The sequence below is a fragment of the Petaurus breviceps genome, unplaced genomic scaffold (genome assembly GCF_028583685.1).
Source record: "Petaurus breviceps papuanus isolate PSGF00001 unplaced genomic scaffold, PetGlider_PUasm1.0 76, whole genome shotgun sequence".
Classification (NCBI taxonomy): domain Eukaryota; kingdom Metazoa; phylum Chordata; class Mammalia; order Diprotodontia; family Petauridae; genus Petaurus; species Petaurus breviceps.
This window is the reverse complement of record NW_027186473.1, coordinates 28,063,966-28,136,054: the sequence shown is the minus strand read 5'-3', so window position 1 is coordinate 28,136,054 and position 72,089 is coordinate 28,063,966. Positions and strand designations below refer to the sequence as shown.

The 72,089-nt window shown below is 38.7% G+C and overlaps 1 protein-coding gene and 1 pseudogene across 1 annotated transcript; one reads left to right on the top strand and one right to left on the bottom strand.

Annotated features, from left to right (window-relative positions):
- Positions 1-32,331: 32,331 nt before the first annotated feature.
- On the bottom strand, positions 32,332-33,708 carry LOC138175064 (ADP/ATP translocase 3-like; annotated as a pseudogene).
- Positions 33,709-35,386: 1,678 nt separating this feature from the next.
- Positions 35,387-63,465, top strand: LOC138174925 (UDP-glucuronosyltransferase 2A1-like). Its single transcript, XM_069105095.1, is given in 8 exon segments — positions 35,387-35,616; positions 35,618-35,665; positions 36,209-36,645; positions 38,535-38,537; positions 58,359-58,985; positions 60,718-60,727; positions 62,851-62,902; positions 63,415-63,465. Coding segments are annotated over 8 exon segments (1,458 nt in total).
- Positions 63,466-72,089: the final 8,624 nt, after the last annotated feature.

Below are 72,089 nucleotides of genomic sequence, written 5' to 3'. Positions count from 1 at the left end.
AGAAAAATAAAGATGAATGGATCAGCAATATAGAAAGCCCTCAGAACTTTCATAGTCATAATGACCTCCAGGACAGCAGCTCCTATGCTTAGGTCTCTCATCTCAAATAAACTCAGCTCAGCTTAGCAGCTGGCATCATAGGAAGCATCATAGGAAGAAGATGCTACATCAATAATAAGTCACTGTCCAGAAGAGCCATCACTTCATGTAAGTGTATGTAGTTGAATTCACCTAGAAGCAGGTATGTGGAACAGTGGATAGAGTCAGGAAGATCTTAATTCAAATCCTACCTCGGACACTTAACTATGTGACCCTGAAGGATAATAATAGCACCTACCTCACAGAGCTGCTATGAGGATTAAGAGAGATAATACATGTAAGAGACTTAAGTGGCTTTGTAAACACTAATGTGTTACTTAAATGATAATTATTATCACCATAGCTATTGTGTAAACTAAATTCATCTGTGTTATGTTTATTTGCCAAATTTCTCACTGTTCCTCACATGTAGACACTCCATATCCATTTTTGTGCCTTTTCACTGTCTATCTCCCATGCCTGGAATACACTTCTTCCTCACCTAGGTTTCATAAAATATCTCTCTTTCTTTAAGTGCTGCTCAAGTCCTACTTTCTAAGTTGAGCCTTTCCTGATCCCCATCAATTATTAGTGCCCTCACTCCCAAGCTACCTTGAATTTAACTACTTGTCTTTATTCTTTTTATATTTAAGTAAATTGTATTCATTTTTATCTATTCTTTTAATTTTTCCTGTATGTACTTATTTATATGCTTGCTCTTTCTCCATTAGAATGTAAGCTCCTTCCCCCATCTGGAGGAAAGGGGGAAGATATGAGATGAGAAAAAGTAAAAACAAAATCTTTGTAACTAATACACAAAGCTAAGCAATATTTTTTGGGGGGTTGTAAACCAATAATGTCCAATGATTTATTTTTTTAAAGATCATTCTTATTTGAAGGTTCCCAAGATCTTAATGCAAGCTATACACTGTTTCATACTCTATAGCATACCAACATCCTTGGCACATTTCTTTTAAAATTCTAATGTTCATAGAATCATAGATTTAGAGCTGGAAAAAATGCCAAGGATTATCTAATTCAGCCTTTTCATTTTACAGATGAGGAAATTGAGCCAGAGAATTTAAATGACTCTTCCAGAATCACCTAAATTGTCAGTAAGGGAGCTGGGATTTAAACCTGGGTCCAAAGGCACTAAATCTTGGGCAGCCCTTAATTCTAGTGGTTTGCCTTGGTTGATCATTTCTCATTTACCCTGAATGTAGCTTGTTTGTACAGAGTTGTTTTGTTTGCATGTTGTTTCCTCTATTAGACTGTGAATTCTCTGAGAGCAGGGACTGGTATATACCTTTCTTGTATCACCAGCACTCATCTCCTGGAACACAGCAGGCAGTTAATAAGTGTTTATTGACTGACTGAAAAAAAAGAATGTAAGCTCCTTGCAAGTAGGGAGTTTCATTCTTTGTATTTATTTATTTATTATTATTTTTTGGAGAACAATTGGGATTAAGTGACTTGCCCAAGGTCACACGGCTGGTTTTTGTGTAAAGTGTCTGAGGCCAGATTTGAACTGAGGTACTCCTGACTCCAGGGCTGGTGCTCTATTCGCTGTGCCACCTAGCCACCCCAATTCTTTGTATTTATATCCCCACTGTCTGGCATGTCGTAAATGTTTAATACATATGTGCTTTCTTGTTTTTATATAAGGAACTGAAAGGGGGTGTTTGGACAGGATTTGATGTCTGTTGATGGCTATGGTTCGAAAACTTATAAGGGACCATACAGATGATGCTGCCACACATTCCTTATCTCACCATTTCAGTCACAAAAACTCCATTGTTAAGAAAGAAGTGGAAAATGTATTAAAAACATCAAAGCATGTACAACTTTCAGCAATTGAACATTTGATGTCTGTCTCTTTTGTTGCATAATATCTTCTTCCTTTCCCTCCTCAATACCACAGCTACTTTAAATTTAAATCCTATGACGGCAGGTAACTCTATGGCCCTATTCTTAACTCAGTCTCATTAATATAGTAGGTGTTTAATAAATATTCCCTAGTAGGATGGTGAAGAAAAGGAAAAAGTTATAAACAAGTTGAAATGGAATTTGAAGGGTGGTGGAGGATTCAAATTTGGAATCAGAAGAACTAGATGCAAATCTTACTCCAATGCTTAGTATCTGTGTGATTTTCAGCATTCCCTTTCCCCCTTCAGTTTTAACATCTGCAAACTGAGGGAACTGGACTAGATGAGTTCTAACATCTCTTTCAGTTCTAAAATTCCATGGTCTCCTCTCATGTTGCCCCCATTTTTTGATACCTGATAAGAAAACAAGATCTACATAGTGGAATGCAGGTTTTCTTGCTTTCTGTTCCTTCCTCTGGCTCATATAATAAGAAAATGAATTCATTAAATGAAACAGAATTAATAAAATATTAGATAGACTCACTTTAAAGCCAAAAAATGTCAGGAAATAATAGTTCTTTGAACAATGTTAACACACATTACATTTTTATATTTTCAGTATTAACCAGGTCTTGAAACATCAGCATTAATGTAAATAGCTTTAATCATGTGGGCCAATTAATGCTGCAATAAGAATAGTCACTTCTTTATTAAACTGAAGCTCCATTACTCATACACCACAATTAAAAAGGAAATCAGTCTAATTATGCAATGTTAGCTATCTCTTCTCATTAATTTTGAACCACAATTCCCAAGCTGGCAGGCAACATCTTCCCAGACATTACATATCTCTATTCAATACAGAGGCAGCCTTTGATGCAGGTGACCTGGAACTCCACCTAAGACATCATGAGCAAAGCATGTCAAAAGTAGAGAGTGAGAAGCTTGGGGGTGGAGTCAAGATGGCCGAGTAGAAACATGACCTCCCCACGGCTCTGGCTTCCACCTTCCCCAATCCATGTAAAAGGGAAACTCTAAACAAACTTTGGAGCTGCAGAACCCACAAAATGACACAGAGAAGCTAACCTCCCACTGAGGACAGCCCGGCAGGCCAGCAGGAATCAGCCAGCACAACGCTCTTAAAGCTGAGCCCAGCCACACGCCAAGGCTTTAGGCCCAGGGCAGGCCTGACCAGTCACCAGCCAGACAGACTCCAGATCAGTAGAAGCTGTGGCCGTTTCCATATTTATCAACACATAGATGCAAAGGACAAAGTGAGAGGTCAATGCAGTCTGGACTTTGGGACCCAGTAAGTGGGAGTGCCTAGTTTTCACCCCTGGGGGGAGATGCTGCTGAGATGCTGGCACAGCCAGCCAGTGCCACCTGGCAGCTTCAGCTCCTGGCCTGCAGAGTGTAGGGGGACCAAGCACTAGTCTGAGGGGTAATTGAACTTGCTTTAACCTTCTCGGATCTGGATTGCAGTCTAGGGTGGAGGTCCTGGGGTGTGTGTCCAGCTTGCCAGAACATGTGGAGACCTCAGAGAGGGCACCCATCTAATACCTCTAGCAGCTGAGAAAACCCCAGCGTTTGGGACAAAAGCTCCCCTCTCTGGTGGCAGAGTCCTACTGTGGCAAAAAGTCCAGGGGTCAAGTGACTGAGGGGTAACATGACCAGGCAAAGGAAACAAAGCAGACAGAAGATTCCAACATTAGACTCCTATTTTGGGGACAAAAAGGAGCAAAACATGGAACAGGAGGAAGACAGTGAAGTCAGAACTCCTGCACCAAAAGCTGAAAAGGAAAATATGAGCTGGTTATAGGCCATAAAGGACCTTAAGAAGGAGATAAGAGAAGTGGAGGAAAAATTGGGAAGAGAAATTAGAACAATGCAAGAAAATTACAAAATGAGAATCAACAGCCTGACTGAGGAAAATAACACCTTGAAAAGTAGACTAACTCAAATGGCAAAAGAGGCTCAAAAAGGCAATGAGGAGAAGAATGCCTTAAAAAGCTGAATTTGCCAGATGGAGAAAGAATCTCAAAAACTCATTGAGGAGAATCATTGCTTCAGAATTAGATTGGAGCAAATGGAAGCTAATGACTTTATGAGAAATCAAGATGCTGTTAAACAGATCCAAACAAATGGAAGAATAGAAGGCAATGTGAAATATCTCATGGGAAAAACCACTGACCTGGAAAACAGATCCAGGAGAGATGATTTAAAAATTATTGGACTACCTGAAAGCTGTGATCAAAGTAAGAACCTAGAAATCATCATCCAGGAAGTTCTCAAAGAAAACTTCCCTGATGTTTTAGAACCAGAAGGCAAAATAGAGGTTGAAAGAATCCACTGATCACCTCCTGAAAAAGATACTCAAAAGAAAACTCCTAGGAACATTATAGCCAGGTTCCAGAATCCCTAGATCAAGGAGAGAATATTACAAGCAGCCAGGAAGAAACAATTTGAATATTGTGTAAACACAATCAGGATAACCCAGGATCTGGCAGCTTCTACACTAGGCAATCGAAGGGCGTGGAATATGATATTCCAGAGGTCAAAGGAGCTGGGATTAAAACCAAGAGTCACCTACCCAGCAAAACTGAGTATCATGTTTCAGGGGAAAATATGGTCATTCAGTGGAATAGAGGATTTTCAAGCATTCTTGCTGAAAAAAAAACAGAGTTGAATAGAAAATTTGACATTCAGATACAAGAAGCAAGAGAAGCATGAGAAGGTAAACAGGGAAAAGAAATCATAAGGAACTTATCAAAGTTGAACTGTTAACATTCCTACATGGAAAAATAATAATTGTAACTTATGAAACTTTTCTCAGTAGTTGAAGGGAATAGAAATATATATATATATATATATACACACATATATATGTATATATATATGTCTATATATGAGGGTATATGGGAATATGAATACATATGTGAATGTGTATATATCTATATATATGTTTACAGATATACATAGATAGAGGGCACAGGACCAATTTAACAGGAAGGGATGATACTTAAAAGGTGAGATTAAGAGGTGAGAGAGGAATATAATGAGAGGAGATGGAGAGAGACAGAATGGGGTAAACTATCTCATATAGAAGAGGCAAGGGAAAATGGTTACAATGGAGGGGAAGAATAGGAAGGCAAAAGGGAATGGGTCAACCTTATTCCCATTGAATTTGGCTTGAGGAGGGAATGAAATACACACTAAATAGGGTATGTCACCCTCCAGGAGAGTAGGGGGGGAAGGGGATGAGAGGGGGGATGATTGAAGGGAAGGCAGGCTGGGGGGGAGGGAAGTTGGAAACACCCACTTTTGAAAAGGGACGGGATCAAAGTAGAGAATAGAGCAAGTGGGAGGTGGGATAGGAGGGAGGGAAATATAGTCAGTCTTTTACAATATCTCTACCATGTTATTGTTTTGCATTAGACACAACCTATACTAAACTGCTTATCTTCCCAGTAAGGGTAGGCCTCAAGGGAGGAAGGGAATGAATCTGGAATTTAAAGTTTTAAAATAAAATATTCATATATATGTATGTATATATACATATGCATATATGTATATATACATATACATATACATATATATATATGTAGTAGAGAGGACCAGCTCTAGCAGTTGAATTGGAATTTAAGTACACTTTCAATTCCTCTAACTCCAAATTTGTGTTTGTAAGCTAGGGGCCCCCAGAGTTGTTGCTGAAGAACTCCATCATCAACCTACCTCTTTTTGATCCTGCCCCCATCTTCTGCTTACAGTCACAGAGACTTTAGATAACTTAAAAGCCAAGGCCCTCATTTTACAGGGGAGGAAACCAAGAGTATAAATGTTCCATTTCTATGATCATGACCTCTGAAATTCCTTTATGCTATGATAATAATAGCTCTTAATATTCACTCCTTCTTAAAAAATTGTTGTCCTATGACCTTTAATCTCTCTGTCCCTCAGTGTTTTCCCAAGGCATCACTCCCGTTCTGGTTACATTGTTTTTCTTCCCAATTTTGACTCTTTATTGAATCAGTTCAACTATATACTATTCTCCATTGTTAAATCCTTTTTTTCTATCACCATTCACCTTGCCAAATCTCAATTTTGGATTACTCTAGTGTTCTGTGTCTTCTATACCTACTCACACACCCCTAAATGGAACTGAAGAAAATCACAAAATTATGCTGATTGGACTCACTACAAATTTATGCTACCTAAAGTCAATTTTACTGCAGAAAAACAATCCTTTTACTCTTATCTAGTAGAGTCTCTATCCCATTTGCTACAGAATGTGTTGATAATCTTTTTGTTACATCCTCAGGTCTTGCACAGCAACCATATCCCTATCCTCTCTCCTAAGACTACACCTCATACTTTACCAAGGAAACCAAAGCCATTCACCATAAGTTCACTTTTGTCCTATATTCTTCATCTCATAATCTCTTGTAATCAGCTGCCACATCTCTTCCTTTACTATAGTCTCTGAACAGATAATCTTTCTTCCTTTATATATCCTGATCCAAATCCTTCCTGTCTTCTCAAATTTTTCTCAATATCGTTATTTCTTTCTCTAATTTCCAGTCTCTCTCTGCTTCCTTACTACCTATAACCATGCCCAAATCTCTGCTATCATTAAAACATCCTCATTAGATCCTACTACCTTCTCTATCATTCTATATCTTCTCTCGTTCTCACCCATGACAGAGCAATTATACACATTGCTTCTACTTCCTGTCATTGTCTCTAAACCATGTTTATTCAGGCTTCTAATCTCTTCACTGAACTAAAACTTCCTGTCTAAAATTATTGGCTTTCTCTTAAAAGTCAAATCTTATGGCTTTCCCCCTCTATCCTAATTTTTCTTGATTTCTCTGTAGCAAATGGTAGTGTTAACTACCCTTTCCTCCTTGAATTCTCCCTCTTCTCTGGGTTTTTATAACACTGCTTTGTCTGTTTTTTTTTCTAGCTATTTAATCACTTCTCAGTTTCCTTTGTTGGATCATCATCCATGTCAAAACCAATAACTATAGATGTATTACGGGGTTCTGTATTGGACCCTGTTATCTTTTATCCTATATTCTCTTACTTCATAACCTCATCAGTTCCCATGATGATATTTTTCATCTCATTTTGAGTGACATATACATATATTAGAGATAGAGAGATAACATATATATACACATATATACGTATATGTGTGTATATGCACATGCATACACATTATCTATGTATGTATGTATGTATCTATCTATCTATCTGCCTATCTACCTACCTACCTACCTATCTGTTCTCACCTTCTCTCTTTAGTGTCAGTCATGCATTGGCAAGATGGATATCTGTTAGGCACTTCAAACACTTTCAAATAAAATGATATCTTTACCCCCAAACACATCTCTCCTCTTAATTTCCCCATTATTGTCATCCCATGCTGCCAGTCCCCTAAATTAACAATATTGTGTTATTCTTGACACAAACTCTTGACTGGTCTCCCCAGACATCCAGTCATTTGGCAAATTTTGTCATTGCTATCATCTCTTAGATATGTTCCTTTCTCTCTACTCACCCAGTCAGCGCCCTAGTTCAAGCGCTCATCATCTCTCATTTGGAGATGGTATGGAGATTAGCCTCCTAATTGGTCACTCTGACTCATGTCTCCACCCCACCCCAATCACCATCACAAAAGTGGTTTTCCTATATTGTAGGAATATTGTCACTTCTCTCTCAGTATATTCCAGTGGCTCCCTAGTATCTCTAATATCAAATAAAAATGTTTTTAAGGGCATGTAAAGGTCTTTTCAACCTGACCCCCCTCTACCTTTCCATTCTTACTCCCCTTGTACACTTCACAATGCAGCCAAACTTGTCTTCTTGTTGTTCTTTACATAGAACACTTCCTTTCTCCATGCTTTTGCGCTGACCTTCCTGGAAGTCAGGAAGGCTCTTACTCCTTTTTTTTTTTTTTAAGCAATAGGGGTTAAGTAACTTGCTCAAGGTTACATGGCCAGTTATTTCTGAGTGTGGTGCTGAGTATCTGAGCCCGGATTTGATCCAGGTCATCCCGACACTGGATCCGGTGCTCTTACTCACTGAGCCACCCAGCCGCCCCTGGGCTCTTACTCCTAAACTCTACCTCTTGGAATACTTGCTTTCTTTCATGTCACTTCAAGCACTGCATTCCATGTGGCTTTCCTGGTCCCTCTGTTGCTAATGCCTTCCTTTCCTATATTATAGTATATCTGTTTGGTATATGATTTATAAATCCCTATTATACATACATGTTGTATTCCATTTTTGGATAGTTAAAAACAGTTGGATTGTTGGGGAATTTTTCCCAACCGGGAGCTGAAATCTGCCCCTGCAATTTTTGCCTTTTGTTCTGAGTCCTCCATTCCAGCACTAAGCAGAACAAGTCCAGTCCCTCTTACATGAAAGCCCTTAAAATACTTTAAGACAGTAATCAGATTTCCCCCTAAATCTTCTCCGAGTTTAACCCCCTTAATTCCTTCAACCAATTCTCTAGAGCAGTGGTTTTTAACCTGAGAACCATGGACTTGAACCTCGAAAATATATGTCTTTTGATAGCCATGTCAGTACAATTGCTTTCTTTTGCAATTCCTCAAAATACAATATTTTATTGTATGCATTTAAAAACATTATTCTGAAAAGAGATCCATGACACCAAAATTATTAATAATCCTTGCTCTAGAGGCTTGTTCTGGAGGCATCTCACCAGCTGAGTCCATCTGCTCTTGACATGCCCCAGCTTGACAACGTTCTTACAGTTCTGTAGCACCCAGAACTCAATTTGTTAAACTATTACTTCCTAGTCTATAAAAATGTCAGGCATTCTGGAAACTGTATGGACTCTTTCAGGTCACTAGCATACCCCTGAGAAGCGCTTTTTACTGTGCACAGTCCATTCATGTCACACATCAGACCTCAGGCTTTAATGATAGGGCTGGTATGGTGTAAGTCTCAGATTAAGTTAGAGTTCAGCTTCAGAGCATGAAACTTTGGAACACTTCAGAGGTAATTTCATAAAAGAAAATCATCAAACCAATGCATCAATGTGTCATTTTAACTCTAGTGTCTAAAATAACTTTGGCTCTGATTTTTTTTTCCAATTCAGAAATCCCCTTCATTTCCTATTTTTCAATTTTCTTTCTTGATCTGAGATTAGGCAAGAAGCATAGATATAAATATACCATGTAAATCCTATGAGTGTGGAAAAATAACTTACTGAAGTACTTTAATCACACTAGCATACATATGTATGCAAATGTCTGATATGGCCCATTTTGACCATAGGCATTTTATAGATCAGGAAACTAAGAAGATCCACAATCAAAGACTCAGAATAAATATGTGGGCACTCCTGTTGTAGAGGGAAAAAGAGGTACTAATGATCCCCTGACACTGAAGTTCCTGACTAGAACAGTACCTAGCATATGTGCCATATATGTACACTTGTTGATTGATTACCTCACCTTTTACCATCAACTTCAGATACTCTCAATATTTGGTGTTTTTTTGAATACATAGCTCTCTCTGTGATCATTTGTGAATAATGTACTTACTCTACCTCCACCACTTGATGGTGCTTACCACTATCATCTGAGAATATAGAACCTTCACTCCTCTATTCCCATCAGGGACCCAGGTAAGTACTGCCCAGAAGATAATAGTAGTATTGTCACTAACATGGTTATCTTTCTTGGCCTGCATTTATTCCCCATGCCCAAAGTCCTAAGCCCCTCAATGGTGCAATGATGGAGAGGAATAGGGAAGTGGAGAGACCCTTGTTTCCTTGGACTCAAGACCTTCACAACTCATCCCCCCTACCACTACAACTGACCATTTAGTAGCCTCTCTCATGATCTCCTTGACCACCTTTACCAAGCCTTCCTTCCTCAGTTCTGATCAACTGACATCCCTGTCCTGGATAAACTCTCATAATGATATACCTTTTATGGATGGGTAGAACTTGTTGACTGCTGAGGTCCCTTCCAGCCCTTAAATTCTGTGATTCTGCAGTTCCAATGGCCTCCAAACTGCTACCTCTTGATCCTCACATCTCTGGGATTCAGAGTTGTGGGACAAACTACATCACTCCTGCTATATCAGCCTGAACTCTTATCCCTCTCCAATTCAGGTTTCCCCAGTTCACATACTCCTTTCCTCCTTATTTATGTCCATTATGCCTTCTGAACTTTGGGATCTATCATGAAAGTTCCTTACATCCTAGAACTTTTCCTCTCATATTCTTTCCATCTTCTGGTGGTCATGGAAACATAGCTTTCTCTAGATGATACTTCATCACTTGGCTACTCTTTCTCCAGAACTGGTTGATACTTTTCTCATGGCCCAATACACTGGACTTTAGGAGAAATCTAGTATGTATTCCTCTCACCACTTCCAAACTTCCTCTTTGCTGCCATTGCTCAGCAAAGACTCCTCCTTTGACCTTTACTCTATTGATCATTGCCACCCTATCTAGATACTTGCTACTGTCATGGACTGGGACCAAAATTGTTCTTTCTTTCAGTATGTCAGCATCTAGCTTACAGTCTTCCTGGATGTCCTAGAGAAACCTCCAACTTAATCTGTATAAAACATACCCAAAATTCCTTGTTTCTGTTAGGGGTGCCACAAACATTATAGGTATATAGGCTCTCAATGCTGGAGTTATTCTTAATTCTTCCCTCTCTCTCACTTCCAATAACCAATTAGTTGCTATTTTTAGTCAATTTTATCTCTACCAGCTGAGTCCTTCTGAAGCTGGGAACAACCACACATAAGTTTTCATTTGACCTTTTCATTCCCAGCATGCCCCCAACAGGTAGAGCTATGTTACTCAAATTGCCTTCAAGATTTGATTCCAGTCAAGAAGGTACTTGGAAACACAGGAAAGGAAAAGAGCACAGTTGGTGACATTTACTCATCATTTTTGTCATCATTGCATAAAGTCCTTGTCCCCTTCACAGCACAAATAAGCTGTAGTCATTCAGATGATCTTTATATGGTAACACTGGAAAAGGAGTTGACCTTTTCATCAAGGAAACCTAATCCTGCCTCTGACAGACACATGCTGGCTATGAGATAATGGACAGGTCTCTAAATCTCACAGTGTCCCAGGCAACTCTCTGCCATGGGCTGCTCAGTGTCCAGCACTTAAGCATGACTGGAGATGTGAATAAGAAATGACCAGTCCATGTGGGTAGTTCAAGGAAGAACAATGAACTCCATTTATTGATTCCTAGTACAAGGTTTTATGGAGCAAATGAGACGAATGAAGGGGACTCACGTTTTCTAATCATTACCTTGGTCTGTTGTATCCTGGATGTAACACAGATTACATAATTTGATAAGGATTTGTTATCTAGGTGACTAAAGTCTTAGGGTAAAGACCTAGGCCTCAAGTATCTGCTAATGCAGCCACAGTCATAAATGGATACAATTGAGAGCAAACTTCAAAGCCAAAGCTGCAATCTTCAAAAGATATCACGTTTAGAGCTCACCACCCAAAGATAGCTGAGTGCTAAATCAAATATTTTAGCTCTTAATAACTAAAATCTTGGCGTATAGCCTATTGATCTCAGAACTCAAGTAGCATCCTTATAAGTATAACCCATAACAAAGAACTCAGAAGCTAACTTAACAAAAAAGTCGCATCTCAACGAGATTCTTGTTTTAAAGCCCACTATTAGGATTTAATATCTGAGTCCTGAACCAGGCCTCTTTGGCTCTCCACAACTCTCTAAGACTCGAAATTACTAAGGAGTTGTACACTGTGAGTTCCCTGCATAGGTAGAATCAGAACTGAAGGCTCTACATGTGTAGTAATACTTCTTTTCATATTAGCACTTTTCTCCTCACTCTTCACCTCAACATCTCAGGAATCCCCTCTATTCTTATCCTTAGACATACCTTGTCAGTATTGTAATCACTCACTTGGCATCTTTTTCAGTACTGATAAATGCTGAAGCCCTGCTAGTCTATTATGGCTTTCTTGATAAAACTTGAGTTCTTAGATAGCAGGTAGATAAATACCTGTTATTCTGAACACTTGACCAATAACTAGTAATTCATTGAGTCTGACATTTTCATTAAGTCTTGTATTATAAGTTTCTTCAGGAACTAGTTTTAATTATTGTATACTGCCCTACTCTGGAGGGACTAATGTTATTTACTAGGCTGCTTTGACCCTCAGGACACATGCTTCATTCAGTTCTGGTCTACTTGGGAGGAGATTTCAGCCATGTCAGCTCCACATCATTTATGGAAGAATCAGCCCTTAGATAATTCCCCAGGATGTGTGTGGTGGCCAGCACACACAGGGGGACATTTCAGAGCCCATATAAATGAACTTTAATATTGCAGTGCACCTTTTGGGATACAGGTCTAATTTGTTATAATATGCAGAAAAGCTGACAAACTACTTTCCTCCTTTTGGGGGGCCTCAGCTTGGCATTTGCTGACATGCTGAAGTGCCACTGAGGATTTTTTAGCCAAACTCACTGCCATACAGTGAGGATTATTTTAGCCATACTCACTGTTTTTCTTAAAGGAACTCTCACACCTATTTTTAATAATAACAGCAACAAATCACATCTCTACAGGGCTTGAAAGTTTACAAAGGTAGTTTTCCTTACAGCATTATTGTGAGGTAGGTACTATAAGTATTCTCACCTCCATCTTCCAGATGAAGTAATCAAGAATCCTACTGGTGAAGTGATTTTGCCATGAGTAAATGATGGAGCCTGAATTCAAATTCAATGCTCTGGACTTGAAGTCCAGGGCTGTTTCCATTACACTATTAAAGATACATAAAGTGAATTACTTTGCCCAAAGATCCTAATAAATGATAAGTGACTGAGCCAAGATTCAGGAAGAGGTTTATTGGCTTCAAGTCAACTGATTTTTCCATTACACCATAGTGCTTCTTTTTTCCCTCTTCATTAATTTAATTTCTTCCATATATTAGAAGTTTAAAAGTAATATTGTAGGTTTCCTTTGTAGGTTTTTTCTTCTCCCATGGAACTCCTCCTTCCAACTTCCCAATTTTTATTGAGAACACCACCATCCTCCCAGTTACTTCAGTTCCCTATACCTCACCCCCACATTCCATATGTCACTAAATCTTGGCAATTCTTTCTATACAACATTTCTTGTATGTATACATACATATATATGTATATATATAAACACATACACACACACACACACACACATATATATATATATATCCTTCTCTCCATTCATAGGGCCTTCTCCCCACCCCCTTGATCAGACTTTCACCATTTCTATTATCTTTTGTACAGATTTTTGTAGCCTCCTAACTGATCCTCTTGTTTCCAGTCTCTTCTCCAATCCATCTTCCACACTGTTGTCAAATGTTTTCCTCTAAGGAATAGTCTGACCAATCACCCCTGCCCCTCCCCCCAATCAAAAACCTTTGGTGGTTCATTTTAGCCTCTAGGGAGGGTGGTATTTGAATCCCCCTAATCAGGCTGTCATTTATAGTCCTCTGCAATTTGGCTCCAATCCTATTATAGAAAAACTGGAATACTAGTTGCCCATCCACCCCTTCACCCCTGCCCCCACTCTTTAATCAAATGCTATGCCTAGCCTGTGCTTTTTCCTCTTCTCTGACTCCCTGAATTCTTACCTTCTTTAAGGCTCTGCTCATAAGCCACCTCCTGAATGCAGCAGTCGTTAAGTGTCCTCTTCCTTCTCAGGCTACATTGCATATACCTTTCTGTGTATCATTAGAATCCCGCAGGAAAACTTAAGGACCTTAGGGGCAGGGACTATGTTATAAGTGCTCAATACCTATTTGAATATCAAATTGAACACAGTGGTGGTAAGGGGGTGAAATTGATTATGCCTCTAGGTCTTCCTATGGTGACATCGGATATAACTTTGCTTTTGTCATGAATTTTATCTAAAGTGCCAAGCTGTAATATCTCTGGTTAATGAACTCATGTTTCCTCTGCTGCTTGGCTGACTAGAGTAAGGAACCTCAACATCCAGAACTTTAAATAAAATATACTTATTGCTTTAGGTTTAAGAAGGAAGGAAAAGGAGTAAAAATGGAAAAATATTGATACCAATAGGATATAGAAATTTATTTAGACACCAGCTCTTCAAAGACAGGGATCATCAAGTCTAAGAAAGAGCAGCATAGTGCACTGGCAGCCATATTGGACTAGGAGTCAGGAAACCTGTGTATGTCTCTTCTATGTGCTCCCAGCTGTGCACAAGCTGCTTCCCATCTCTGGGTCTCAGTTTCCCTATATGTAGAATAAGTGCAGTGAATTAGATGATTTATAAAGCCCATTCCACCCCCAAAATCTAAAATCTACTGCCATTATATTATATATCCCATCTAGTCCAATACTCCTAAAAACAATGCAGCCATGGTAAATGATACTGACTGGTGGAGTTTATTGGTGTAGAACAGGGGATAGGTGACATGAACATAGATTTAGAGCTGGAAGCAACTTTATAGTTAACTTAGTCCAATTACCTCATCCTGCACGTGTGAAAACTGAGGCCAAGAGAAGTTAAGTAACTTATCCAAGGTAACAAAGATCATATAGAGCATAAATCACACTCATACTCAAGACCTCTCATGCAAATGGAATACTCTTTCCCCATGCCCTGCTGCCTTTTGAGAAAAAAGAGGCTTGGTCAGTGAGTTGAGTCAATATTGGAAAAGCTAAGGAGGTAGGAACACACTGCACGTCTCCCAAAGCAGACAGTTATATCCACAGAAGAGCCCTATGAGTGGAGGCTTAAGGCTTTCCATGTTCACCTAAGATGGGTAGTCTGCCCCAGATTAAAAGGTTCCAAATGACCCAAGACATGTATTTTTTGGGGGGGGAGGTTCCCTTAGAACAGAATCTACATCTAACTTACATAGGAAATTCTTCAAAATCGAGCTAGGAAATGGTGATGGAATTAAATGCTGCCTTCTTAGAGATGAATGAACTATCCTGCTGTCAAACCCTGTGGAGTTCTGATTTTTTCATTTAGCAACTTCTGAATTTCCCCATCATTTTCATCAAACTAGTCTTGGTGTTTGTGAGTGTTCTGACCCAGATGAGCAAATGCAGGGCTACACACCAAAACTCTGAAAGCTGCCTGATCCTTTTCTGCTCCACTGTTGCCAACTGTATGTTGGCTCAACTTTCCCTCCAAATTAGCAACAAACTGTTCCAGCTCAGAGAAGAGCTCTAATCTGTGGACATTAATTCTTTTGGTAGTCATTTTGCCTTGGGGATGCCATTTTTGTTGAATGCAAATATTTTGCTTGGAGAGGATAAGTCTATGATTAGTCCAGCTCTCTGTGCCACATGTCGTCTTCCTCATTATCACATACTGTTTGTCTCTTCTTACAATCAAACAGTCTATTAAATGCCAATGTTTGCTGTGAGGGTGTATCCACAAAGTTTCATTGCATTTAGGTGAACAGAAGACAGTGTATATACCAGCGCCATGCCAGGAAACTGAATCACTTCCATCTGAATTGTCTTAGGAAGATTCTGAAGATCACCTGTCAGGTTAAGATTCCAGACACTGAGGTCTTTTCTTAAACTAAAGTGCCAAGGAGTCAAACTCTGCTTCAGAGAGAGCAACTCCAATGATCTGACCATGTTGTTTGAATGCAAAACGGATGCTTGCCAAAAGACTATTTTATGGAGAACTCACACAGGGCAAGCATTCACATGGTGGTCAGAAAAAGCAACACAAGAACACTTTCAAGGTCTCTCTTAAGAACTTTGGAATTGATTGTGTGACATGGGAGACACTGGCACAGGACTGCTCAGAGAAGGTGCTGTGCTCTATGAGCAAAGCAGAATGGAAATCACTCAAAGGAAATGTAGGATGCACAAATTTCATGTGCCTCCCAATGTTTACAGGTACTATTTGTGCCCAGCCTGCGGCAGAACATTCCAAACTTGTATTGGTCTAATCAGCCGCAGTTGGACACACTGAAACTGGACTCGAGTGTAGTGATGCCATTTTGGTCCTCTTGAAGAACAAAGGACAACCAACCAAGAGATGGTGTCACATCCTCAGAGCAGGCACAAAGAAGCCTGTACAAACTTCTCTTGCGTTAGGCTTTTAAGCCTTTGTTGTCAAATTTGCCTCCTAGGTTTTGGGCTAAAGTAAGGGTGGGTAACTGTGGTCTCCAGGCCATATGTGGTATTTTGGTCTTTGGGTGCTACCTTTTGACTGAGTTCAAGTTTTATAGAACAGATCCTTTTATTAAGGGGATTTGTTCTGTGAAGTTTGGATTTAGTCAGAGGGCTATACTTGAGGACCTAGGGCCACATGTGACCTCAAGGCTGCAGGTTCCCTACCCTTGGGCTAAAGACTAATAACAGGAATTGGCCCAGAATCTTGGTCCTTTTCAATTAGATTGTGTGTTTTTCAATGGACAGAAATGACATTTTCATAATAAGACTTCGAGTCACTATGGACTAAAGTATCATTGGAGTTGTAGGAAATGTCTTTTGTGATAAAGAATTTCCACAGCACTGGGGCAATTTTTTGTTTGACTTCAGTGCTAGGATAAGTCTGGATTGAGGTTTCAACTGCCGATATGGGGTAGGGTGGTGTGGCATGGGAGAGGAGTTCTGCTGAGCTAAAAGGGTATAATATGGCCATGTCTGAAGGTGCAGCTCCTTTCCCCAATTCTGGAACCAAGTAAACAGCACTTCCTTCATTCCATGTGGTGTCCCATGAAGCTGGATGAGCAATCATTTCTGTCCTGTTGATTGGAGCAAGCAGGGTCAGCACAGCTCAGGGAGCAAGTGTATGCACCCAGTGTGGTTTCTGCTGCTTCCTCAGGCAGCTGGAGAAGGCCAGTGCCCAGTCTGGTGCTTACTTAACCTTTGTGGAAATAATGGTCATCACATCTTGCATGGCTGGTCACTTGTGTGCATAGCAAATGTTGTGAATAACCGCCAGTATCCCTTCCTGTGCCCATGTTATTGGGAGACAGCAAGTGGATAGCATGCATTTGAACTTTCTCACTTCTGGCCCTGAGGAGGGATTGAGGTTATGCTCTGCGGGCAGGACAAGGAGCAAGGGCAGCAGGAACTGAAATTCTTCTACTGTGGCCCCTGCTGGTGAATTGTTTAACATATTTTTGCTTATCTAATAAAATTAGTTATCAGATGCTGAAGTGATTGGTAAAATAAAAAACAAAAGCAGAATCTAAGAGGAATTTGGAGATTTTTCCAGTGGAATGGAAACACACAAACTAATGAGAGTTAAAGCCTGGGAATGATGGCCTCTTTACCCCTATTGATTATGGGATATTATATAACTGTAAGGGAAGCTCTTCATCATTTTTATGAGGCCACCAATCAACTTGATTAGCGGGCATGGATGTTTGCTGGAAGGGAATCTCCAACAAAGGCATTCACGTGTCCTGATAACTTGTGTAGAGAACATAAGGAGTTCCAGTATCTGGGGCTGCTGCCATGATAACATCACTCAGTCAGTCAATCAGTCAACAAATATTTATTAACACTTATTTGCCAGGCACTGTGATAAATGCTGGGAATACAACCAAGGCCAAAACACAGTCTCCACTCTTTAAAAATTGACATGAGTGGACAACATGCAAACAGACTTATATAAGAGATGTCAAGAGTGGATGGAAAATAATCTCAGAGTGAAGTCACTGACAATTAGAGGAGAAAAACTTGTGTCAGAAGAGCTAACCATCACCCCAAGGTATATAAAAGTAACCTGAAATGCCAGCCCAGGTGTGGTTTTTGTTGTTTATTTGTTTTTCCTTGCATTTGGATAGACCAGAGTCTATCAGGAGAGCATATAGCCAGACTCTGTCATGTAGGAATGCTTCTCCCACATATTGAACCTTTAACCTTTGTGATATTTAATCTCTCTAGCCCTCAGTTTCCCCATCTGTAAAATGAGGCTAGGTTAAAAGAATGTTAATGATCCTTCCAGCAATAAGTCTATCACCCTATAAACTATGATATATTGTATAATCTCTCTCTCTCTCTCTCTCTCTCTCTCTCTCTCTCTCTCTCTCTCTCTCTCTCTCTCTCACCCACCCACCCTCACTCTCCCCACACACACTTTCTCCTCCCCCTTCAGTGGCAGTGTGGTGTAATGATTAGAGAGTGATGGACTTGGGATCAGAAAATCCTGGTTTCATATCTTCCAATCTTCAGCATTCTGTCCCTTATAGGATATTTAACACAACCCTTATTAGCTGTGACGATTAGATCCTCAGTTTCCTCATTTGTAAAAAGGAAATTATAATACCTACATACCCTACCTCATAGGATAGTCTTGAGTGTTTTCCAAACTTTCAAGCACACCCTTTATATAAATGTCAGCCATTGTGATTTTAGTTATGTTCTGTCACACCAACTAGATTGAAAGGTGTTCAAGAGCAGAGCGCTGTATCTCACACTATTTTGTAGTTCCCTCTCTCCCCATCACTGCGCCTCCCCAACAGTAGACATTTATAAGTTGCTTTGCCCCTCCAAAAACCAAAAAACAACAAACCCGCAAAGACAATCAGGAAATTCTGGGAAACGACAGCCCTCACCCACTTAGGGAGCCTTGAGTGGAGCAGGGAAACGTATCCATGAGCCCTGCGTGGTAAGAAATGAGCAAGTAAAGGAGTATGATTGCAGCAAAGAAGACAGCCTGTTTAAAAATGCAGCCCTCTGCTGTTTTCCAGGCTTCCTGGAAGAACGCGTGTGCACAATGCTCCAGCTTTCTCCCCCCACCTTCTCTACCACCGCCACCACTCCTCCCTCCTTCCCCATCCTCCGCCCATGCTTTGCAGGTGACACAATGATGAGACCCCTGTAAGCGAGCAGTTCTCCAGGAGGGTGCCGAGCAGCTAGGCAGAACACTGCCACCTTCTGGCTACGACGACGCGACTCCTGCAGCAACAAATGCCAAGGCTCTCGCTGCATCCCTGGAGTGCCTGTGGCTTGTTCACAACCTGTCCTGAGGTTCTACCCTAGCCCCGCCGGACCTCCCTCGTCCTCCTCTGTAATTCAGAGGAAAGCTGGACAGGACACTGATGGCCCCCAGCTTGCTAGTGAACCGGGTACATCAGACCCACAGCTCCAGGAGAAGGACCAGTCCCTTCCTTCCCCACCAAATGATAAAATGCCACTGATGCTCACCTGGGAAAATCCCATCCAAGTGCAGCTGCGTGCCAACGTGAGAAGCTTGATTTTTCCAGATGACGCAAACAACAGTTCCTGTGTCAAGGAGAAAATGAAGGAGGAGAAAATGATACTGCAGTGTTTACTAAGAAACAGAGGACAGTGTTCAAACTCCATATCCGAAGCTCTATATTCACACACAAACAGACACACACACGGACACAGACACACACAGACACAGACACACAGACACACACACACACACACACACACACACACACACACACACACACTTGTGCACTCTTTCTCCCTCTCCTGTGGAAAACAAGATCTGACCCTGTCTTCTAAATATCCAGGGTTTTCTGAGCTGGATTTCTAGGCCTTCATTCTGATTTTTTTTTATTTTGTAATATTCATATGAGTCATGTCACATTCTAGGAGAAAGGAAAGTTGTTTAGTGGACCACATTTTCCCAGGGTAGATCACTTGAGAAGTTTTGTTTCTTAAAAAAACCCAAACCCACTTCCCTAAGGATAGGTAGGAGATTACTGCTCCTTTAGGTTACATTTTCAAAGCTCTACCCAGGGAGTTAAAAGCCCCAATCCAGTTATTGTTAAGGGATTAATGCAAGGAACTCCCAGGAAGCCACTTAGAAATTGTGACTGAGGAATATTATTTTAATGTACCAGATTTTTATTTTTCATTTTCCAGTTGGTCTGATTATTAGCTGGGATATCAAATGTAAGACCAAGCAGATATCTGGGATGTACTGCTGTCTTGAGTCCAAAATCCTAATTGGGTTTTGTACAATGAATAAGTGTATGTGTATGTGTGTCGTATAGTGTTGAATATTTGGAGAAAATGAAAGGACAGAAAATAACCATCACTACCTCCTACCTGCTCTGTTGCTATAGATGCTTCTGCTTCTACTCAAGCTGTATATTATTTTTAGCCTCTCCCCAGTGGGAAAAAGAGGATAGAATATAGCAAATAATAACAGTGATAACTGATACGTCTGTCATGCTTTCAAGTTTGCAGAGCTCTTTATACACATGATCTCATTTGATCTCCACGACAACCCAGAGATGCAGCGTATGTAGCACAGGGGAAAGAAAGCTGGATTTAGAGCTAATGGACCTTAGTTCATATCCAGGCTCTGATAACTTATGACCATGAGCAAGTCACTGCATTTCCTTTCTTTGGGCCTGAGTTTACTCATCTGTAATATAAAGGGTGGGATTAGATGACCTCTAAGTTCCCTTCCAATTATCTGTGTACTTGAGACTGATTCTTAAGGCATTTGTTTATTACTCCTATTATACACACAAGGAGATAGAAGCTCAGTTAGGTAATTTCTAAAGATAGTATTATACCCATTTCACAAATAAGGAAACAGACTCAAAAAGGTTAAGGAATTCCCTCACAGGCACAGTTTATGAGTGTCAAAGATGGAATTTGAACAGAGGTCTCTCTGGGCACCACGTTCAGTAATGTGGTGACACCATGCTATCTCTGAATTCTACCAGCATGATTTGAATTTAAGTTTAATATAGTGTGATAGTAATGGCATTTAAAGATTCCCCTGTATTGGCTTGGTTTTTCAAATTGATTGTGTTAAAACCCAGAGCTTGTTAATCCCACCTGTGGGATGGACTTGTTGATGTGAAAAGAGAGTCCTGAACTGGGAGGAGCTGGTGACTTAGATTTGGAGAGACAAGAGAGAAGCAGAAGAACTTTTTTAGAAGCAGCACCTCGTGGAGAGAGAGAGACTAAGAGAATTGCTGGTGGCCGCTTTGAATTGCCTTGGACTTTTGAGACCTACCCCCCGAGCTGCCAAGGACTGAGGAGACATGGCTGTTTTGCTGGTACTTTGTCTGTCTGTTTTGATGTTCTTTTGCCAGATTTGTCCTCTGGTGAAAGACAGTCCTGTTGTTGAAGAAGTCCTGGAACCTGGCTTTTGGTTAAGAAGCCCTGAGACTGTCCTGCAGACAGAGAGTGAATACTGTCCACTGGTGAAGGACAGTGCTGTTGTTGCAGGGGTCTGGGAACCTTTCTGTTGGTTCAGAAGCCCTGAAGAAGGATTTTCTTGTTGTATGTTTACAGAAATCCTGGGAGAGGGTTTTGCTAACGTTTTCAGGGGTTCTAGGACTGTTCTACAGACAGAGGATGAATTCATGAAGGGACTGGCAATGTATCTTATGGCCTTGCTAAGCCTTGTCTCCCCAGGAACTAAGATTGCTGAGAACTTGCCTCCTGTCAAGATGAAGAAAAGACCTCCATTTGGGTATTAAGTGCTATGCTTAAACTTGATGTAACTCTGGGGTAGATTCAATTGTGATCCAGGGGTGGGGAACTTTTGACCTTTTTGTGTTCTATGGTTGAACAAGTGAATGTACTTTACTTATGTTTGGAAACTAATCTCCATTTGAGAAGAGGGGCTTTGTGGTGGACTAAATGAAGGTATAGCCTAGGGGTGGAGTAGTATTTAGAACAGGGACTTTGTAATTGATTGAATGATTGGAAGGTCCTGGGGTGGGGTAGTACTTGGAGATTATTTAATCACACTTAGTAAATGCTGTATTTTGGAATGATGTCATGTTTTGACCTTTTCTGTTCTTGGTTTGTCACTGAATAAAATGGAGAGCACCTATGCTGGTATTCTGAACCTTGGGAAGTTGCCTTTCCATGGCATTACATTACATATAGTCATAGTTCCAATTCTATTCTTTAAAAGAATGCTTTTCAGCTATCAGACATTCATTATTTTTTTGCCCTTACACCTCTCCTCAACCACTAGGGAAAAAAAAACAAAGAAATAGAGAACCTCTGTTATCTATCACACAAGCACAATCAGTCAAGCAAAACAAATTCCCATATTGGTCACTTCCCAACAATTCATTTCTTATTCTGTATATTAGTCCTTCATTTCTCTGTCACAAAATGGACATTATCCTGCATTATTAATCCTCTGAAATTATGGTTGATCATATAATTGATAAGAGTTCTCATCCTTCAGAATTATTTGTTTTCACAATATTTATGCTAAAATATCTTTTCACCTAGTTTTGCTCATTTTACTCTGTAATCATTTCACACAAGTCTCCTGTGTCTTTGGAAAACTGTCTTTTCCTTTAGTTCTTAATCATAATAATATTCTACTGCATCCATCTACCACAATGTGTGCATCAATTCTTCAATTAATTAGCCCTTCCTGAGGTTCCAGTTTTTTTGCCACCACAAGATCTGCTATAAATATCTTTTTTATATATAGGATCCTTTACTCTTTCTTTGATCTTTTTAGGTGTATATAGACTTAGCAGTGGTATAGCTGGTTCAAAGAAGATGAACTATTTAGTAACATTTTTGTTTGCATAATTCCAAATTGCTTTCCAGAATGGTTACACACATTCATAGGTCCCCCATCAGTGCATCAAAGTTATCCTCCAATGGCCCATCCTAACCATGGTCCTCTAAGGTTAAGCTAATGAGACATATGTTCTGGAAGATTCTACTAACCTATAAAGGCTTCAAGTATGGACCCAATGACTGACTGTCATGGAAGGTCCATCACTAAGTTAGGAGATACTCATCAATCAGTGGGCCATAGCATGATAGATTTTCAGTTGCAGCAATTCTTGTAGACCATAATCTTCAAGTTACAGAAGCATTGCAATCTATATCAGTTTGGAGAGTACTTAATGAAAAATTCTGGATAATTGAAGTACACATGGATAGACTTAATTGAAAGTGCAATTCTAAGAATTGAAGAATATTCTAGTTTGTAATCAGAAAGAAAATGGGTAGATGGGTTGTGAACTGCATCACTGGATAGAATAACTGCAAAGATTGAAACATGGAGCCATTATATATGTATATATATGCATATATTACATATATAATATGTATTTCACTATATCATGAGAGAAATTCTGAGAGACAAAGATCTAATCACAAGCTATTTATTAGCAAATCTAGCAATTGACAATAAATGGGGTCAATGGTATCTCAAATGACCAAAGACCCCACATGAGAGTTAGCAAGGTCTTTTATATTAATAAGATGACAGAGTAAAATCTTGAGTAGCATAGGTATGTTTTCTTCTATTAGCTAGAGAGTAAAAATCTCTCGCATCAGTTCGATATTATTGCATTTGGACCTCTCTTTATGAAATCCCCTTATTAAAGAGGTTCTTTGACTTTTGGCTCAGGAATACATTCCAAAAGCTTATGACTCTGTGTGTGTGCATACATGTATGTGTGCATGTGTGTTTATAAATCTGTATACCATTACATGTGTGACACCTTTATAGCATCCAGAAAACTATTAAGAGCCCATAATTTATTTCATGATTATGCATTTTGACCCTTAAGCAATATCATGCTTCATTTTCCCCATTTTAGTTACTTAATTGCCTTTGATTCAACTTCATCTAAACTATAGAGTTGTCTTAAGAATCTAGAAACTAGGTATGAATTCAACTTCTTTTCAACTATTTTTGATATATCCCTGGCAAATAACTTGACTTTTCAAACCAAGTATTTAAGCTAAGATAGGAGAGAAGGAGATGAGGAAGAATGCTGGTTTTTAGCTTTGATTATCTATTTCATTCTGCTTTTGTCCTTGACTCTCCTGGGCACCACTAGAAGAGAGGATAGTCTATATTATCTTTCCCTGTGTGCTGAATGTATTTTGCCTTTAAGGTTCACCACTTATCACTTCTGAATAAGTGAAAGGCAACAGATCACAGGTCATTTAAGATACAGGTTGTATCTAAAGCAATGCATAGGCATGAAACAGGAGAACTACCATGGAACCAGGTAACAGGAGGAGGTGGAGTGTTGTTATGTTGAGGAATTAGATCCTAAAGATCAGTTACTAGCGGATTCAGATATACGGGCTCAATCCAAGGCAAGAATTCTACAGTATTATTTCATTTCCACTACTAGCATATTTTACCTTTCAGAAAAATCAATTTAGTGAGAATAAATAAAGAAGTGGTGTGGCATAGTGAATAGAGAGCTTCCTTTTGGAGACTGGAAGGCATGGCTTCAGGTCCTGCCTCTGACACATACTGGTTGTGGATCCCTGGGTAAATAATATAATCTCTCTGTGTCCTAGTCAAGTTTCTAAGTCTACAACTTATAGAGAGGTAGTAACCTGCATTAGGAGAGGTAACTTCTTCATCAAGGAATACAAAGGAAATCACAGCTCCAATCTATCTTTATCCCTAAAAGAAGAGACAGTGTTGCTGTTAACTTTAATTGACTCTACCATGTAGCACACATGGGTGGTAGGGATACCATGGAGGAAGAGCGGCCCATTATGGATGTAGCTTTAATGAAAAATACTTGAAACAGTCCTTGAGTTCATTATTTTATAGGCTCTCATATCCAAAAATTCTTAAGAATTTTTAATAAGAACCATGAATTTTAAAATACCTAGAGGAAGGCCTTCAACATGTTGGGTGCTCTCTGGAAGATCTATGAAAGTATGTGGACAAGAATTACACAGAAAGCGAAGGCACTGGGAGAGAGTACTGCCATCAGTGAGGTCACAGGTCTATTGCATAGTTAAGGGAAGCTTCAGGTAATATTGGCTGACTCATTAGAGTTTAAGGTTTATAAAATGCATTAAAAACACGATCTTATTTGAACCTTACAGCAACCCTGTGAGATAGGTGCTATTCTTGTTGCTTTGCAGTTGTTTCAGACTCTACAAGTGCCCATTTGGGATTTTTCTTGGAAAAGGAGACAAGAGTGGTTTGCAATTTCCTTCCCCAGATCATTTTTTTGGTGAGAAACTGAGGCAATCAAGATTAAGTGACTTGTTCAGGGTCATGCAGCTACTAAGTGTCTGTGGCCAGATTTGAATTCAGTAAGATGAGTCTTCCTAACTTCAGGTCCAGCATTCTATCCACTTCACCGCCCTATTTTTACAGATGAGCAAGTTGAAAGTTTAGATTAAGTGACTTGGAGGCTTTGAATCTTGGATCATTCTGACTCCAAATCAAAGACTCCATCCACTTACACCACACTGTCTTCCTAGTATCAGTTCCCAAATTTAATAAATTTTTATCTGAACACTGGATAAAGCACAGAACCCAGCAAGCACTTTTGAAACATTGCTTATGGCTCAGTTATTCCTTGAAACATTTAGCTTGTTTATCTCTGGCTCTAAATGACATCAAGAACACAAATCACAGCACCACAGGTCAAAGCTGGAAGGTACATAGTCTAACCCCCTCATTTTACATATGTGGAAACTGACACTCCAAAATGTAAAGTGACTTACTCATTTGTCAGAGATAGGTCTTAGGTTTTATGACTTCACTCCTTTCCACCTTTACACAAAAGAATGATTTCAGAAATGATCAAACACTATGGGCAGAATCAAGATACTCCTGAGATGTCCATGAAGAGAAGTATAAGTTTTTATTTCCTACAAATTGTGTAATTGTGTGTGTGTATGTGTTGGGGGGGGGGATTGAGATCTTAATAGCAATGAAATTAATATTTCCCTCCTAAATTGTAACATTCTCAGTAACTGATTGGGGAAATAGAGGGAAGGAGAGAGTGAGAGAGAGAGAGAGAGAGAGAGAGAGAGAGAGAGAGAGAGAGAGAGGAGAAAAGGAACAATACAGAAAGGGAAAATCAAGGGATCCATCTATACCCCAAATAAAAAATTTGGGAGGGAAAGTTATAATAGTATATACCTCAAAGACTCTTTTAGCCCCATATTTTGCTGTAAATATAATTAATCAAGGGAAACTTCAATAAATAAATTTCCACGATTCAATCCCAGCTCTGCCTGTGGGTGATCTGGCAGCTGCATAATCTGGGCAAGAAATTTAACTTCTCCAGACTCAGTTTGGTCATCTATAAAACAGGACAGGGGGTGACCAAGGTGATCTTCATGATCTCTTCAAGTTCAAAGTTTCTCTGATTTCTCTTTAAGGCATCTTTATGATCTATTCTGATCATCCTTTATGATCTAATATGAACATCCAACATTGGTTGTAGGAGGGGGAGGGGACACCATGACCCAAATGGAGATTCTCAGCAACTCTTAAAATTGTGATCAATATTTATATTAAGGTTGCATAACTAAGAGTATAGGATTCAAGAGTCATATGAAAATCTCATCACTACATTTGACACTGGTCAAACCCTTAACGAAAGACTATCCAAATCTGAACTTGACAATTCATGAGAAGTATAGAAACCTCTAGGGGAAAGAGAAAAAGCTATTTCCATAAACTAAGAAGACTTTATTACAAGTTTACTATATTTCATTAAGTTAAGCCCTAGGAATACAAAGCAAGGCAAAAACAACCCTTCCCTTGAGGAGTTTTACATTTAAAAAAAATGTATTTTAATTTTTTTATTTATTTAGTATTTTGCTTTTCCCAAATAACATGTAAAAACAATTATTAACATTTGATTTTAAAACTTTGAGTTCCAATTTCTCTCCCTTCCTCACTCCCCAAAATCCTGTCATTGAGAAGGCAAGAAATTTGGTATAGGTTATACATGTGTAGTCATGTAGTATATACATGTAGTCACTTACATAATAATGATGTTGGGAAGGAAAACAGACACACACACATACATTCACAAAAGCTCAACTCAAGAACAATAAAGAAAGCTTTTTTTTAAAGTATGCTTCAATCTGTATTCAGACACCATCAGTTCTCTGGGGATGGATAGCATTTTTCATCATAAGTCCTTCAGAAATGTCTTGGATCTTTGTATTGTGAGAAGAGCTAAGTCATTCACCATTGATCATCTTACAATATTGCTGTTCCTTTATACATAGTACATTTCATTTTGCTTCAGCCCATGCAAGTCTTTCCAGGTTTTTCTGACAGCATCCTGCTCATCATTTCATAAAGTACAATACATACCATCATAATCACATATCACAATTGTTCAATACCATTCCCCAATTTATGGTCATAGAATTCTTTTCCTTTTCTCCCAGAAGCAATAGAGAACCATGAAGATTATAGAGGAGAGGGCTGGGATGTAAACAGACCTCCATTTTAGAAAATCACTTTGACAGATGAATGGAGGATGAGAAATAGAAAAAGAGTTGAGGAAGGGAGATTTTTAGAAGAGTTTGCAATAGTGGAGGTGACAGGTGGTGAGGACCTGAACTGGAGGATTTATTGTTTAAGTAGAGAGTGGGAGATGGCAGATACACACACACACACACACACACATGCACACACACAAATGAATAAATGAGAAATGTTGGGAAGGTAGAAATGATGAGATTTGTCAGAGTATTGCATGTGTTGGGTGAGTGAGTGTGAAGAGTACAAGAAAGCACCAAGATATGTGAGCCTCAATCATTGGGAGGACAATGGTGCTTTGGATCATAACAGGGAAGTTCAGATGAAGGGATAGTTTGAGAGATCAACTAATTAGTCTGATTAAAAGGATGGAAAATAGTTCCTTGAGTAAACATTTGAGATTAAGGTTGTTACAGTGGTTTTAAGAATGAATACGGGGCTTTTATATGAAAATCTGGGACCATTCTTATCAAATACAGAACATGAAGTCAGTTGAAATTGAAGTGTTAGGAAATTAAGTTAGTTATGTGAAAGAATTTTCTTCTAGGGCATTAAATCAAATCCTAGAATGTAGTTACTATAAAAAAAAGATGGTGAAATGTTTCACTTCTATTTCTCAAGAGGACTTTAAAAAATCACGCATTTTCTCATCCCATTGAGTGGGTTTAGATATGTTCCTACCTGGACAAGGGGGTTGAGGCACAGAAAGATTAGCTCATCTATCAATTAATAGATAATTGAATTGAAGTTCAAGAAACATTTAAAGAAAAACTAACTAGAACATCCTCTCAAATACTTTATATCCTACTGAGGAGAAAACTATATGTATACAGATGAATAAATAAATACAAAATATATAAAAAGTAAAAGCAAAGAACCACTAGGTTCTCTAATTTCTATGCAGGGTGGTGTGGTAGCAAGAATGCTAGTTTGCAAGTCAGAAAATCTCAGTTTAAACCATACCTATTATGTGGGATTCTATCTGCCTTACCTAAAAACAAGTGATTTAACTTCATCTGGCTCCCCTTTCTTCCTTTCTAAAATGACTTTGGCCTACTTGACCTTTGAAGACCCTTCTAACTTTAGAACAGTGATCCTAGTAAAATACTTTCTTCCTACATTATATTTCAAATATTTCATGTAAAAACATTTATTGGATGCTCTCCCGGGGTGGTTTACAAAGTCAATCTGCTTATCATTTGGAAAGCAGTTAATCTTCTAAAAGATTCTTTATAATCTGTTCTTCATTTTAGACTAAATCCTTATATTTCTCTTATCTAATTGAGGACTCATTTAAATTCAACTTGTTAAACTGAGGAACAGAGGCCAAGTAAAAGTGATAGAATAATGAAGGCTGGTTGCTGACAGACAATTGTGCTTAAGACAGGAAGAAAAGAAAAAGATACATTTGTGGGTGAGGCTTTTGTTTGTTTGATTCCTGGTTTGGCTTTTTTTTTGGTCATTTTATTGATGCTTTTCTTTATTTCCTCTTTTTTTTTTTTAGCGAGGGGAGGGGGGTCTTCTTTTTGAAAAGATTTGTTCAGATTCCCAGTTGAAATCAACTTTATATAGATTGAGAAAATTGCCTTTAGGTTAGAGAGTTGGTAGACCTATCAATCAACAAACCTTTATTTAGCACCTCTAAAGCACAGGGCTCTGTGCTGGGGACTAGAGATAGAAAGTCAAAAGTGAACTAATTTTGAGAAATTAAGAATCCAACTCCTTTCAAAGTTACCCTTCCCACATAAAATTCCTACTCTACATGCTGGAAGGAAGGAAGGGGCAGGGGTAGTATTTATTAATCATCTACTATGTTCCAGGCCCTGGGCCAAGCACTTTGCAAATATTTTCACATTTGATCCTCACAAAAACCTTTGGACACAGGTGCTGAGATTATCCCCATTTTACAATTGAGAAAACGTAGGTTAAGCGACTTTCCCAGAATCACGTAGTTAGAAAGTATCTGAAGACAGGTTTGAAGTCTGGTCTTCTTGGCTCCAGACCTCCTGCTCTATCTACTGAGCCACATACCTGCCTTTGTGCCAGAAAATAGTGTCCTACACATGGATGGAGGGCTGGGGAAAGAACTGATAGGGTTTTGGCTAAAAGATATGGAAAGTTAGGAGTGAATTCTAAGCAACTGGTCAATTGATAAAATAAGTGTGATGCCTCTGGGAGATGTGATATTAACTTTTGGAGTTTTATTTATCTGGGAAAGTGAATTCTGTCAGACCCATTTGCAGACCCCAACTTGTGAATAGATATGGAAAAGCTATGTACAAATCAAATCTGAAGTTTCTTTTTCTCCCTTTTTGTTTAAATGTATCAAAGGAACTTACTATTTAAAAAGACCCTTCAGTAAATTATGATAGGCAGGGGCGGCCAGGTAGCACAGCGAGTAAGAGCACCGGCTCCAGTGTTGAGAGAGACCTGGAGATCGAATCCTGGCCTCAGACACTTAGCACCCACCCAGAAACACCTGGCCGTGTAACCTTGAGCAAGTTACTTAACCCCAATTGCTTAGGGGAGGCCAGGTGGCTCAGTGAGTAAGAGCACCCGCTCCAGTGTCGGGATGACCTGGATCAAATCTGGGCTTAGATACTCAGCACCACACCCAGAAATAACTGGCCTTGTAACCTTGAGCAAGTTACTTAACCCTGATTGCTTTAAAAAAAAAATTATGATAGGCAAAAATCTCACCTCCATTTTTATATTTCAGAAGATTTCATTTCTTTGCATAAAACATACTTTCATCCCTTCTTTAATAAAGATTATACATTTTTGTGTTTTCTTTACACTCTAATTTCTCCATGTTTTTCCATTAGATAAGTTACCTGTCATTTGCAACTACATATATATATGCATATATATTATTATATATTTTAATAATATATAAATATTAAAAGATATATAAAATATATAAATATTAAAATAATATATAAACATATATAAATAATATATATTTAAATAATATATTTTATATATTATTACTATTCCTTGGTAGGAAGATATCCTCAGTAGGATCAACAAAGACATTAAATATGGAAAGAATAAGAACCACTGAGCCTAGTTCCTCACTTACTTCCTCGTACACCATTCATTCACACACTGATTTATTTGAGAAATAATAACTGGACATTTACTATGTATATAAGACATTATATGCTGCAAGTTACACAAAGAAGTCCCAGTTCATGCCCTGGAAGAGACTCTAAAAGACCAAATAATTCAAACACAAGGTGAAGAGAGGCAATAAAATTAGAGAGATAACAGTGGTCACACTTACCAATGAAAATTGAGAGAAAGATATAAAAGGTTACAGAACTAGTAATAGTTTATTAAGTTTTTATTATATGCACAAGATTCCACTGCAAGGTTCAATTTACATGACTATCAACATTACTTTTTTTTGGACCTGAATATTTGTTAGTTTGTTTTTTAAATTAAATTTTATGTTTATTTTTAGTTTACATCATTCATTTACACAAGATTTTGAGTTACAAATTTTCTTCCCAAATTTCCCCTACTGACCACCCCAAAACAGCGGTGCCACTGAATACCCCCTCCCCCAATCTGCTCTCTCCTATATCGTTCCCCATTCTCTCTCCAACTTTCCAGTAGGGCAAGATGGATCTCTATGCCCCAGTTCCTGTATATCTTATTTCTCAGTTGCATGTAAAATAATAATAATAAAAATAGAAATATACATATATTTAAACATTTGATTTTAAAACTTTGAATTCCAGATTCTTTCCCTTCCTCCCTCATCACCCACCCTTACTGGGAAGATAAGCAATTCAATATAGTCTTTACATGTGCAGTTACACAACACATTTCCATAGTGGATATATTGTGAAAGACTGACTATATTTCCTTCCATCCTATCCCACCCCCTCTTGTTCTTTTCTCTACTTTGACTCTGTCCCTTTTCAAAAGTGTGTGATTACACCTTCCCTCCCTACACAACCTGCCCTCCCCTCCATTATCCCCCCTCTCATCCCCTTCCTCCCTACTCTCTTGTAGGGCAAGATTCCCTATTTACTGTGTATGCCATTACCTCCCTAAGCCAAATTCAATAAGAGTAAGGTTGACTCATTCCCTTTTGCCTTCCTGTTCTTCCCCTCCATTGTAACCATTTTCCCTTGCCTATTCTACATGAGATAATTTACCTCATTCTGTCTCTCCCCATCTCCTCTCATTATATTCTTCTCTCACCTCTCAATTTGACCTTTTAAGTATCACCCCTTCCTATTAAATTGGTCCTATGCCCTCTGTCTATGTATACCTGTACACATAGATATACACACATATATATTCATACATCCATAGACCCTCCTATATAGACATATATTTATGTATGTATACACATGCACACACACACATATACATTTATATTCCCTTGAACTATTCTCATACTGAGAAAAGATTCATAAGTTACAATTATTGTTTTTCCATGTAGGAATATAAATAGTTCAACTTTGATAACTTCCTTATGATTTCTTTTCCCTGTTTACCTTCTCATGCTTCTCTTGCTTCTTGTATTTGAATGTCAAATTTTTTATTCAACTCTGTTTTTTCATTATGAATGCTTGAAAGCCCTCTATTCCATTGAATGACCATATTTTCCCCTGAAACATGATGCTCAGTTTTGCTGGGTAGGTGATTCTTGGTTTTAATCCCAGCTCCTTTGACCTCCTAAATATCATATTCCAAGCCCTTCAATTCCACAGTGTAGAAGCTGCCAGATCCTGTGTTATCCGGGGGTTGCGTTTCCACAATATTCAAATTGTTTCTTCCTGGATGCTTGTAATATTTTCTCCTTGATCTGGGAACTCTGGAACCTGGCTATAATATTCCTAGGAGTTTTCTTTTTGGGAGGTGATTGGTGGATTCTTTCAACCTCTATTTTGCCCTCTGGTTCTAAAACATCAGGGCAATTTTCCTTGAGAATTTCTTTAAGGATGATTTCTAGGTTCTTTTTTTTTTTTTTGATCATGGCTTTCAAGTAGTCCAATAATTTTTAAATTATCTCTCCTGGGTCCATTTTCCAGGTGAGTGGTTTTTTCTTTTTCTTTCTTTCTTTTTTTTTAGTCTTCTGTGTATTTATTGTTTTTACAGCAGAATGCCCAACACAGATCATAACTGCCAAAGTCAGCTGTGCAAAATAGTATATATAGTGCTTAAGTACAAATGGGACACATGATTTTTTAAAATAAATACTTAAACACAAATTTATGGTCCTACAAAAGAGCATTTAAACTAGATGGTCTAAGTTGATCTGCCTCCTTGGACCCACAGTAACTGTTACTTTCCCAAAAAACCAATAGAATCAATATACTGAATCATCATCAGTTCCACTGTGTGAATAATGGATCACAATAAATGAGGCCCTTTTTCTAAGAGCTTTTCCTGGCTCCCCTACAAACATGATCTGGTCTGGATAAAAAGACAACAGGAATTTCTTGAAGGTCAATGGTCCAAAATGTTAAGTATGGTTAAGTATTCTACATGATCTATATTCACTGTTTCCTTTTTTAATTAGAATGTACTTAGATTACTTTCTTCAATTCATCATACAGGACAAGCACAAAAGCTCCACCCATGCCTCTAAGAACATTGGACCAGGCACCCTTGAAGAAAGCTTTGCCACCCTCATCTTTAGCAATCTTATTCCAGCAGTCAATTGTCCCGGTGTACATGATATCAGCTCCTTTGTGACCAGACTGCATCATCATTCACCGCCTTACTGTGTCAAAGGGATAGGAGACCACACCTGCTACAGCAGTCACTGATTGTGCAATCATCCAGCTTATCACAATGTGAGTGTTCTTTGGATCTGGGAGCATACCTTTTGGTGTATCATAGATTCCAAAGTAAGCTGTTCTATATATAATGATACCCTGCACTGAGACATTGACACCTTGATACAAGCCCCGAATTCCATCAGACTTGGTGATTTTCACAAGGCAGTCTCCCAGGCCTTTGAATTCTCTCTCAGTGCCAGATTTTCCAACATCAGCTGCCAAGTGGGTTCTTGCAAAATCCAAGGGGTAGAGAAAGCAGAGAGAAGTGGCTCCAGCTGCACCACCAGAGGCAAGATTGCCAGCGAAATACCTCCAAAAGTGTGTGTGCTTGTCCACTCCTCCCAAGAACACCTATTTATACTTATCCTTAAAGGCAAAGTTAAGGGCCTGGGTGGGGAAGTATCTGATGACATTCGCTAAGTTACCCTACCAGAAGGAAAGCACCCCTTGTTCCTTTGGAATTCAGACTATACAATCCATTATGCCTTTGTACTGCTTATCTGCAGTAATCTGTTTGCTGGCATGCTACACCTGCAGTAGCAGCTTATGGTGGTGGCGATGCCACTGGGCAGGAAGTCCTTGGCGAAGGAGATGGCCTGTTCCATCATGGTCACAGAGGGGGAAGGTGCTGGAGGCGGAGGAGGAAAACCTCGGAGAGAGGGCCCAAAGCTGGGGAACTTGTTGCTGCCTGCACAGCCCCTTGCTACAGCTCAGATTGAAAAACATGAGTGGTTTTTTCAATGAGATATTTCACATTGCATTCTATTTTTTTCATTTGTTTGGATCTGTTTAATAGTATCTTGATTTCTCATAAAGTCACTAGTTTCCATTTTCTCTAATCTAATTCTGAAGGAATGATTCTCTTTGGTGATCTTTTGAGATTCTTTTTCCATCTGACAAATGTGACTCTTTAAGGAGTTCTTCTCTTTGGGTTTTTGGGCCTCTTTTGCCATTTGAGTTAGATTATTTTTTAAGGTGTTATTTTCTTTAGTCACATTGTTGACTCTCTTTTCACGATTTTCTTGCCTCATTCTCATTTCTCTTCCCAATTTTTCCTCCACTTCTCTTATTTGGTTTTCAAAATCCTTCTTAAACTCCTCTACAGCCTGTAATCAGTTCATATTTTTCTTGGAAGCTTTTGGTACAGGAGTTCTGACTTTGTTGTCTTCCTGCCATTCCATGCTTTGATCCTTTTTACCCCTAAAAAGGAATCCAAAGTTGGCTTGCTGTGCTTGCTTTGCTTCCTTTACTTGCTCGTGTTGCCACTCAATTACTTGACTTGTGAGCTTTTTGCCACAGTAGAACTCTTTTTCCAGAGAGGAGAGCTTTGTCCCATATCACTGGGGTTTTTGCAGCTGTTGGAGTCATTAGTTGGGTGCCCTCTCTGCAGCTCCCACAAGCTCTGGCTCACTGGTCACACACCCTAGGACCTCCACCCAAGACAGAGATCCAGATCCAAGCAGGTTAAAGAAGTGAAATTACCCTCTGAATGGTTGCTTGGTCCCCCCTATAATCTGCAAGTCAGAAACTCTGATGCAGCTATGTGGAGGTGGCTGCACAGTTGCAATGCCTCTGCCACTTCTTGCCCTGGGTGTAGGGGCTGGACCACACTCCTTCGCCCCCCCCCCCCCAGTTCCAACAGCATTCCACACTGACCTTTTACTTTGTCTTTGGCATTTATGGGTTGATAAGTCTGGAAACCACCACAGCTGCTGGTGATTAATTCTCCTAAAGTCTGCTCTGGCTGCTGCTGGTCAGGGCCACCCTGGGGCTAAAACCAAAGGTTCATGTGGGGCTGGGCTGGGCTCCCAACATACTGTGATGGACCTTTCCTGTAAGCCTGCTGGGCTGCCTCCAGCAGGAGATTTGTTTCTCTCTGTCACTTGGTGGGTTCTGTGCTCTAAAATTTGTTTAGTCATAATTTATAGGTAGTTGAGGTGATTATGGGGGGAGCTCGTGGAGTTTTCCTTCTTCTATGCCAGCATCTTGGCTCTGCCCCCCTTCCCCCTCCCACAAAAAAAGTGTCTTTTTCAAAGAGCTGTGTTAAGGTACAAAATTTTGCTTCATCCACATCTTTTTCTAGTTGTTCCTGAATGAATCTGACTTTTGGCACTAAACTTTTTATTTTTGGAGGGCAGTTGGGGTTAAACCACTTGCCCAAGGTCACACAGCTAGTAAGTGTTAAGTGTCTGGGACCAGATTTGAACTCAGGTCCTCCTGACTTCAGGGCTAGTGCTCAATTAACTGTGCCACCTAGCCACCCCTAGCACTAAAATTAATATTCGAATGTTATATGTATATTGTAAATGTCCTGTTCTTGTTTTATAAGTTAGACTTAAGGGGGAAAATCTGCTTGATTTGGATCCAATTAAGGCTTCCACATTAATATACACCATGTTGGGGAAGACCATCCTGTGTCTGGCTCTTCATATGACTCTACTGGGAACAATCTTTCATGGGAATGTCCTGATTTGACCAATGGAAGGTAGTAACTGGCTTAATATCAAGATAATTTTAGGAAAACTGATAGAAAACCAGCATAATGCCACAGTACTGGTTGCTTCTGGAGCACTCTTCATCATACCTGCTACTGATTCACCTTTGAAGTTTGAAGTATATAAAGTCTTTTGAAAAGGAAAAAATAGAGAGTGTCATCAGGGGTTTTGTCCTCACATGGTGTATCAGCAATGCCATATTCACAATGCCTATGGAGATTACAGATATGCTGATATAATTATCCATCACAAAATACATCATGCTTGCCATATGGGGGAATAAACTAGAAAATGTATTAAGATACCAAAAGACTGAGTCCCAAAACCAGAAAGTGAAAGCCATCAGAGTAGTTATGACATTGGCACAGGTAGATAAAGTAGAAAGCACCCACATTTTCAAGCCTTTAAAACAGAACAGGCTACCTCAGGCAAAGGTCCTCCTCTCCCCACTCACAGCAACCACCCAGCGTCCGGGAAGTGTGCTCCCAGCAGCTCCGGCCCCTGGCAGTCCTCAGCAGGAGTCCTTAGCAGAAATTCTGGCTAACTCAAAAAAAGGGCTTCGCGCTGCCGCTGCCTCTGCTGCTGCTGCCACCGTCGCCGCCACTGTTAGCCACCGCAGGAGCTCTAGTTTGGCTTCCACTTCCTCTTGCTCCACCCCTTCCTGCTATGTCAGCAAGTCCAATGGGGCATGGAAGATCTTTAAATCCTATAACCCTTACACATGGCTGGAAAATAAACCCTCCCCATCAACCATCTTGTGTTTCTACTCAGAAATGACCACAGTCATTCACGACTTCCACCAGGTATCCAGAGCAATCTGTGATGGTGTGCTTACGAACCAGAAGCTAATGGAGAAGCTGCAGAAAGGCAAGTTTGACATCTTGATCTCAGATCCAGTATTCCCTTGTGATGACTTGATTGCTCTTAAGCTGGGAATCCCATTTATATACTCCTTGAGATTCTTTCCGGCTTCCACAGTGGAAAAACACTGTGGGAAAGTGACTTATCCTTCTTCCTATGTTCCTGCTGTCTTGTCAGAGCTCACCGATCAGATGTCTTTTAGTGACAGAATAAGAAACTTCATCTCCTTCCATTTACAGGAAAACATGTTTAATATTCTTTGGTCCCCTTGGGATTCCTGCTATAGCAATATATTGGGTAAACTGCACTTTCAGTTTTCACATTTGTATCCTGATCCAAGAAGATGTGAGATTCTTTTGGATTTCTCCTTTTAGCTCCCTATGATAAATCTGGTGGTCAGTGAAGATGAGGAAAAGAGCTGTGACCAGAAGGAGTAAGGCTGTCTTTAGTAGACTAATTCCATTTCCTTCTTTGACAAGATTGTTCTGTTTGTAGATCAAGAGATTGTTTTAGATAGAAGTTGTCTAGACTTTAGCTAAGCCTTTGACAAAATCTCAAATTCTGTTCTTGTGGTCAAAATTAGATTGTCTGCTAGGCAACTGCAAAGTACAAAGTGTATTTGTAACCATTTGAATGGTAAGATTCAAAGAGTAGTCTTTAGTGGACCTTTTTTTTTGTTTTAGCAATAACTTGGATGAAGATAGCTGGGAATTTTTTTTTTTTGGAAGGGGAGGGCAGGGCATTAGGGGTTAAGTGACTTGTCCAAGGTCACACGGCTAGGAAGAGTTAAGTATCTGAGGCCAGATTTGAACTCAGGTCTTCCTGATTCCAGGACCAGAGCTCTGTTCACTGGGCCACCTATCCGCCCAATAATTTTTTGAATCTAGAATTCAGACACAACTTGAGGGCATTTCTAACACATTGGATGGCAGATTAAGTATTCAAAAAGATCTCAATCAATGAAAATATTGGGTCAGATCTAATATAATGAGATGTAAGAGGGATAAATATAAAGTCCTATGATTGGCTTCAATATTCAACTTTGCAAATAGAAGATGGCAGCAATGTGTCTAGCTGGTAGTTTGGCAGAGGAAGATCGAAGGGTTTTAGTGAGAACAAGCTCAATAAAACTGATGAGTATGAGATGTAAAACTAGAGAGCTAATGCAAATAAGGTTTCTTGAACAACAGGGATTTATAATGGAATGAGGGAAGTAATAACCTCACTATAACAATGAGACCACATCTGGAGAATTGTGTCGAATTGCATGTGCCACAGCCTAGGAAGGCAGCTGATAGGCTTAAGAGCTCCCAAATGGAGGACAAGCACAGTGGTGAAGGGCCTCAAAATCATTAGCAAAATTGACAAAAAAAGAAAAATGACCAATTCTGGAGAGGTTATGGGGTAAAAGTACATTAATGCACCTGTTGGTGGAACTTTGAACTATGGAAAGCAATTTGTAACTATACCCCTATAAAATACTAAACTATGCATGGACCTAATGATACTGCTATTAGATACATAACCCCAAAGAGATCAGACAGAGGAAAAGTACACACACACACACACACACACACACACACACACACACACAAACATCTACAGTAGCTCTGTTTGCTTTAGCAAAGAAGTGGAACTCGAGAGGATAACCATCAATTGGAGAATGACTGAACAAGTTATGTTTTATGAAGGCAAAAGAATACTATTGTGCTATAATGAGTGATAAAAGGGATGGTTTCTGAGAAACCTGAGTAGACATGTATGAATTCATGCAAAGGAATTGAGCAAAACCTGGAGAACAATTAATATAATAATACTGGAAAATTATCAACTGTGAAAGATTTAGTACTCATGATGAAACAGAATACCCTCTTCCTGATAGGTGATAGATGCAGAAGTAGATTAAGACTGTGTGTGTGTGTGACTGTGTGTGTGCATGTATGTGGTGTACATAGGCAACCTAGAATTTGTTTTGCTTGATTATAAATATTTGTAACAAGGGTTTTGTTTTTCTTGATTTTTCAGTTGGGGAAGCAGGGAGTAGAGAGGAAGAGAACCATGAATCTTCATTTAAAAATAAGATTTAAATATAATACTTTTCTTCATCAAATAGTTCAAACCACTTAACTTTTGACAAACCCTTGAAGACTCATTTTCCACACACAATTCATTATTCTTGTTTCCAGATGGTCAAAGGTAAACTAAATCAAGGGCCTCTGGCCCCTGACCACTCACTTGTGCCCTGTATTTCAGGAAAAAGTCTTTTCCTAGGTTGGTCTCAGGAGTGTACTGGAACCAGTACTAAAGGGAGGGGATGGGGGAAAGATATGTTGATTATTAAATTTTCAGTGTGAGCATTTACATCTTAGAAAAGGGCAAATGCTAGAAATCAGGACTTAATTTGTTGTTTGGTGATTGTCTAAAGAAAGTGATGGAGAAAATGTACCCTGTTGAGCATAAATTAAGTGCCATAAATAGGCTCTTTTCTCTTCTTATTACAGAGTGTATATACCAGGGGTGTCATCATTGTGATAAAGTGACAATTTCATGAATCCCAACAAAAACTGAAAATGTTACCATTTTTGCTAAAGTGTGTGTCAGAGAACAAAATATAATTAATAAAAACTTTATCATAGATGGGAATTCTGCTTCCTCATGTTTCCCATGAAAAAAAGTCCCTTTGTAGAAGGTCTGTAGAAAGCTCCTGTAATGGTATTTGTTTTCATGAAACAGATAATTCTAAAAGATAATTTTTGTTGTATCTCACATTAAAGTTTAAATTGTGATTTTAAAAATATTTTTTGTTGTGTCATTAGCACAAATAAACCAGAGAATGGAATGTTGATTCTACCTTCAGGTTTCAGAGTTCCCTGTGTTTTTTTGAAACTCCAGATACAATAGCTCTTCCTCAAAATTAAAATAACTTTTCAAAAATATACAAAATGAATTAAAATTATAACTGAAGATGAGATAAAATAGAATGCACTTGAATGATTGATATAAACTTATAAAATATTTTCATATTAAAAGTTAAACTACACCTTAGGCACTGATCCCAAATTTGGGGAATTAGCTGGTATGATTATCAGGAAACATGATCTTGCAAAGAAAGCTTGAGTGGAGAATACGTGTTTGAACAATGAAGAGAAAAAAAATGTGGGCATTATCAGTTTAATTACACAAGAATTTATTCAGTGGCTAATATGTGCATAGTATAGGAGATACAAAGACCAAAAATCAATGCTCTCTAGGTACTTACTTTCTTCAGAGAGGAAATGTCAAGTATACAGATAACAACAAAAGGAATAATAGCTACCTTTTGTACAGTACTTTAAGGTTTGCAAAGGATTTCACAAATATCTAATCTCGTAGGTGATTAATATAGGATATATACACAATAATGCGGGGAGGGAAGCAGAGCATTTACAACTTGTGGAATCAGAAAAAAGCCTTGGGAGGTAAGGGAAAGAATATTTGGTCAAGAGAACAGCAACCTGACTAGCTTCTCTGAAGAGTAGTGTGTGTGAGGACAGTCACAGCTTGGTATCACTTCTGGTGAGCACTGCTAGGCCTGGCTTCCAAAAACTGCAGGGGTCCTTCAGTCTTTCCCCACTCAGATGTCTGACATTCTTTATGAGGTGAAAGTTCCTGATGCTTTAGGTGAAAGATGGTGAGGTGGAATTCCTTGGGGTCCAGTCTAGTCTGCTTCCCAATGGAGCTGTCTAGGGCCTACTGTTTGTTGATTCAGTGGAGTTGACCTGGAGGTGTCTTCACTTTATTCAGGCCAGATCTCAGTCCCTGGAGGTCCTGTCTTTTCTAAGTTTCTCTCAAGTTGTCTTATTAAGAGGACAACTGCTTTACTTCTTTATTTTTGCTGCTCTCTGTTCATTTTGTGGTGATTTTCTGTCTGTTTGTGGAGGAAATCTGGAGAGCCTGGAAATTTCTGACCTATATCTTCTCAGAATGCCCCCTAATTTGAGCCAAATCTAAAGAGGCTTTAAAAGTCAAACAAGAGAGTTTGTGTTTGACTTGTGATCCAATAGTAAACCACTGAACCTTCTTATGTAGGGAGTCACATGGTCAGTTCTGTTGTAGGAAAATGAATTTGACAGGCATGTGGAGAATAGATTGGGGAAGGGGCAGACTGGATATAGTGAAACCAATTAGGAGGCTATTTCAGTCCAGGCAAAAGGTGATGGAGGTCTGAATTAACTACTTGCAGGTGAGGAGGGGGAAGGGGATATTGGGAAGATGCAATCTAAATCATTTGACAACTAACTGGAGGGGAGTGGGAGAATAAACACTAAAGGATGTCCTTGAAGAATTGATATAATGGAAACTATCACATCAGGGCCTGTTTTATCTTTATCTTTGTATCCCCAGCATGCCTGGACCAGTGTCTGGTCCTTAGTAAAACTTACTGATTGATTACTCCCAGGTTGTGAATTTGGATGAGTAGAACCTTGGTCTTCCCATGGGCAGAAAAGGGAAATTTAGAGGAGATGTGACTGTAGAGGGAGAGCTGGGGAGTTCTGTTTTGGGCTTGTCTAGCTTGAGATGCCTATGGGACATTGCATTAATGGTTCTTGCCTGACAGGAGGGTCAGTGCATCATTTGAGGGGATTTCTGAACCCCCCCCACCTGCTCATTGTCCAGAAAATCTGGAACCATCCCTATAGGACATGACTCATTGTGTAGTGATCTCACAAACAGTGAACCAAATCAAAATGTGAAGAGTTTTACTTGCAGGTTGAAGAAAGAAAATAGAACTCCTAAGTGAACTCATGGAAACTAATAACACCTGTGTAGAGGTAGCCCTCCCCTACAGACTTGATGACTTTACTCCTAGCCTTATACTAGTTCAGGTTACCAGCAAATGCCTCTTGCAAATGCCTCTTGCAGCATAATGTCATATAATTGGAAAAAAATAAAATACCTTTCAGTGAAAAAAAAATCATGAAAATCTGAAGGAGAAAAATAGACTTAAAAACACTACCATAAATTGGAATTTCATAACTACTAAATTAAATAATATCTTGTGGAAGAAAATTCTATGCTTTGCTTTTTATATACAAAACTACCCAAACTAATTTAAAAAATTAATTTAGATTAACTGTAAACAGTTCTGCTTAAAGAGAGGGAGGACCAAAGATGGCAGAACCTTAAGAAACCTCATGTTTCTGCAAATCTAACAAAAACCATTTTACAATTTATAGTTACAATTTATTGGATCCCCAGGCAATAGACAAAAGTCTACAATATGAGAGAACATCTTTAAAGAGCTCAGGTGAAAGTTTGATTTCAGGGGCCCATGAAGTTGGATGGGAAAAATTTCATCTTTATTTTTAATTGGTTTTGTTTGTAATCCTATGTATTTTCTCTTATTGATTTAAAAATATTATTGTGAGAAAAGGACAGCTGAGGCAGGAATGGGGACTTGGGGGGCATGATACAATGAACTTTAAGAACCCCTACTTTAGAAGATCATTTTTTCTAAAACCATTCAATCCTTTTTCAACCACTACCTCCAACAATGAACTCCCAGGGCATTTATGTGTTGTTGTTGTGTCTTTTTAATTGTTCAAGGAGTTTTTCCTTCTCTTAGTTTGAACATTGCCCTAATCATTTCGGGGAGGAGGCCTTCCTGGGCCAATTTGGAGAGAGGACCTCCAGGTGGCTTAGCACCTGGCTAGCCTTTGATAAGAAAGATATAAAAACATTTCAGTGCAAAATATTATTTCATGCTAGAGACGTAGCTGGCCTATCATTGTGATTGGGAGTTGGGATAAGACATCTCAGGGTTTACCTGAGTTGTACTAGGACATTTAAGAAAATATTTTCTTATTTAGAAGAGAGAGAAGTTGGGTTGGGGGGGGGATGTAATATTAATTTCCATAATCTGTAAAGTACTCTCTCAATCAAACATTTTTTAAGAACATATGATGTGGCAGGCACTGTGCTAAGCTCTAGGTATATAAAAAGAGGCAAAAGTCCTCAAAGTGTTTACATGCAAACAAATATAAAGAAAGCAAGCTATACAGGATAAATAGGAATTAATTAACAGAGGGAAGGTTCTGAAATTAAGAGTGGTTGGAGAAGGCTTCCTGTAGAAGGTGGGATTCTAGTGGGGACTTAAAGGAAGTTATTATTGGTAGTAGTAGCAGCAGCAGTAGTAGTAGCATTAATAGTATCAGTAGTAGTAGTATAAGACACAAGTGTAAACATTAATTTTGACCGGATAATCTCATTAGTTGCACTCTATATGCCAAGACTTATTATAAAGGAAAACAAAAAGTAGTATCTACTTTTAAAAACCACAAAACCTTGTTATTTGTTGGAGTTAGTGGTCGTGGGCTCAGATTCCATCTTTGATATAACTGCCTGAGTGACTTTGGACAAGTTATTTCGCCTCTCTAGGTCTCATCTATAAAATGAGAGACTAGAACTGAGGTCACTTGTAGCTCTGAAACTCTGATCCTGGGAAATTGCCTAAAGGCCAATAAAGAATAAATAAACAGAATAAACAAACAAACAAATAAAATACATCATTCACAATGACTTATCACTAAAATGGCCACATAGTTTTCACCAAAGTGGTCACAGTAGTTTTTAACAAAGTACAATCATTTAGTAACTCAATCATTTAATCATCCTTAAGGAGGCTTGCCTTAAGGGTCACAAAATACAATAGTCAAAGTTCCCCACTTATGGGGCACACTAAGTTACAAATCAGTCACTCTTCAGTCATCAGTCACTATTCAATCATCAGTCACTACTCAGTAACCTTTTAAGGGTAGTGGAAGATACATAGACTATCCAGCTCTAGGTCACAGTAAATGATAATCTTCTCAGTAAGTACACAGTATCCAAGTAAAGTCTTCTTTCAGCTTGACTTGAGGCTGGCTCTCAGCTTCCATGGTTCCTCTTCCATGGTCCCAGCTCCAACTGTCACCTGGGTTCAAAGGCAATCAGCCCCCAGTTCCTTGTCTAGTTCTTCATCCAGTTCCTGTTCCATACTGAAGTTCACAGTGTCCAGTCCACCTCAAGTCCTTCACAGTTCCTGTTTCTGGGAAGACAAAGCTTAACAGAGCCACAATAATATTCATACACATTGCATCAATTCACTATCTGCCCATGAAATCAATTCAGACCCACCAACAAGGTCTGAGAACTCAATACAAATCATCAACATAGAAATCAACACTGACCCACAAACAAGGTCCAAGAGGTCAGCACCAATCATCAGTAAAGTCCCAGGACCTTGAAAACCCTCCTTTAGGACTTCTGTAAACATACAACCAGAAAATCCTCTTTCAGGGCTTCTGTACAAAGTATCACTAATAAACATCAACACAGACAGAGCAGACAGAGTGCTAGGATACCACAAGTATTCCCCTTGACTCTGCCACCACAAGAGTCCTCTTTTCAGCCCCTGCTTTCTCTAGCCCTGGGGCTCTTCTTATATAGTCATTAGCTCCTCCCCAGGAGTTCGAAAGTTCTAGGGTTCACAAGTTGTGGAGTTCACACATTCTGTTTCTTAGACTGAAATAAGGTGTTAATTCAATAGCTGAAACAAGGTGTGAACTACTTCTGTGCTTGCCATTACACAAGGTTAAGCCATTTAGACCTGTTTTGTTAGATTATATTGACTTATAAAGGCTTCATGTATGAACACAAAGACTGATTGTCATGAAAGGTCCATCATAAGTTAGGAGAAACTCATCAACCAATGGGCTATAGCATGATAGACTTTCATTTGCACCTATTCTTGTAGACCATAGTCTTCAAGTTACAGAATAATGGCATTCTACATCAGTTTAGAGAGCACCTAATGACAAAATTCTGGAAAACTGAAGTATGCATGTGTAGACTTATTTGAAAATACAATTATAAGAATTCAAGGATATTCTAGTTTATAATAAGAAAAAAAAACAGGTAAAGGCTTTGTGAACTGCATCAGTGGAGGGAATAACTTCAAAGATTGAATCAGAGAGCCTATATGTGCCTGTGTCTGTGTACACACACACACACACACAAATACATATGTGCTTAATATATATAATTTATGCTTATGTACATTTCACTATATAATGAAAATAATTCTGAGACACAAAGTTTCAAGCATAATCCATTTATTAGCAAAGCTATCAATTGCCAATATATGGGATCAATGGTCTCCCAAGTGATCAGTGATTCCAAATGAGGCCTGACCTGGTCTTTCATAGTGATTAACAAGATAACAGCAGAATCTTGAGCAGCATTGCTGTGTTTTCTTCTGATTGGCTAGAAAGGAAAAAATCTCTCACATCAGCTTGATATTGCCACATTTGACCCCCCTTTATGAAAGCCTGTTAACCACAAACCAGACTGTTTCAGGGAATTTGGGAGTGGCCACAATAGCTAGTTTGAATCAGCTTGATTTTTAGGCTAAGCAAGATTCTTGGAATGTGGGTGAGGGATAGTGTTACAAGGGTGGAGAAACAAGTTAAAAGAAAGGGGTGGAGGTACAAGACACAAGACAAGGGTGGAAATATGTCAAAAGACAGGAGGACTATTAGTTCCAATTTTGTTATGTCTTAACAAAATAGAATTAAAAATCAATTTTCCATTTTACAACTATATATTCAAATATACGGTGCCTGGCACATTAAAGGTATTTTGTTAATTGATTTGAATTTTTTAAGGAGGAAATTGAGGTTAAATGATTTGCCCAGGGTCATGCGCTAGTAAATGTCTGAGGACTGGATTTGAACTCAAGTCCTCTTGACTCCAGGGCTGGTGCCCTATTCATTGCACCACCTACCTTCCCTAATTAATTTGAATTCATAGTGAAGCAGAATGGTGTAGTGGATGGAGAACTGGCTTTGAGTCAAGAAGACCTGAATTCAAGTTTCACCTTTGACATATATTATCTGTGTGTCCTTGGACAAATCACTTAGTCTCTCAGAGCTCAGCAGGGCAGGTTTCAGTGACTTCCATGATGTTTTGGCATCCACTAAGTCTAAAGGGCTCTAACCACATGTAGGTGTGACCTTTTATGCCTCTAATAGAAGAGGAAACTAAGTCAGCAAAACCAGAGACCACTAAGAAGCTGCATCAAGAAAGGCATACCTTGAACTATCCTCTATCCCTCCGCCAATCAAATTCTAGTGTTATGGACTTTTTAGAGGAAAATCTGGGTTGTGGATGGAAGGGAATACCCTGATAGATATTGGTCCTATCATATACCTGTATGTATATACTTTAGATATACATTGTGAAATGGAAGAGGAAATTAGCACAAAGAATGACAATTACCAAGAATATACAAAAAACAAGGAAAGTACTATATAAACTTGGGAGAAATAGAAGATTACTCTACAATTATATAAAATATATTCGGTTATCTATTTGGATCTATGGTTTCATTGGTGCTGGTATTCCTTCCAGTGATGCAGATCATCTTGCCACTTATCCCATCTTAAATTGTATAATTCTCATATATGTCTTTTCACACAAATATGAATACATGTTTGTTTGTTTTTTTTTAAAAGCAATCGGGGTTAAGTAACTTGCTTAAGGTTACACCGGCCAGTTATTTCTGGGTGTGGTGCTGAGTGTCTGAGCCCGGATTTGATCCAGGTCATCCCAACACTGGAGCTGGTGCTCTTACTCGCTGAGCCAACTGGCCGCCCCTATGCAATTGGGGTTAAGTAACTTGCTCAAGGTTACATGGCCAGGTGTTTCTGGGTGGGTGCTAAGTGTCTGAGCCCAGGATTCGATCCCAGGTCTTCTCAACACTAGAGCTGGTGCTCTTACTCGATGTGCTGCCTGGCCGCCCCAGGATACATGCTTTTAACATAGTTCTCATGTTGTATATAGTAGGCCTAGTTTTGCTTTTCTCCCTCACTTTGTAATACTTGGAATCAAAATTCACATATTTCTGCATGTTCTTCATCATTGGTATTCTTTGTGCTGATTCCTTTAATATTTTTGATGTTACTCATTGTATTACACTGGCATTTGGATTGGGATGCTGTTGCTTATCTAGAACTGCCTGAAAGGTGATTCTGGATGGAGAATGGAAGTACCTACAAGCTTTAAACCCTATTACAAAGTGAAGAAACCAGCATTTTAACTAGATCTTTAACCTTATGTTACCTGTGATCCTTGTATTTTGGAGAGACTAACACTTTAGCCTCACCAGTTGATTTAACATTTGCCTTGGTTATTATCGATTTCAAGTTTATTTTGTCTAGAGTTTGAGAAATCCTGGTAATAAAATCTTATCCTTTCTTTTTTCAAAGGCTACAAGGAAATTAATCTGTTCAGTTATTTAACTGTCAGAGAACATTTGAGCTTTTCTTTTTCTTCTTAATCTCTGTTCTTAAGATCATCATGTTACCTTATTAAATTACTTCTTCCCTGTTCGGATTATGATTTAAGACTGGCTTTAAGTCCAGTTCTTTATTGTATGGGGCAGAGACTCCTATGGAAAGATCAGGTAAGCAGCCTTGATATAATGTTTGAAATTAGAAGATGAAGTATGAGTTTGTGGTATCATCTTCAGTGTCAGAGCTAAAAATTTGATTTGTTGGAAGCAAACCGTGACTTTATGCTGCAAGTGTTTGAGGACTTATTACCTATTTAACTTTTTATTTTTCTGTAGCTTAATCTTGCTTAGGACTTAGAAATGTCCAGATATAATAGACTGTTATGCAAATATTACTATTTTTTTCTCTAGATGAATCAGAATTCCTAAAATTGTCCTGGGCACCTGATAAAGGAAAGATGCCAGGTTTTCCTACCTCAGTATGCTAAAATGCCAAATGGGATATGAACTGAAAGAAATAGAATCTCAGGAAGGAAGGTTAACAAGCTATAGTTTACCCATATGTGTCAAATATGTGGTTATGTCCAGATCACAAAGTGACCACAGAACTACTCCAGGAAGTTCTTGATTTCTTACTTAGGAATTCATTAAAAAAACTTGTTGCTCCTCTCTTCTCTTCTCTTCTCTTCTCTTCTCTTCTCTTCTCTTCTCTTCTCTTCTCTTCTCTTCTCTTCTCTTCTCTTCTCTTCTCTCTCTTCTCTTCTCTTCTCTTCTCTTCTCATCTCTTCTCTTCTCTTCTCTTCTCTTTTCCTCTCCTCTCCTCTCCTCTCCTCTCCTCTACTCTCCTCTCCTCTACTTTTCTCTTCTCTCTCTCTATGTATTTATATATGCATATTTATAAATCTGTACACTGTTACATGTGAGACAAATTTATGGCATTCAGAAAGCTATTAGGAGCCCATAATTTATTTTATGATTATGCATTTTTGACCCTTAAACAATATCATGCTGCTTCATCTTCCCCATTTTAGTTATTTAATTGCCTTTGATTCAACTTCATCTAAACCACAGAATTGTCTTAAGAATCTAGAAACTAGGTATGGATCCAATCTTTTTTCAGTTACCATTGATATATCCCCAGCAGATAACTTGGCTTTTCAAACCAAGTGTTTGAGCTAAGATAGGAGAGAAGATTAGGAAGAATGCTGGTTTTTAATTTTGACTATCTATTGCATTCTGCTTTTGTCCTTGACTCTTCTGGGCTCTACTAGAAGATAGGATAGTTTATATTAGCTTTACCTTTGTGCTGACTGTATTTTGCCCTCAAGGTCCACCACTTATCACTTCTGAATAAGTGAAAGGCAACAGATCAAAGATCAGTGAAAACACAGATGGCATCTAAAGGTAGCATGAATTTTTTCACATAGGCATGAAACAGGAGCACTACCATGGGACCAGGTAACAGGAGGAGGTGGAGTGTTGCAATGTCGGGAAATAGGTCCCAAAGATCAGCTACTAGCTGGATTCAGAGATAGGATATATGGGACCAATCAAAGCCCAGAATTCTACAGTATTATTTCATTTCCACTACTAGCATACTTTACCTTTGGGAACATTCAATTTGGTGGGAATAAATAAAGACACAGTGTTGCATAGTGAATAGAGAACTGTCTTCTGGAGATGGGAAGGTAGAGCTTCAGGTCTTGCCTCTGACAAATACTGGCTATGGGTCCCTAGGTAAACAATATAATCTCTCTGTGTCCTAGTCAAGTTTCTAAGTCTACAACTTATAGAGAGGTAGTAACCTGCATTAGGGGAGGGAACGTCCTCACGGAGGGAACGTCCTCACGGAGGAGTTCCCTACACCAATGAAATCACAGCTCCAACCTCTATCCTTATCCCTAAAAGAAGAGAAAATGTTTCTGTTAACTTTAATTGACTCTACCATGTAGCACACATGGGTAGTGGGGATACCATGGAGGAAGAGGGTCTCATTACAGATGTAGCTTTAGTGAAACATGCTTGAAACAGTCCTTGAGTTCATTATTTTATAGCCTATCATATCCAGCAATCCTTAAGTATTTTAGTAAGAATCATGAAATTTTAAAATACCCAGAGGAAGACCTTCAACATGTTGGGTGCTCTCTGGAAGATCTATGAAAGAATGTGGACAAGAATTACACAGAAAGAGAAGGCACTGGGAGAGAGTACTGCCATGAGTGAGGTCACAGGTCTATTGCATAGTTAAGGGAAGCTTAAGATAATATTGGCTGACTCATTGGAGTTTAAGGTTTATAAAATGCATTAAAAACATGATCTCATTTGAACCTTACAGTAACCCTGTGAGAGAGGTGCTGTTCTTGTTACTATGCAGCCATTTCAGACTCTACATGTGCCCATTTGGGGGGGTTTGTCCAAAAAAATTCCTGGGGTGGTTTGCCATTTCCTTCTCCAGATCATTTCATAAATGAGGAAACTGAAGCAAACAGGGTTAAGTGGACTTGTCCAGGGTCATGCAGCTAGTAAGTGTCTGTGGCCAGATTTGAACTCAGGAAGATGAGTCCCCTCTGACTTGAGATCAAGCATTCTATCCATTTCACCACTCCATTTTTACAGATGAGCAAATTGAGAGTTAGGGAGATTAAGTGACTTGGCGGCTTTGAATCTTGGATGATTCTGATTCCAAGTCAAATACTTCATCTACCCACATCACGCTGTCTTCCTAGAATCAGTTCCCATATCTGATACATGTTTATTTGAATACTTGATAAAGCACAGAACCCAGAATGCACATTTGAAACACTGCTTATAGCTCAGTCGTTCCTTGAAACATTTAGCTCGATTACCTCTGATTCTAAATGACATCAAGAACACAAATCACAGCACCACAGAAGGTCAAAATCGGAAGAGACTTTAGAGACCATATAGTCTAACCCCCTCATTTTACATATGTGGAAACTGACACTCCAAAATGTAAAGTGACTTACTCATTTGTCAGAGATAGGTCTTAGGTTTTATGACTTCACTCCTTTCCACCTTTACACTAAAGAATGATTTCAGAAATGATCAAACACCATGGGCAGAATCAAGATACTCCTGAGATGTCCATGAAGAGAAGTATAAGTTTTTATTTCCTACAAATTGCGTGTGTGTGTGTTGGGTGGGTAGGGGGCTTGAGATCTTAATACCAATGAAATTAATATTTCCCTCATAAATTGTAACATTCTCAGTAACTGATTGGGGAAATAGAGGAAAGGAGAGAGAGGGAGAGGAGGAACAATAGAGAAAGGGAAAGTGAAGGGATCCATCTATACCCCAAATAATAATTTTGGGAGGGAAACCCCTTATTTAAAACAAGTTGCAATACCTCAAAGACTCTTTTAGCCCCATATATTGCTATAAATAAAATTAATCAAGGGAAACTTTAACAAATAAATTTGTATGTTGCAATCCCAGCTTTGCCTGTGGTGATCTGGCAGCTGCATAATTTGGGCAAGAAACTTAAATTCTTCAGACTCATTTTTGTCATCTATAAAACAGAAGAGAGGGTGACCAAGGTGATCTTCATGATCTCTTCAAGTTCAAAGGTTCTCTGATTTCTCTTTAAGACATCTTTATGATCTATTCTAATCATCCTTTATGACCTAATATGATCAGCCAACATTGGTTGGAGGAGGGGGATGGGACACCATGACCCAAGAGAAGATTCTCAGCAACTCTTAAAATTAAGTGATCAAGGTTTATGTTAAAGCTGCATAACTAAGAGTATAGGATCCAAGAGTTATAAAATAATCTTACCACTACATTTGACACTGGCCAGACCCTTAATTAAAGACTGTTCAGGTCTGGGCTTGACAATTCATGAGAAGTATAGAAACCTCTAGGGGAAAGAGAAAAACCTTTTTCTATCAGTTAAAAAGACTTTATTACAAGTTCACTATATTTCATTAAGTTAAGCCATAGGAATACAAAGCAAGGCAAAAACAATCCATTCCTTGAAGAGTTCACATTCTAATGGGTTATAGAACAAATAACTAGGTGCATGCAAGAGAGCAGTGAAAGGATAATCTGAGGAGGGAAGATACTAGCAGTTGGGAAGACTAGGAAAGGACTTTTGAAGAATGTGAGGTTTGAGCTGAGACTTGAAGGAAAGCATGAGGCAGACTTGAGAGAACAGAGCCTTCTAGACAAGGGGGATAACCTGAACAGAGAAAGATAAGGGATGGAGTAGCATGTTCAGGGAACAGTATATAAGCCCAGTGAAGCTGGATTTTAGAATGCACCAGGCCAGTAAAATATAAAGAACTTAGAAAATATAAACAGCTTGGAAAGGTAGGAAGGGGCTGGCTTATGAGAAGTTTTAAATGTCAGAGTTCTTTTCATTTTCTCCCAGAGGCAATAGAGAGCCTTGAAGATTATCGAGTAGAGGAGAGGGCTGGGATATAAGCAGACCTGTACTTCAGCAAATCACTTTGACACATGAGTGCAGGATGGGAAATGGGAAAAGATTTGAGGAAGAAAGATTTTTAGAAGGCTTTGCAATAGTGGAGGTGACAGGTGGTGAGGACCTGAACTGGAGGATTTGCTGTTTGAGTGAATAGCAGGAGATACACACACACACACATATGTACATATACACACATATATACATATATGTATGTGTGTGGCTTTGTGTGTCTGTATGTATATATACACATATATACTATATATACATATATAATATATATGAATGTATATATATATAAATGAGAAATATTGAGAAGGTAGAAATGGTGATATTTGTCAGAGGATTGAGTGTGTGGGATGAGAGAGAGTGAAGAGTACAAGATAGCACAAGACATGTGAGCCTCAGTCATTGGGAGGACAATGATACTTGGATCATAACAGGGAAATTCCGAGGAAGGGATAGCTTGAGAGATCAACTAATTAGTCTGATTAAAAGGATGGAAAATAGTTCCTTGAATAAACATTTGAAATTAAGTTTGTTACCGTGGTTTTAAGAATGAATACAGGACTTTTATATGAAAATCTGGGATCATTATTACCAAATACAGAACATGAAGTCAGTTGAAATTTAAGTGTTAGGAAATTAAGTTAGTTATGTGAAAGAATTTTCTCCTAGGGCATTGAATCAAATCCTAGAAGACAGTTACTGTAAAAGATGGTGAAACATTCCACTCTGGAAATTAAAAAGATTGCACATTTTCTCATCCCATTGAGTGGGTTCAGATGTGGTCCTCCCTGGACAAGGGGGTGGGGGGACAGAAAGACTAGGTCATCTATCAATTAATCGATAATTTAATTGAAGTTCAGGAAACATTTAAAGAAAAACTAACTAGAACATCCTCTCAAATGCTTTGTATCCTACTGAGGAGAAAACGATATGTATACAGATAAATAAATAAATACAAAATATGTAAAAAGTGAAAGCAAAGAAATTAGAGGAGTGGGGGAAATGGGAAAATAAAAACAGCTGGAAGATAAGGAAAGTACCCACATCTTGCCCTAGGTTCTCTAATTTCTATGCAGGGTGGTGTGGTAGCAAGAATGCTAGTTTGAAAGTCAGAAAACCTGTTCAAACCGCACCGGTTATGTGGGATTCTACATGCCTGACCTAAGAGCAAGTGATTTAACTTCATCTGGCTTCCCTTTCTTCCTCCCTTATATGACTTTGGACTAGATCACTTCTGAAGACCCTTCTAATTCTAGAACAGAGAATTTAGTAAAATATTTTCTTTCTACCTTGTACTTCTTGTAGTTCTTGTAAAAACATTTGTTGAACACCCTCCTGGGGTGGTTTACAAAGTAAATCTGCTTATCAGTTGGAAAGCAGTTAATCTTCTAAAAAAATTCTTTATGATCTGTTCTTCATTTTAAACTAAATCCCTTATATTTCTGTTACCTAACTGAGGACTCATTTGAATTCAACTTGTTAAACTGAGAAACAGAGGCCAAGTAAATGAAGTGATAGATTAATGAGGGCTGTTTACTAACAGACAATCTGTGCTTAAGACAGGAAAAAATAAAAAGATACATTTGTGGGTGAGGCTTTTGTTTGATTCCTATTCGTTTTTTCTCTCTCATTTTCCTGATGCCCTCCTTTGTTCTCCATTGTGTGTGTGTGTGTGTGTATGTGTAAATCTTCCTTTTGAAAAAAAATTTGTTCAGATTCCTAGTTAAAATCAGCTTTATATGTATTGAGAAAATTGCCTTTAGGCTAGAGCAGAAGTTTCCAAAATGGTTCAGCCTATTGCCCCCTTTAAAAAGAGATTACTCAGTACCCCCTAGAAATCTACTTTCTTTAACCCTTCATCAGTTTTTTTAATTGTGTCGTTTAAAAAATTATATTTTTTAAAATGACAGCTTAAATTTAATAATTTATTACAATTTTGGGGGGGTTTTGCATGAAATTTTGATGATGCAATATTATGTCATGTGATCCTATAGCATCATATTGTAAACAAGTCATTACATGCCCATATTCCTGCCGATACATGCTGGACTCCCCAACAATGAGCAGCATTGCCAACCCTTGCTTGCTAAGAACTATTGGTGGACTGGATCACTGATTGGTTGTAACTTGCATTTGTATATTTATTTGGAACATAATGTAATCAGTATGAATTTAACTTTGTTACACAACAGATGAAACATGTATAAATGGTTTTTCAAAATTTTCTTATCTTCCCTTTCCTTATGCTTACACTGTCCCCTTATTTTTATTCAATGCTGACTAAAGCTACCACCACCCCCCTGGAATGTTCCCGAACCCCCAAGGGGTCAGTATCACCCATTTTGGGAACCTATGGCCTACAGAGTTGGCAGACCTATCAATCAACAAGACTTTATTAAGCCCCTCTAAAGCACTTTGTCTCTGACTGGGGATTAGGGATACAAAGTAAAAAAATGAATTTCTCATTTGATTCTCACAACAACCCTTGGAGATAGGTGCTGAGATTGAAGAGGAAACAGAGCTTAAATGACTTCTCCAGAATCACACAGATAGAAAGTGTCTGAAGACAGGTTTGAAGTCTGGTCTTCCTGACTCCAGGCCCACTGCTCTCTCTGCTGAGCCACATACCTGTCTCTGTGCCAGAAAATAGTCTCCTAAACATGGATGGAGGGCTGGGGAAAGAACTGATAGAACTTTGGCTAAAACACATGAAAAGGCAGAAGTGAATTGTAAGCAATTGCTCAATTGGTATAATAGGCATAATGGCTCTTGGAGAAGTGATATTATCTTTTGGAGTCTCATTTGTCCAGGAAAGTGAATTCTATCAGACCCCTATGCAGATCCCAACTTGTGAAGAGATACTGAAAAGTTATGCACAAACCAAATGTCTGAAGTTTCTTTTTCTCCTTTTTTTATTTTTAATGTATAAAGGGAATTTACTATTTAAAAGAACCCTTCAGTGAATGCGCTTTGATATGCAAAAATCCCACCTCAAGTTTTATGCCAGAAGATTGCATTTTTTTTGTATAAAAGATAGTTTCATCCCTTCCTTGATAAAGATACTTTTGTGTGTGTGTTTTCTTTACACTCTAATTTCTCCTTTTCAACATGAACATCATTTCCAATAGACAATTTACCACTCATTTGCAACTTTTAAAAAAAAACAGCTCTTGGTAGGAAGATATCCTCAGTGGGATAGATCATCAAAGACATTAAATAGGGGAAGAATAAGAGCCACTGAGCCTAGGTCCTCACTTATCTCCTCCTACCACATTCATTTACTCACCAATTTATTCAACACATATTAACTGGATGTTTACTGTGTATTAAGACACTAAGTATGGTGCTGCAAGCTACATGAAGAAGACCCAGTACCTGCCCTGGAGAAGCCTCTAAATGACCAAACAATTACAAGGCAAAGAGAGGCAGTACAATCAGAAACAGAACAGTGGCCACACTTATGACAACTGCAAGAAAGATATAAAAGATACAGAACTAGCCATAGTTTATTAAGTCCTTATTATTACATAACTATCAACATTACTTTTTTTTTAAACCTCATCATAGATAAAGGCAATACTAAGAATGTCTTGATAAAATTTCACCTAGGATGCTCTTCATCTTTGAAACTATTATATTGTAAGCAATTTTCCATATCATGTTTCTAAGTCCTCTTTATAGTAGAAAATAAATGCCTTTTGAATTGAATTGAAAGGGACTTAAAAAAATTTTTTTTAATTCTTTATTAACTTCTCATTTACATCATTCATTTCCACCAGATTTTGAGTTACAAATTTTCTCCCCCTTTTTCCCCCACCCACTGCCCCAAAATAGCAGTCTCACAGGACATCCCCTCCTCCAATCTGCTCTCTGCCATATTCTCTCCCATACCCCTTTCTGCTCTTCCAGTGGATCTCTATGCCGCAGTGCCTGCACATCTCACCTCCCAATTATATGTAAGATGGTAGTAATAATAGTTTTATACACACACACACACACACACACACACACACACATATATATATATACATATACACATATTTGATTTTAAAACTTTCAAATCCAGATTCATTCCCTTCTTTCCTTGTCACCCACCCCCACTTTTGAAGATAGATAGGATCAAGGTGGAGAGTGGAACGGGTGGGAGGTGGGATGGGAGGGAGGGAGGTGTAGTCAGTCTTTTACAATATATCTACTATGTTATTGTTTTGCATTGGCCACCCACCTCCTCCCCCCATTCTCCTGGAGGGTGAGATACCCCATTTAGTGTGTAATTCATTCCCTCCTCAAGCCAAATTCAATGGGAACAAGGTTGACCCACTCCACTTTGCCTTCCTATTCTTCCCCTCCAATGTAACCATTTCCCCTTGCCTCTTCTGTATGAGATAGTTTACCCCAATCTGTCTCTCCCCATCTCCTCTCATTATATTCCTCTCACCTCTTAATTTCACCTGTTAAGTATCATTCCTTCCTGTTAAATTGGTCCTGTGCCCTCTATCTATGTATACCTGTAAACATATATACACATATTCACATATGTATTCATATACCCTCATATATAGACAAATATATATATATATATATATATATATACCATGTTTCCCCGATAAAAAGACCTATCCCGAAAATAAGCCCTCCCCTTACTGTGTAAGATTCCTCTAAAATAAGCCCTCCCCCGAAAATAAGCCCTATTGAGATCGCTACTGTAGTGAAGGTGATCCCCTGCGCTACATGCTACATTATGGTACCCTCTGTATGCACCGCCCCCCCCCCCCCATGAAACGCAGGCTGCACTCCGAGCTGCATCCAATCAGAGCTGCAGCAGTGAGCGCATCATCCTGTTCTTTATTGAATTCATTATTGAATAAAGGTACATTTTTTTGTTCACATTTACCTGTTTATTAAAATTGCTGTCAATGTTCATTAAAATAAGCCCTCCCCTGAAAATAAGCCCTCTGGTGATTTTCTGTCCAAAAAAAAAAATAATAATACAGTGTCTTATTATTGGGGAAACATGGTATATATATTTCTAATCCCTTCAACTACTGAGAAAGGTTTCATAAGTTACAATTATTGTTTTTCCATGTAGGAATGTTAATAGTTCAACTTTGATAAGTTCCTTATGTTTCCTTTTCCCTGTTTACCTTCTCATGCTTCTCTTGCTTCTTGTATCTGAACGTCAAATTTTCTATTCAACTCTGGTTTTTTTCAGCAACAATGCTTGAAAGTCCTCTATTCCACTGAATGACCATATTTTCCCCTGAAACATGATACTCAGTTTTGCTGGGTAGGTGACTCTTGGTTTTAATCCCAGCTCCTTTGCCCTCCGGAATATCATATTCCAAGCTCTTCGATCGCTCAGTGTAGAAGCTGCCAGATCCTGGGTTATCCTGATTGTGTTTCCACAATATTCAAATTGTTTCTTCCTGGCTGCTTGTAATGTTCTCTACTTAATCTGGGAATTCCAGAACCTGGCTATAATATTCCTAGGAGTTTTCTTTTTGGGATCTTTTTCAGGAGGTGATTGGTGGATTCTTTCAACCTCTATTTTGCCCTCTGGTTCTAAAACATCAGGGCAGTTTTCTTTGAGAACTTCCTGGAGGATGATTTCTAGGTTCTTACTTTGGTCATGGCTTTCAGGTAGTCCAACAATTTTTAAATTCTCTCTCCTGGATCTATTTTCCAGGTCAGTGGTTTTTCCCATGAGATACTTCACAGTGCCTTCTATTCTTTCATTTGTTTGGATCTGTTTAACAGCATCTTGATTTCTCATAAAGTCATTAGCTTCCACTTGCTCCAATCTAATTCTGAAGCAATGATTCTCCTCATTGAGTTTTTGAGATTCTTTTTCCATCTGGCAAATTCGGCTTTTTAAGGCATTCTTCTCCTCATTGCCTTTTTGGGCCTCCTTTGCCATTTGAGTCAGTCTGTTTTTTAAGGTATGATTTTCCTCAGTCAGGCTGTTGACTCTCATTTCATAATTTTCTTGCATTGTTCTCATTTCTCTTCCCAATTTTTCCTCCACTTCTCTTATTTGGTTTTCAAAATTCTTCTCAAGGTCCTCAATGGCCTGTAACCAGCTTGTATTTTCCTTTGAAGCTTTTGGTGTAGGAGTTCTGACTTCACTGTTTTCCTCCTGTTCCATGCTTTGCTCCTTTTTGTCCCCAAAGTAGGAGTGTATTGTTGGAATCTTCTGTCTGCTTTGTTTCCTTTGCCTGCTCATTTTGACACTCAATTACTTGACTTTTGGGATTTTTGCCACAGTAGGACTCTGCCACCAGACAGGGGAGCTTTCATCCCAAACGCTGGGGTTTTCTCAGCTGCCAGAGGTATTAAATGGGTGCCCTCTCTGAGGTCTCCACACACTCTGGCAAGCTGGACACACACCCCAGAACCTCCACCCTAGACTGCAATCCAGATCCAAGCAGGTTAAAGCAAGAGAGATCACCACTGAGACTGGTACTTGGTCCTCCTACACTCTGCAGGCCAAGAGCTGAAGCCACCACTGGCACTGGCTGGCTGTGCTGGTGTCTCAGAGGCTTTTTGCCTGGGGGTTAAAAGCCATGCACTCCCACTTACTGGTCCCAAAGTCTAGACTGCACTGACCTCTTACTTTGTCCTTCACATCTATGTGTTGATAAATCTGGAAACGGCCACAGTGATCTGGAGTCTCTCTAGCCAGTGGCTGGTCAGTCCCGCCCTGGAGCTAAAGCCTTGGCATGGTGCTGGGCTCGGCTCCCAGAGCGCTGTGCTGGGTTCCTGCTGGCCTTCCAGGCTATCCTCAGTGGGAGGTTAGCTTCTCTGTGTCATTTTGTGGGTCCTGCAGCTCCAAAGTTTGCTTAGAGTCCCCTTTTTACATGGATTGGGGAGGGTGGAAGCCGGAGCTGTGGGAAGGTTGTACTTCTACTCCGCCATCTTGGCTCTGCCAATCTAAAAGGGACTTTTTCAAAGAGCTATGTTAAGGTACAAAATTTTGCTTCATCCACATCTCTTTCTAGTTGTTTCTGAATGAATCTGACTATTGGCAGAAAACTGAATATTCGAATGTTTAAATATGTATTTAAAATGTCCTGTTTTTGTTTTATATTTTAGACTTAAGGGGGAAAAATCTTCTTGCTTTGGATCCCATTAAGGCTTCCACATCAACATACACCATGTTGGGGAAGACCATACTGTGTCTGGCTCTTCATATGACGCTACTTGGGACAGTCTTTGGTGGGAATGTCCTGATTTGGCCGATGGAAGGTAGTCACTGGCTTAATATCAAGATAATTTTAGGAAAACTGATAGAAAACCAGCACAATGTCACAGTACTGGTTGCTTCTGGAGCACTCTTCATTGTACCTACTACTGATTCACCTTTGAAGTTTGAAGTATACAAAGTGTCTTTTGAAAAGGAAAAAATAGAGAGTGTCATCAGGGATTTTGTCCTCACGTGGCTGGAAAATAAACCCTCCCCATCAACCATCTGGCGTTTCTACTCAGAAATGACCACAGTCATTCACGACTTCCACCAGGTATCCAGAGCAATCTGTGATGGTGTGCTTACCAACCAGAAGCTAATGGAGAAGCTGCAGAAAGGCAAGTTTGACATCTTGATCTCAGATCCAGTATTCCCTTGTGGTGACTTGATTGCTCTTAAGCTGGGAATCCCATTTATATACTCCTTGAGATTCTCTCCGGCTTCCACAGTGGAAAAACACTGTGGGAAAGTGCCTTATCCTCCTTCCTATGTTCCTGCTGTCTTGTCAGAGCTCACCGACCAGATGTCTTTCAGTGACAGAATAAGAAACTTCATCTCCTACCATTTACAGGACTACATGTTTAATACTCTTTGGTCACCATGGGACTCCTACTATAGCAATATATTGGGTAAGTTGTACTTTCAGTTTACATATTTCTATCCTGATCCAAGAAGATGTGACATTCTTTTGGATTTCTCCTTTTAACTCCCTGTGATAAATCTGGTGGTCTTTGAAGATGTGGAAAAGAACTGTGATCAGAAGGAGTCAGGCTTGCTCTTACTAGATTAACTCTATTTCCTTCTTTGACAGGGTTGCTGTGCTTGGAGATCAAGAAATTGTTTTAGATAGAAATTGTCTAGACTTTAGCTAAGCCTTTGACCAAATCTCAAATTCTGTTCTTGTGTCAAAATAAGATGTGTCTGCTAGGCAACTGTAAAGTACAAAGTGAATTTGGAACCATTTGAATGTCAGATTTAAGGAGTGACCCTGTTCTGTGGACAATTTTTTAGCATAACTTGGATGAAGCAACTGGTACATTTTTGAATCTATAAATCAGACACAACTTGAGGGGATTTCTAACCCATTGGATGGCAGATTCAATATTCAAAAACATCTCAATCAATTAAAAGTTTGGGTCAAATCTAATACAATGACATGTAAGAGCAGGTAAATATAAAGTCTTATGATTGTCTCCAATACTCAACTCTGTAAATACAAGGTGGCAGCAATGTGTCCAGCTGGTAGTTTGGCAGAGGAAGATCGAAGGGTTTTAGTGAGCACAAACTCAATGTAATTCAACAGTATGATATAGAAGCCTAGAGAGCTAATGCAAATAAGGTTTCTTGAACAATGAAGATTTTATATGGAATTATTTTTATATGGAATGTAAGGGTGAGACCACATCTGAAGAAATGTGTTCAGTTGCATGTGCCACAGCTTAGGAAGGTAATTGGTAAACTTAAGAGCTCCCAAAGGGAGGGCAAGCACACTGGTGAAGGGCCTCAAAATCACTAGCTAAGTTGACAAAAAAGAAAAATGACAAACACTGGAGAAGTTATGGGGTAAAAGGTATATTAGTGTACCTTTTGTTGGAACTGTGAACTATGGAAAGTAATTTGGAACTATCCCCCATAAAGTATTAAACTATGCATATCCTTTAACCTAAAGATACTACAATTAGGTATATAATCCCAGAGAGATAAAAAGGATCCATATGTAATACATATATGTATATATAAACATACATGTATATATGCATATGCATATATCTATATCTATATATATGTTTGCTGTAGCAAAGAATTGGAAACTAAAGGGATAACCATCAATTGTAGAATGACTGAACAAGTTATGGTTTATGGATGTGAAGGAATGTTATTGTGCTATAAAATGTGATAAAAGGGATGATTTTTCAGAAACTGAGAAGACATGTATTAATTAATGCAAAGTGAAGTAAGCAGAACCAGAAGAACAGTTTATATAATAAAAATGCTGGCAAATAATCAGCTGTGAAAGATTTAGTTTAGAGTACTGCTGAAGAAACACAATATCTCTTCCTGATAGGTGATAGATTCAGAAAGTAGATTAACATTGTGTATATGTGTGTGTGTGCACGCGCACATACATAGCCAAACTAGAATTTGCTTTGCTTGATTATAGATATTTGCAATAAGGGTTTTGTTTTTCTTGATTTTTCAGTTGGGAAAAGGGGAGGGGAAAGGAGAGAAGATGGATCTTCATTTAAAAATAAGATTTAATTAAGATAATACTTTTCTTCATCAAATAGTTCAAACCACTTAACTTTTGGCAATCCCTCTGACACTCATTTTCCTCATACAATTCATTATTCTTTCTTTCAGATCGTCAAAGGTAAACTAAAGATATATACTTATTAGCTGAAGTAACTGAATTAATTGAAAAATTTCCTCCCTTAATCTCATGATTACCTTAACCTTCTTAAGACAGATCAATCAAAGGCCCTTCACCCCTGGTTGCTCACTTGTGCCCTATATTTCAGAAAAGAGTCTTTTCCTGGATTGGTCTCAGGGATGTACTGGAACCATCTCAAGGGGGGAGGGGGAGGGGAAGGATCTGTTGATTATTAAATTTTCAGTGAGCATTTACATATCAGAAACTGGCAAATGCTAGAAATCAGGACTTAATTTGTTGTTTGGTGATTGTCTAAAGAAAGTGATGGAGAAAAAGTACCTTGTTGGACCATTATCAGTTTAATTAAACAAGAATATATTAAGTGGCTAATAGATGCATTGTATAAGAGATACAAAGACCAAAAATCAATGCCCTCTAGGAACTTACTTTCTTCAGAGAGGAAACAGCAGGTACACAGATACAACAAAAGTAATAATAGCTAGCATTTGTATAGAACTTTAAGGTTTGCAAATATCTAATCTCTTAGGTAAGTGATATAAAATGTATACACAATAATTGGGGGGGAGCAGAACATTTATAATTTGTGGAATCAGGAAAAAAGCCTTGGGAGGTAAGAGAACGAATATTTAGTCAAGAGAACAGAAACCTGACTAGCTTCTCTGAAGAGCAGTGTGTGTGAGGACAGCCACAGCTCAGGATCACTCCTGGTGAGCACTGCTAGGCCTGGCTTCCAGAAACTGCAGGGGTCCTTCAGTCTTCACCCACTCAGCTGTCTGATGTTTTTTATGAGGTGAAAGTTCCTGATGCTTTAGGTGAAAGATGGTGAGGTGGGATTTCTTGGGGTCTAGTCTTGTCTGCTTCCCAATGGAGCTACTAGGGACCTACTGTTTGTTGATTCAGTGGAGCTGACCTGGAGGTGTCTTCATTTCACTCAGGCCAAACCTCAGCCCCTGAAGGTCCTGTCTTTTCTGAGCTTCTCTCAAGTTGTCTTATTAAGAGGACAACTGCTTTACTTCTTTATTTTGCTGCTCTCTGTTCATTTTGTGGTGATTTTCTGTCTGTTTGTGGAGGAAATCTGGAGAGCCTGGAAATTTCTGACCTATATCTTCTCAGAATGCCCCTTGGTTTGAGCCAAATCCAAAGAGGCTTTAAAAGTCAAACAAGAGAGCTTGTGTTTTACATGAGATCCAATAGGAAACCACTGAACCTTCTTACGTAGGGAGTCACGTGGTCAGTTCTGTTGTAGGAATATGAATTTGACAGGTGTGTGGAGAACAGATTGGGAAAGGGGCAGACTGGATATAGGGAAACCAATTAGGAGGCTATTTCAGAGGTCCAGGCAAAAGGTGATGGAGGTCTGAATTAAGTACTTGTAGGTGAGGAGGGGGAAGGGGATATTGGGAAGATGCAATCTAAATCATTTGACAACTAACTGGAGGGGAGTGGGAGAATAAACACTAAAGGATGTACCTTAAGAATTGATATAACAGAGACTATCATGGCAGGGCCTTTTTAATCTTTATCTTTGTATTTCCAGCATGCCTGGACCAGTGTCTGGTCCTTAGTAAACCTATTGATTGATTACTCCCAGGTTGTGAATTTGGATGAGTAGAACCTTGGTCATCCCATGGACAGAAAAGGGAAATTTAGAGAAGATTTGACTGTAGGGGGGTAAGCTGGGGAGTTCTATTTTGGGCTTGTCTAGTTTGAGATGCCTATGCGATGTTGCATTAATGGTTCTTGCCTGACTGGAAAGGTCAATGCATCATCTGAGGGGATTTCTGATGCCCCCTGGCTCATTGTCCAGAAAATCTGGAACCATCCCTATAGGACATGACTCATTGCGTAGTGACCTCACAAACAAACAGTGAGCCAAACCAAAATATGAAGAGTTTTACTTGCAGGTTGAAGAAAAAAAAAATAGAACTCCTAATCGAGCTCATGGAAACTAATAACACCTGTGCAGAGGTAGCCCTCCCCCAGAGACTTGTTGACTTCAGTCGTTCAGGTTCCTAGCAAATACTTCTTCTTGTCGTGCCTCCAAATATTCCCCAGAACGTGATTTCCTCTGATTTGTTCCACAAGCTTCCCTCTGTTTGCAGTTCTTCCTCTAGACCAGCAGGTGACACCATTAGCCCATTTTTGAAAGAAAAGGTTGGTTTGTTTTTTTCCTGTTTCCTTCCAAATTAGGACCTACAGGGGACAGAAATTCTGTGGGATTGTTTTTTAGGAGTGGCGGGAGACAACTTGTCTTTGCGTGACCAGTGCAGGCAGGCTCTCTTCAGAGGCCTGTGTCTTATTTAGAGGAGATACGTAAAGGAAGTCGCAAACCTGAAAACGTTGTTGTGGGTGTCACGTCCAAGTCTCCCTGAGTTTTCTGGCAAAGATGCTGGAGCAGTTCTCCCTTTCTTTCTCCAGCTCCTCGTTATTGTTCTGATTGCTGTTGTTCTCAGCGTTCCTGAGCTCCTGCCAACTTCTGTTTTCCCACCCAGTGTTAGCCATAGCCCTGACACACAATCCGCGGGGCCTCCCATCCCCGCCTCAGCCTTTCATCTCGACTTGGAGCTGAGGGCTCAGTCTGACCTTTTTTTCCCTACTTGGGTACCTGGGAGCAAAAGCATCCGCAGGGGGTTTGGAAAGCTGCGTTTTTTTTTTTTTATTTGTAGGACCCCCGCCCCTGCCGACCTCCACCGCCACCCCCACCCCCGTCTATATAATCAATTTTGTTAAAAATATGTTACAGAATCCGTGTGTCCACGTGATATATCCTGATTTATTGATGGTGATTTAGAATAATTAGCTTTTCATAAATAATAACTATGTAAATAAATAAAAAATATGTAAAATGCGGAAATAACTCTCTAAAGCTGTAGATCATTTGCCTTCTCTCTTTGTGTTATTATGTCACCTTGACCACTGAAGTTAGAATGAACCTTCCCCACATCCATCCTCCTGACTGAAAGTCTGTTCTTTAGATATTCCAGGACAATTTATACCGTGAAGCAATAACTCACCTTATTCCAATGCTACCTTCAGTCTCTCAACACACCAGAAATGTCCATATCTTCATTTTCAAAAAGTGTTTTCAACACCATTCTATAGTTAACACCCAGAAGTGAGAATATACTGCACTATCATTCCCCTATAATGTACATTCTAAGAAAAATTGCAATTTTTGCTGAAGTATATGTCAAAGGATAATAGTGTGAATAAAAACTTCATCATAGATTAGATCCGTATTTCCACATTTCTCATTAAAAAGACCCTTCATAGAAGGTCCCAATAATGATATTCCCTTTTATGAAATACATAATTTTAAAGATAATTTATGTTATGTTTCACCTTAGGGTAATTTGTGTTTTTAAATATCACTTTGTATTTTCCATACAAATAAACCAGCAAATGGAGAGTTGAAACTTTTTTCACATTTCAGGTTTCATGTTTTCTGAAACGTCGGATACAATAACTTTTCTTAAAAATTAAAAGAATCATCACTTTTAAACATATTTATAAATACATGAAAATTGTAACTTAAGAAAATGAAATTGGGTGGAATTTACATTTTAATATTTTATATAAGCCTATAACAATATCTTCCTATGAAAATTGGTCTATAGCTTTTTTTTGCTCTATTGCTTAATAATAATGACTAGTCATTATTAAGCATCTATGACATTCCATTCACTGCTCTAAGCACTATGTAAGTAATTGTTCTTCTTTGTTCCTTATAACAACCCTGGGAGATAGGTGTTATTATTATATCCATTTTATTATACCCAATTTACCCATTTATTATATACATTTTACATATTATACCCAAATTTACCCATTTATACCCTTTTCAAAAGTGGGTGTTTCCAACTTCCCTCCCCCCCAGCCTACCCTCCCTTCCATTATCCCTCCCCTCTCATCCCCTTCCCCGCTACTCTCCTGGAGGGTGAGATACCCTATTTAGTGTGTATTTCATTCCCTCCTCAAGCCAAATTCAATGGGAATAAGGTTGACCCATTCCCTTTTGCCTTGCTATTCTTCCCCTCCATTGTAACCATTTTCCCTTGCCTTTTCTATATGAGATAGTTTACCCCATTCTGTCTCTCCCCATCTCCTCTCATTATATTCCTCTCTCACCTCTCAATTTCACCTTTTAAGTATCATCCCTTCCTATTAAATTGGTCCTGTGCCCTCTATCTATGTATACCTGTAAACATACGTACACATTCACATATGTATTCATATGCCCATATACCCTCATATATAGACACGTGTGTGTATATATATATACATATATATATATACATATATATATACATATATTTCTATTCCCTTCAACTACTGAGAAAAGTTTCATAAGTTACAATTATTGTTTTTCTATGTAGGAATGTTAATAGTTCAACTTTGATAAGTTCCTTATGATTTCTTTTCCTTGTTTACCTTCTCATGCTTCTCTTGCTTCTTGTATCTGAATGTAAAATTTTCTATTCAACTCTGTTTTTTTTTTCAGCAAGAATGCTTGAAAGTCCTCTATTCCACTGAATTACCATATTTCCCCCTGAAATATAATACTCAGTTTTGTTGGGTAGGTGACTCTTGGTTTTAATCCCAGCTCCTTTGACCTCCAGAATATCATATTCCAAGCCTTTCAGTTGCTCAGTGTAGAAGCTGCCAGATCCTGGGTTATCCTGATTGCATTTCCACAGCATTCAAATTGTTTCTTCCTGGCTGCTTGTTATATTCTCTCCTTGATCTGGGAATTCCGGAACCTGGCTATAATACTCCTAGGAGTTTTCTTTTTGGGATCTTTTTCAGGAGGTGATCAGTGGATTCTTTCAACCTCTATTTTGCCCTCTGGTTCTAAAACATCAGGGCAGTTTTCTTTGAGAACTTCCTGGAGAATGTTTTCCAGGTTCTTACTTTGATCATGGCTTTCAGGCAGTCCAATAATTTTTAAATTATCTCTCCTGGATCTATTTTCCAGGTCAGTGGTTTTTCCCATGAGATATTTCATATTTCCTTCTATTCTTTCATTTGTTTGGATCTGTTTAACAGCATCTTGATTTCTCATAAAGTCATTAGCTCCCATTTGCTCCAATCTAATTCTGAAGCAATGATTCTCCTCATTGAGTTTTTAAGATTCTTTTTCCATCTGGCAAATTTGAATTTTTAAGGCATTCTTCTCCTCATTGCCTTTCTGAGCCTTTTTTGCCTAGTCTATTTTTTAAGGTGTTATTTTCCTCAGTCAGGCTGTTGACTCTCATTTTGTGATTTTCTTGCGTCGTTCTCATTTCTCTTCCCAATTTTTCCTCCACTTCTCTTATCTGCTTCTTAAGGTCTTCTGTGGCCTGTAACCAGCTCGTATTTTCCTTTGAAGCTTTTGGTGCAGGAGCTCTGACTTCACTGTCTTCCTCCTGTTCCATGCTTTGCTCCTTTTTGTCCCCAAAATATGAGTCTAATGTTGAAATCTTCTGTCTGCTCTGTTTCCTTTGCCTGGTCATGTCTCCCCCCAGTCACTTGACCCCTGGGCTTTTTGCTACAGTAGGACTCTGCCACAGGGGAGTTTTCTTCCCAAACACTGGGGTTTCTCAGCTTCCAGAGGTCTTAGATGGGTGCCCTCTCTGAGGTCTCCACATGCTCTGACAAGCTGGACACACACCCCAGGACCTCCACCCTAGAATGAAATCCAGATCCAAGCAGTTTAAAGCAAGAGGGATTACCCCTCAGACTGGTGCTTGGTCCCCCTACACTCTGCAGGCCAGGAGCTGAACCTGCCAGGTGGTGCTGGCTGGCTGTGCCAGTGTCTCAGTGGCTTCTCACCCCAGGGGCAAAAGCTGTGCACTCCCACTTATTGGGTCCCAAAGTCCAGACTGCACTGACCTCTCCCTTTGTTCTTTGCATCTATGTGTTGATAATTCTGGAAATGGCCACAGCTACTGGTGATCTGGGTCCCTCCAGCCAGTCTTCCCCTACTCTATCAAATCTTTTATTTTGTTCATTCTTTCTACCATTTTGCCCTGATTTTCTACCTTTGATGCTTAGTCATTCTGTGATTTTGGGTCAAGTCTAATTGACTTCTAGAGAAAATTCAATTTCCTTATTAGTAAAATGAAAGGATCTTACTAGATCGTCTGTGAAGATCTTTTTAGATTTGGATCTATGATTCTTCTATTATCCTATGTTTTTTGGAAAAAATAAAATGAAATAATTAAGTAGTGTGAATCAATCAGCAAATGTTTCTTGAATGCCTAGTATTGCAAAATTCATTCTAGGCACTGTGCAGGACTCCATCCTTCAAGAACTATGACTCTATCCATCAGCACAGACCATACATAATTCATCTAAAGAATGGATCATCTTGAGTTCCTGTGGCTGAAAAAATTCAATGATGATCAGCATTCTAGTTGCCATCTGATGCTTTTCTGAATTGACTTGACTGATTTTTAACAAAGTAAGAAACCTAGTCTGGCACTACATACTTGACATCATTTTGCCAGATCTTGCATTTAATTGGCACAGCATAAAAGAACTCAGAGGCATCTCCATGCCTAGTGTGGCATCAGAGTAAGAGTTTAGTGGAGGACTAATATTCCAACACCAATAAGTGGGTCCCTGTCTTGTTCTGCCATTCCTCCAAACCTTTATTTTTAACCTGTTTTGTATCCTCTAAGAAGAGCTGTGCCCTCAAAGAATGGTGTTATGTCCTGGACTACAGTCTTTCTGTCTCATTATCTGTTACCAAACATTCTGGTTACTGACTACTTGTCTTCATGATACTCTTATCTTCCAAAACCTACTTTGATGTTCTTGCCTACCTTTCAGAGGGATGCCTACATCATGTGCACCGTTGTGTTTCCCTGACACCAACCACTTGCCTATCTAAAGCTCTGCTTGCTCCTTTCTACCATAGTCTCCTCATGCTCTGATCACTTGTTCCAGACTCTTCCTAATGACCACAGCTAGGAATTTCCTGGATCATCTACCCACGCTAGCTGGCATCTCATTTCTCAGAAAGCTACTGGCAATAATCAACACATCACTGAGTTAAGAAGATACTTATGAAATGGTTAAAAATTTGGAGATAACTTTGTGTTGTTGTTGTAATTACTGAGATCAACTTTGGAGGTAAACTCTTTCCCAATGTGCTGACAAGTTTCTCAAAGAAGTTATGAGAATTCCACTGTCTTTCATTCCTCTAATTTCTTCTGTTTTTTTTCCCCCAAGAGATAAGAATTTTACTTCTTTTCACAACTAAGATAACTATATCATTCCATTTTTTCAAGTTTATTAATGCCTTTTGGGTTTAATTTCTATTTCATTGCTAAGTAGTAAGATTAAACAGCTTTCTAGTGATTAAAATGTTTTTATTTTTGATGTATGTAACAAACACCAACAAATAGGTACTTTTTCCTTATTCAAAAAACAGAAAAAGAGGATTATATATGACACCATGAATGAAGGAATGAGGCATTTATTAAGAACTTACTATGTACAAAGTACTGTGTATACAAAAAGAAAAGCAATGCAGTCTCTTCTTTAAAGGATCTCACATTCTAATATGTGAGACAATGAGAGCTTCAGCTGCAAGTCAGATAGAAAGATTCCATGGTCTATAGGCATCAGCAACAAAGCAGAAGTTAGTTCTTTAATGTCATTTACACCAGTAAAATCATATCCACTTGTAATGTCAAAACATTTGTTGGCGCCAAGGGCTTTGTTGAAGCACAATTTCTTTTTTGGGTCAGGAGTAGTTATGACTGCAACAGCAGCAGGTTTATTTTCCAGGCTGCATCTATTTGGTCAGGCTACACAGGGTTTGCTTTATGAGATGATGGCTATGGACACTTAAGCTGGATCTGGCTCGATGCTTTGTCCATAATAGGTTATTAATAGGTGTTTGTTGAATTGAATTTCTGAACTAATAGCTTAGTTAGCACTGTTTGGTTCATCAAAATGTTTCTTCCTATTTGAGCAGGCAGTTTTCAAAGGGAGAAATTCAAGCAATTAATAATCACATAAAATGCTCAACTAATTAGAAAATGTAAATTAAAACAACTTTGAGGTTCCACCTCATGCATATCTTACTGATAAAAATGACAAAAGAGGAAATTAACAAATATTCAAAGGACAACCAGGAAAACAAGTACACAAGTGAACTATTGGTAGGGAATCTCCCAGCTAAGTAACTCAACATAACAGACACATACACAGTCCCCAGTTGCAAGTCAATTCTCTTGGTACTTAGCTGCTGAGGAACAATAATTTACCCAAAGACATCTTCGTCCAAACTATACTGTACACTTCACCCTCCCTCTAGAGGACTGAATAAGTTGGTGTGAAGTATGATTTTTAAAAATGATCAGTTTACTTTTATGTTGTGGCTCCCTTATGTTTAAGCTTCTTTCCTTTTGCTCTTCCTCCAGCCATTCTGATAGGTAATTTGGAAGTATGTTCAGAAAGTTACCAAACTATTTATGTTTTTTTCACTACTATCCTGTATGCCAAAGAAGCCAAGGGAAAGGACAAAGAATTTATATGTACAAAACTATAGCAGCTCTTTTTTTTTTCATGGTAGCCAGAAATTGGAAAGCAAGGGAATGTCCTCTTTTTTTCAGAATAGCTAAACAAATTGTGTTATGTGAATGTAATGTAATATTATTGTGCCATAAGAAATGATGAAATGGATAATCTCAGAGAAATCTGGGAATACATCTATTAACTGATTCAGAAAGAAGCAAAATTAGGAGAACAATTGCACAATGTTGACATTATAGAGAAAAATAACCTTAAAATACTTCAGAACTCTGATTAATGCAATGAAAAATTACTATCCAAAAGGATGAAGATGAAACACATGCCTCACTTCCTGTTAGATGTGTGATTAGACTAAAATACAGAAAGAGACCTACCTTTTCTGATGTGGCTAATGTGGGGATATGTCTTGCTAGACTATATAGCTATGTATGGAAGTGAGAGTTTTGCTTTTCAAGTTTTTTTTTAGAATTTGATCAAAAGTGACTAGGTAGTAGGGAGAACAGATTATTATTATTTTTTTAAAGCAATTGGGGTTAAGTAACTTGCCCAAGGTTACATGGCCAGTTATTTTTTGTATTGTTAAGTATCTGAGGCCGGAACCGATTCCAGATCCCAGGTCCTCCCGACCCAGGGGCCGGTGCTTTTACTCACTGTGCCACCTACTCTCCCTGAGATTATGTTTTAAAAACACTTGTTGATTGAAAAATAGAAAAAATAAAACCATTTTTAAAATTCTTTTTTTTGTCTTCCTGAAAATAGAAATAATAAAAACACAGCATCCCTTGGGCTCAAATTATTGCCATGAGAATCTTTGGTATTTGATCATGGGAGAATAGTAAAGCTTTTACATAATCTTCTTAATCTCTGATATATTTAAGATCATGTTTCCTATTAAATCACCCTCTTCCTAGTGAGGATTGCTATTTAAGGTTCACCTTGCTAAAGCTCAATTTTCTTGTTGATGCCGCACAGATGGGATACCTTCTACTGAAAAGATCAGGTAAGAACCAGTGAAACAATGTCCTACAAGGACCATGTAGTGTAATGTTTTATAGAGGTAATTTAATGGAGAAATGAAACAAAATTGTGAAGCAGGGAGACAGTGCTACAGTGGAAAGGATATTCACTGGATTTGGAGTCAGACGAATAAAGTTTTGAAACCTAACTTGGCCAATTACTTGGGGAACTTTGGGCAAGTCACTCACTCTCTGGACCTAGTTTCTTCATCTGAGGAAAATTATGTGTGGAATGAGATTTGCTACTAGATCACCTCTTAGGTCCCTTTAGCTCAAAATGTGTTATCATATGAACTTGTAATGTTCACTTCTCTTGCTTAAATATTCTAAATGACTTTATTGTGATCAATGAATTTTATGTTCCTAGCACATGTCTGGAATGGTTATTGAATAGATGGATAGGTGGAGAGATATTTGCTGTTGCTTCTCTACAGTGAAGGCCCTTAATGTGTAATAATGGCTAAGGTTTGGGCATGTTGCTTTTAGCCAGCAATCATAACAGTTCAGTATCATATTTTGGGAATATTAATATCATCTATTTCATATTTTTTTCTTCAGTTTCATTGTTCTAGAAAAATTTTACACCTCATTTTTAACTTTCAATTTCCGTTTTCAAGAGGGTGCTACTACAGTACAATGAATCGCTATACATGTGAACCTCTCCTTGAACTTCACATTCATCCTTTGCATATACACAGACTTGGAATATGTTATTCATGTAGTATTGGAGAGATAAGATATTGTGACCTATTTACATCCCACTGCTCTTGGAGGAGCTATATGATAGTGATTGTATTAATCTGCTCTTTTTTTGCTGTAGAGATGTGTAAAAAGTTATTAAGGAAAGTAAGATTATTCATTCTGGGAAATATCATAAGAGCATAGAATCCAGGGCTGGATAGATCCTTAGAGATTATCTAACCTCTCCCTTCCCCATTTTAGAGATGAGAAAAGCGAGGCCCATAGTGGTTGAGTGACTTGCCTGAGGTCACACTGGAAGTATATAGGAAGAGCTAGGATCCTAACCCATGACCTCTTACTATAATTTCAATAGTCTTTCCACAATATATCATATTACATATGAAATGTAACAACATTTAGTATATCATATATGATAATCTATAATTATATGTATGATTATTTTCAAATATCTGAAGAGAAACAAAGGACTGCATGTAATCAGTTTTCAACAGTTTCCACTGTGGAAGAAGAAAAGGAAAGAAGAAAACATAAGGGAGCCACAACATAAAGAAAAATTGATCATTTTTAAAATCATAATTCACACGAACTTATAAAGTCCTCTAGTGGAAGGGTGAGGTGTATAGTGTAGTTTGGACTTGGTTGTCTTTGGGTAAATTATTGTTCCTCAGAAGCTAAGTACCAAGAGAATTGACTTGCAACTAGGGACAGTGTATGTGTTTGTTTTGTTAAGTTACTTTAGCTGGCAGTTTCTGTTCTTAATATCAGCAAAATTCCACAAGCAGCCTCTGAATGTTACTCAGAAATGGCCTCTCCTGAATCCCATGCTTTCCAATGTAATCTGAGCAGGTAAATTAAATTTTCAGTTTTCCAAATACCAGTCATCAAGAGTATGGGGATGTTCAGGGAGGGGATCTTTCACCATTCTAGCTTTGGTAATCACCTTTATAATCTGAAGCTATAGGTTTCTCCCCTGTCTTTTCTATCCACCCAAGAAAAGAAAACATTTAAATGATTTCTACATAAATAACCATGAAACTTCTCACCCATGCTTTGTGGAATTTATATGACTAAAACATGCTGCAAATACACTAAATTAA